Source organism: Bombina bombina, chromosome 1 (assembly GCF_027579735.1).
Source record: "Bombina bombina isolate aBomBom1 chromosome 1, aBomBom1.pri, whole genome shotgun sequence".
In the NCBI taxonomy this organism is placed as follows: Eukaryota; Metazoa; Chordata; class Amphibia; order Anura; family Bombinatoridae; genus Bombina; species Bombina bombina.
This window is the reverse complement of record NC_069499.1, coordinates 1,135,464,120-1,135,536,208: the sequence shown is the minus strand read 5'-3', so window position 1 is coordinate 1,135,536,208 and position 72,089 is coordinate 1,135,464,120. Positions and strand designations below refer to the sequence as shown.

General features: G+C 39.7%; 1 long non-coding RNA gene across 1 annotated transcript; it reads right to left on the bottom strand.

Annotated features, from left to right (window-relative positions):
* Positions 1–37,231: 37,231 nt before the first annotated feature.
* LOC128641604 (uncharacterized) lies at positions 37,232–64,052 on the bottom strand. The gene is made up of 4 exons (XR_008399575.1): positions 63,969–64,052; positions 62,071–62,213; positions 49,005–49,099; positions 37,232–37,479 (listed from the first exon to the last, which is right to left on the bottom strand). It is a non-coding gene; the product is annotated as an uncharacterized LOC128641604 (long non-coding RNA).
* Positions 64,053–72,089: the final 8,037 nt, after the last annotated feature.

Sequence of the window (72,089 nt, the reverse complement as noted above, 5' to 3'; positions counted from 1 at the left end):
TTTTTTAGCTGCTACAGCAGCCCATGGCTAAAAAATTTTTTTGCTAAGAGTTGACGTTTTTACTTCTTAGCCAATAACTGTGCAAACAAAGGAGCTGTGCAAACAAACAAATAAAGGAGCTTTCTACATGAAGTATCTTATACTTCATGGATTTACTTTCACTTTAAGAAGCAGGGGGCGGGATTGCGTAAGCAGTTCACTAGAACTGCTTGTGCAATGTTAAATGCCAACAGTCTATGCTGTCGGCATTCAGCGATGTCTGGCAGACATTGATAAATCGGCCGGATAGTGTTAATGTTGAACAGAAAAATATAACTTTTCTATCAGATTCAGGTAACTACCTTTCTCTCCTGGTTTTATTTTATTTTTTTAAACAAACAAAAAAAAAAGGTTTATCAATACTTAGCTGGTAAATATCTGATGTGATGTAATATGATGTTAAGTAATTAAACATAATAATTAGAACTCAGCACATCTATTCATAGACTAAGCACATTAGGATAACCAATTCACTTTGAATGCAGAATTTGAGATATTTGAAACTATAGAAACTGTGCTAACAGTATTAACTAGGCAAATAGCTGACACAAACCCCCCCCCCCACACACACACACACACAAATACATAAAAAAAGAACATACAAAAGAGTAAATGTGGATGTACTTCTTAATTACTGACACAGTAATAACAATATAAAACACCAAACAGTTCCTTCCTGTCACAGCAAATCATTTATCCAATGGATTCATAGCAAAACATGTTATTTTGACTATGGTCATGGTTTAATGGTTTAAATACTGGTATTTTGGTTTGCAAACAGAAAAACCTTATCCACCTAAGCAATAGCACCATTAAGTAGTCTAAGTATCATCCACCCATAGTTATAATTCCTCTTAAATATGCCCTGAGAACAACAGCAAGGTGTAGACAATTGGGTGAGAGACAAGGTAGTTGAGAACAGACAAGGACATCTATATTCAAATAATTGATGAGCTAAGCACTCTGCTTACATCCTCTACATGGAGAACAGCCCTGTAAATAGGAAATTATTATTATCAGTTATTTGTAGAGCGCCAACAGGTTCCGCAGGGCTAAATATTGTAATACTGTGCTGTAAAAGGTGTAAGTCATGTGACATAAGTAGAAGGTCAAAATGCAAATAGATGCCAGGAGACCAAGATTCTTAAATGACAGAATGAGTCAATGATTATATGACAGGATCACTAGAACAGAGAAAATACTAGAGACAAAAAGGTAGATTTTTGAAGTGGACAGTGCTACTGGGCAGAAAAGCAAGTAGCTGAACTCCTCTCCTACATTAGCACTGCAGTGTAGAGATAAATGTCCTGTGAGTTAAATCATGTATGGAGTGTGAAATGCATGTTGAGAAGACGGTATAAGAAGCAAGTTGAGTGGTAGCAGTAGTAATGGGTGTGCTCACTTGCTGTCAATCTATCTATGACAAATGTATTCTTACAGGCTGCACAACATCAAAGCCTAATAGTTGGTTACCAAACATTAATATCATCTGCAGCAATAACAGATGTATCAGAACCATCAGCCTCTTGAGACCTACGGGTCAATTTATCAAGCTCCGTATGGAGCTTGATGCACCTTGTTTCTGGCGAGCCTGAAACAGAAGTTATGAAGCAGCGATCTAAAGACCGCTGCTCCATAACTTCTCCGCCTGCTCTGAGGCCACAGACAGAAATCAACCCAATCGAATACGATCGGGTTGATTGACACCCCCTGCTAGCTTCCGAATAGCAGCCAATCTGCAGGGGGCGGCATTGCACCAGCAGTTCACAAGAACTGCTGGTGCAATGATAAATGCCGACAGCATATGCTGCCGGCATTTATCGATGTGCGTCAGACATGGTAAGCTACATCGTATTATGTCTGTTTGCACATTAATAAATTTACCCCATAGGGGTAGATTTAACAATTGCCGGGCGGACATGATTCGATGTACCGTATCATGTCCGCCCGACATTGCTAAATGCTGACAGCCTACGCTGTCGGCATTTAACATTACACATGCTGCTTGTTAAATCTACTCCATATACTAGGGCAGAGACAAAATCCTTCACAACTTAGCAAACACTAAAATTAATCAGACAGGAATAGGGACAGAGAACAAGGCATCCAGCAGCAACTGGTGGCTTAGAGCGTTGCTGCACTCATCTTCAAGTACACTGACATATATAAACACTAGGGGGCCAATTTATCAAAGGTCTTGCGAACCTGATCAGGTCTGCAAGACCTCGCTGAATGGGGAGAGCAATACGCTCTCCGTATTCAGCATTGCACCAGCAGCTCACAATCGGCTGCCAGCAGGGAGGTGTCAATCAACCCGATAGTATTCGATCGGGTTGAATTCCAGCGATTCCTGTCCGCTTGCTCAGCCTCGCAAGCATTAGTTAAATATTATTAACCCCTAATCTGCTGTCCCTAACATCGCCGCAACCTACCTACATTTATTAACCCCTAATCTGCCGCCCCAACGTCGCCGCCACTATACTATATTTATTAACCCTTAAACCTAAGTAATGTAATGTTGAGCGTGTAGCCTCCGTGTGAATCCTCTTGTACTGTGGGATTTCACTAAAAACGTGCTTTATTACTAATCTCAATGTGGTGTTAAAGGAGTGATCAAATAGGTGCACCCAAGAACCAAAAACCTGTGCATCAAGATTATAGGAACAAGGGATATATGCAACCAGATTCCCATATAACAAACCACAAAACCGAGATATAATTGTAAAAGCACTGTATTAAAAAAACATACAATTAAACTCACAACGCGTTTCTCAGTGTTACACTGTTTCCTCAGGTGAATAGATATACAATGTTACATATCAAGCTTTAAAGACCGCTGGCATCCTCAAATCGTTATTGCGCATGCGCATGTCAAAAGACACACCTTCTCCAACTCTGATCTACAATAGGTCCAAAGCATTAGGGGATGGATTATGCATCCTACAACCGACTGGGGAGGCCATTTTAAGGGCTATTGGTAGTTTAGTTTAGGCTAGGGGGGGGGGGTTTATTTGGCGGGGGGCTTTTTTATTTTGATAGGGCTATTAGATTAAGTGTAATTAGTTTAAATATATTTTAATTTGTTTTTTATTTTGTGTAATTTAGTGTTTGTTTTTTTGTAATTAAGGTAATTGTATTTAATTTATTTAATTGTATTTAATTTAGGTAATTTATTTAATTGTAGTGTAGTGTTAGGTGTTAGTGTAACTTAGGTTAGGTTTTATTTTACAGGTAAATTTGTACTTATTTTAACTAGGTAGTTATTAAATAGTTAATACCTATTTAGTAACTATTCTACCTAGTTAAAATAAATACAAACTTGACTGTAAAATAAATATAAACCCTAAGCTAGCTACAATGTAACTATTAGTTTTATTGTAGCTAGCTTAGGGTTTATTTTACAGGTAATATGATTGGAACAGCCAATAGAATGTGAGCTCAATCCTATTGGCTGATTGGATCAGCCAATAGGATTGAAGTTCAATCCTATTGGCTGATTGCATCAGCCAATAGGATTTTTTCAACCTTAATTCCGATTGGCTGATAGAATTCTATTAGCCAATCGGAATCTAAGGGACGCCATCTTGGATGATGTCATTTAAAGGAACCTTCATTCGTCGTTAGTCGTCGGAAAGAAGAGGATGCTCTGCATCGAATGTCTTGAAGATGGACCCGCTCCGCGCCGGATGGATGAAGATAGAAGATGCCGTCTGGATGAAGACTTCTGCCCGTCTGGGGGACCACTTCTCTAGGCTTGGATGAAGACTTCTCCCGGCTTTGTTGAGGACTTCTTGCCGCTTCATTTAGGACTTATCCCGGCTTCGTTGAGGATGGATGTCCGGTCTTCAAAACTGTAAGTGGATCTTCAGGGGTTAGTGTTAGGGGTTAGTGTTAGGTTTTTATAAAGGTTTATTTGGTGGCAATGCCCATACAAATGCCCTTTTCAGGGCAATGGGGAGCTTAGGTTTTTTTAGTTAGGGTTTTATTTGGGGGGTTGGTTGTATGGGTGGTGCGTTTTACTGTTGGTGGGTTGTTTGTATTTTTTTTTACAGGTAAAAGAGCTGATTTCTTTGGGGCAATGCCCCGCAAAAGGCCTTTTTAATGGCTATTGGTAGTTTAGCTTAGGCTAGGGTTTTTTTTTTGTTTTTTTGTTTTTTGATAGGGCTATTAGATTAGGTGTAATTAGTTTAAATATCTTGTAATTTGTTTTTTATTTTGTGTAATTTAGTGGGGGGGTTGTAATTTAGGTAATTGTATTTAATTTATTAAATTGTATTTAATTTAGGTAATTTTAGGTAAGGGACATAATACTCATATGCTAAATCACTTGAAACTGATGCAGTGTAACTGTAAAAAGCTGACAGGAAAATATCACCTGAGTATCTCTATAAAAAAAAGGAAGATATTTTACCTCACAATCTCCTCAGCTCAGCAGAGTAAGTTCTGTGTAAAAAGTTATACTCAGCTGCTCCCAGCTGCAGGTAAAAAAATTAAAAAATTGAAGAAATGAACAGCAGCCAATCAGCATCAGCAGTGCTGAGGTCATGAACTCTTACTGTGATCTCATGAGATTTGACTTAACTCTCATGAGATTTCATAGTAAGCTTCCTTTACCTGATTGGTGAAATAATATGAGAGCGCACAATGCTCATCCTTTCAGTTGTCCCGGGACAGACACACTAAAATGCTGCTTAGAAATCCTTTACAATGGGAGGTGGCTACTGAGGAACTTTTGAGGTAAAATATCTTTCTTTTTTACATAGAGATGTTCAGGTGATATTTTCTAATCAGCTTTTTACAGCTATGCTGCATCACTTCCAAGTGTTTAAACATTTGGGTATTATGGCCCTTTAATTGTATTTAATTTAGGTAATTTATTTAATTGTAGTGTAGTGTTAGGTGTTAATGTAACTTAGGTTAGGTTTTATTTTACAGGTAAATCTGTATTTATTTTAGCTAGGTAGTTAGTAAATAGTTAATAACTATTTGCTAACTAGTCTACCTAGTTAAAATAAATACAAACTTGCCTGTAAAATGAAAATAAACCCTAAGATAGCTACAATGTAACTATTAGTTATATTGTAGCTAGCTTAGGGTTTATTTTACAGGTAAGTATTTAGTTTTAAATAGGAATTATTTAGTTATTAATTGTAGGTTTTATTTAGATTTATTTTAATTATATTTAAGTTAGGGGGTGTTAGGGTTAGGGATAGACTCAGGTTTAGGGGTTAATAAATTTAATATAGTGGCGGTGACGTTGGGGACGGCAGATTAGGGGTTAATAATATTTAACTAGTGTTTGCGAGGCGGGAGTGTGGCGGTTTAGGGGTTAATATGTTTAGTATAGTGGCGGCAACGTTGGGGACGGTAGATTAGGGGTTAATAAGTATAATGTAGGTGTCGGCGATGTCCAGAGCGGCAGATTAGGGGTTAATAAATATAATGTAGGTGTCTGCAATGCCGGGGCAGCAGATTAAGGGTTAATAAGTGTAAGATTAGGGGTGTTTAGACTCGGGGTTCATGTTAGGGTGTTAGGTGTAAACATAACCTTTGTTTCCCCATAGGAATCAATGGAGCTTTACGCTGCTTTTTTGCAGGTGTTAGGCTTTTTTTCAGCCGGCTCTCCCCATTGATGTCTATGGAGAAATCGTGCATGAGCATGTACAACCAGCTCACCGCTGTCTTAAGCAGCGCTGGTATTGGAGTGCGGTATGGAGCTCAATTTTGCTCTACGCTCACTTCTTGCCTTTTTAACGTCGGGTTTATAAAAACCTGTAATACCAGCGCTGTAGGTAAGTGAGCGGTGACAATAACGTGCAAGTTAGCAATGCACCCCTCATAACGCAAAACTCATAATCTAGCCGTTAGGTTTTATTTTTAATTACACAGATAAGTTTGTATTTATTTTAACTAGGTAGACTAGTTATTTAATAGTTATTAACTATTTACTAGCTACCTAGTTAAAATAAATACAAAGTTACCTGTAAAATAAATCCTAACCTGCCTTACACTAAAACCTAACATTACAATAAAATGAAATAAATTTAATTAATGAAATACAATTTGCTAACTTACAAAAAAAATAAACACTAAATTGCAAAAAACAAACAAACAAAATGATCAAAAATAAAAACGAATTACTCCTAATCTAATAGCCCTATCAAAATAAAAAAGCCCACCCAACTTAAAAAACCCTAGCCTACACTAAACTGCCAATGGCCCTTAACAGGGCCTTTTGTGGGGCATTACCCCAAAGATACCAGCTCTTTTACATTGCAATACAAAATACAAACAACCTACCACCCACCCAACCAAATCCCCCAAATAAAAACCTATCTAAATAAACCTAAGCTAAACATTGCCCTGAAAAGGGCATTTTTTATTTTGGGGGTGCTTTTTTATTTTGATAGGGCTATTAGATAAAGAGTAATTCGTTTTTATTTTTGATAATTTAGTTTTTTATTTTTTGTAATTTAGAGTTTGTTTTTTTTGAAAGCTAGTAATTTGTATTTTATTAATTTAATTTATTTCATTTTATTGTAATATTAGGTTTTATTTTACAGGTAACTTTGTATTTATTTTAACTAGGTAGCTAGTAAATAGTTAATAACTATTGAATAACTAGTCTACCTAGTTAAAATAAATACAAACTTACCTGTGAAATAAAAATAAAACTTAAGATAGCTACAATATAACTATTAGTTATTTTGTAGCTAGCTTAGGTTTTTTTTACGGGTATGTATTTAGTTTTAAATAGGAATTATTTAGTTAATAATTGTAAGGTTTATTTAGATTTATTTTAATTATATTTAAGTTAGGGGGTGTTAGGCTTAGGGTTACGTTAAGGTTAGGGTTAGAGTTAGGGTTATGATTACATTAGGGTTAGGATTAGGGGTTAATATATTTATGTAGAGTTAGTGATGTGGGAAGTCTGAGGTTTAGGGGTTAAAAATCTATTTTAGTATATTTCGTTTTGGGGGGTTTGCGGGTTTAGTGGGTAATAGGTTTATTATAGCGGCGGGGTGGGCGGATGACAGATTAGGGGTTAATAATATTTAAATAGTGTTTGCGATGCAGGAGGGCAGCGATTTAGGGGTTAATAGGTTTATTATAGTGGCAACAATGTTGGGGAGCGGCAGAATAGGGGTTAATTAATTTTAATAGTGGCTGCGAGTTTTGGAGTGGCAGATTAGGGGTTAATAAATTTATTATAGTGTTTGTGATGCGGGAGGGCCTCAGTTTAGGGGTTAATAGGTAGTTTATGGGTGTTAGTGTACTTTTTAACACTTTAGTTATGACTTTTATGGTACAGCTTTCTAACATAAAACTCATAACTACTGACTTTAGATGGCGGTACAGATCTTGTCGTTATAGGGTGTACTGCTCACTTTTTAGCCTCCCAGGAAAACTCGTAATACCGGCGCTATGGAAATCCCATTGATAAAGGACTTTTTAAAAAGTGCGGTACTGACGTTGTGTGACGGCCATAAAGGTGTGCAGTACACCTATACCGACAAAACTTGTAATACCGGTGTTAGGGAAAAAGCAGCGTTATGAGCCATAACGCTGCTTTTTCACTCATAACGCAAAACTCGTAATCTAGCTGTTATATAGGTACAATGTTATAACACATTAATCTTAACTGCAATTTCTGCCTGCTGTCTGACTAACCAACCAGAAGAGTGGGCAGTCTTAGGCCTAGATTTAGAGTTCGGCGGTAAAAGGGCTGCTAACGCTCCGCGGGTTTTTTTCTGGCCGCACCATAAATTTAACTCTGGTATCGAGAGTTCAAACAAATGCTGCGTTAGGCTCCAAAAAAGGAGCGTAGAGCATATTTACCGCAAATGCAACTCTCGATACCAGAGTTGCTTACGGACGCGGCCGGCCTCAAAAACGTGCTCGTGCACGATTCTCCCATAGGAAACAATGGGGCTGTTTGAGCTGAAAAAAAACCTAACACCTGCAAAAAAGCAGCGTTCAGCTCCTAACGCAGCCCCATTGTTTCCTATGGGGAAACACTTCCTACGTCTGCACCTAACACTCTAACATGTACCCCGAGTCTAAACACCCCTACCCTTACACTTATTAACCCCTAATCTGCCGCCCCCGCTATCGCTGACCCCTGCATTACACTTTTAACCCCTAATCTGCCGCTCCGTAAACCGCCGCCACCTACGTTATCCCTATGTACCCCTAATCTGCTGCCCTAACATCGCCGACCCCTATGTTATATTTATTAACCCCTAATCTGCCCCCCACAACGTCGCCGACACCTACCTACACTTATTAACCCCTAATCTGCCGAGCGGACCTGAGCGCTACTATAATAAATGTATTAACCCCTAATCCGCCTCACTAACCCTATAATAAATAGTATTAACCCCTAATCTGCCCTCCCTAACATCGCCGACACCTACCTTCAATTATTAACCCCTAATCTGCCGACCGGAGCTCACCGCTATTCTAATAAATGTATTAACCCCTAAAGCTAAGTCTAACCCTAACACTAACACCCCCCTAACTTAAATATAATTTACATCTAACGAAATAAATTAACTCTTATTAAATAACTTATTCCTATTTAAAGCTAAATACTTACCTGTAAAATAATTCCTAATATAGCTACAATATAAATTACATTTATATTATAGCTATTTTAGGATTAATATTTATTTTACAGGCAACTTTGTAATTATTTTAACCAGGTACAATAGCTATTAAATAGTTAAGAACTATTTAATAGTTACCTAGTTAAAATAATTACAAATTTACCTGTAAAATAAATCCTAACCTAAGTTATAATTAAACCTAACACTACCCTATCAATAAAATAATTAAATAAACTACCTACAATTACCTACAATTAACCTAACACTACACTATCAATAAATTAATTAAACACAATTGCTACAAATAAATACAATTAAATAAACTATCTAAAGTACAAAAAATAAAAAAGAACTAAGTTACAGAAAATAAAAAAATATTTACAAACATAAGAAAAATATTACAACAATTTTAAACTAATTACACCTACTCTAAGCCCCCTAATAAAATAACAAAGACCCCCAAAATAAAAAATTCCCTACCCTATTCTAAAATACAAAAATTACAAGCTCTTTTACCTTACCAGCCCTGAACAGGGCCCTTTGCGGGGCATGCCCCAAGAATTTCAGCACTTTTGCCTGTAAAAGAAAACATACAATACCCCCCCCCCAACATTACAACCCACCACCCACATACCCCTAATCTAACCCAAACCCCCCTTAAATAAACCTAACACTAATCCCCTGAAGATCTTCCTACCTTGTCTTCACCATACCAGGTTCACCGATCCGTCCTGGCTCCAAGATCTTCATCCAACCCAAGCGGGGGTTGGCGATCCATAATCCGGTGCTCCAAAGTCTTCCTCCTATCCGGCAAGAAGAGGACATCCGGACCGGCAAACATCTTCTCCAAGCGGCATCTTCTATGTTCTTCCATCCGATGACGACCGGCTCCATCTTGAAGACCTCCAGCGCGGATCCATCCTCTTCTTCCGACGACTAGACGACGAATGACGGTTCCTTTAAGGGACGTCATCCAAGATGGCGTCCCTCGAATTCCGATTGGCTGATAGGATTCTATCAGCCAATCGGAATTAAGGTAGCAATTTTCTGATTGGCTGATGGAATCAGCCAATCAGAATCTAGTTCAATCCGATTGGCTGATCCAATCAGCCAATCAGATTGAGCTCGCATTCTATTGGCTGATCGGAACAGCCAATAGAATGCGAGCTCAATCTGATTGGCTGATTGGATCAGCCAATCGGATTGAACTTGATTCTGATTGGCTGATTCCATCAGCCAATCAGAAAATTCCTACCTTAATTCCGATTGGCTGATAGAATCCTATCAGCCAATCGGAATTCGAGGGACGCCATCTTGGATGACGTCCCTTAAAGGAACCGTCATTCGTCGTCTAGTCGTCGGAAGAAGAGGATGGATCCACGCTGGAGGTCTTCAAGATGGAGCCGGTCGTCATCGGATGGAAGAACATAGAAGATGCCGCTTGGAGAAGATGTTTGCCGGTCCGGATGTCCTCTTCTTGCCGGATAGGAGGAAGACTTTGGAGCACCGGATTATGGATCGCCAACCCCCGCTTGGGTTGGATGAAGATCTTGGAGCCAGGACGGATCGGTGAACCTGGTATGGTGAAGACAAGGTAGGAAGATCTTCAGGGGATTAGTGTTAGGTTTATTTAAGGGGGGTTTGGGTTAGATTAGGGGTATGTGGGTGGTGGGTTGTAATGTTGGGGGGGGGGGTATTGTATGTTTTCTTTTACAGGCAAAAGAGCTGAAATTCTTGGGGCATGCCCCGCAAAGGGCCCTGTTCAGGGCTGGTAAGGTAAAAGAGCTTGTAATTTTTGTATTTTAGAATAGGGTAGGGAATTTTTTATTTTGGGGGTCTTTGTTATTTTATTAGGGGGCTTAGAGTAGGTGTAATTAGTTTAAAATTGTTGTAATATTTTTCTTATGTTTGTAAATATTTTTTTATTTTCTGTAACTTAGTTCTTTTTTATTTTTTGTACTTTAGATAGTTTATTTAATTGTATTTATTTGTAGCAATTGTGTTTAATTAATTTATTGATAGTGTAGTGTTAGGTTAATTGTAGGTAATTGTAGGTAGTTTATTTAATTATTTTATTGATAGGGTAGTGTTAGGTTTAATTATAACTTAGGTTAGGATTTATTTTACAGGTAAATTTGTAATTATTTTAACTAGGTAACTATTAAATAGTTCTTAACTATTTAATAGCTATTGTACCTGGTTAAAATAATTACAAAGTTGCCTGTAAAATAAATATTAATCCTAAAATAGCTATAATATAATTATAATTTATATTGTAGCTATATTAGGATTTATTTTACAGGTAAGTATTTAGCTTTAAATAGGAATAAGTTATTTAATAAGAGTTAATTTATTTCGTTAGATGTAAATTATATTTAAGTTAGGGGGGTGTTAGTGTTAGGGTTAGACTTAGCTTTAGGGGTTAATACATTTATTAGAATAGCGGTGAGCTCCGGTCGGCAGATTAGGGGTTAATAATTGAAGGTAGGTGTCGGCGATGTTAGGGAGGGCAGATTAGGGGTTAATACTATTTATTATAGGGTTAGTGAGGCGGATTAGGGGTTAATACATTTATTATAGTAGCGCTCAGGTCCGCTCGGCAGATTAGGGGTTAATAAGTGTAGGTAGGTGTCGGCGACGTTGTGGGGGGCAGATTAGGGGTTAATAAATATAACATAGGGGTTGGCGATGTTAGGGGTAGCAGATTAGGGGTACATAGGGATAACGTAGGTGGCGGCGATTTGCGGTCGGAAGATTAGGGGTTAATTATTTTAAGTAGCTTGCGGCGACGTTGTGGGGGGCAAGTTAGGGGTTAATAAATATAATATAGGGGTCGGCGGGGTTAGGGGCAGCAGATTAGGGGTACATAAGTATAACGTAGGTGGCGGTCGGCAGATTAGGGGTTAAAAATTTTAATCGAGTGGCGGCGATGTGGGGGGACCTCGGTTTAGGGGTACATAGGTAGTTTATGGGTGTTAGTGTACTTTAGGGTACAGTAGTTAAGAGCTTTATAAACCGGCGTTAGCCAGAAAGCTCTTAACTCCTGCTATTTTCAGGCGGCTGGAATCTTGTCGTTAGAGCTCTAACGCTCACTGCAGAAACGACTCTAAATACCAGCGTTAGAAAGATCCCATTGAAAAGATAGGCTACGCAAATGGCGTAGGGGGATCTGCGGTATGGAAAAGTCGCGGCTGAAAAGTGAGCGTTAGACCCTTTAATCACTGACTCCAAATACCAGCGGGCGCCCAAAACCAGCGTTAGGAGCCTCTAACGCTGGTTTTGACGGCTACCGCCGAACTCTAAATCTAGGCCTTAATGTTTGCTGTAAGCCAATCAGTATTGATTTTTTTTTTTTATATGAGGGAACCCTTAAAGTGATGGTAAATTATACTTATTTAAAATACATTATTTTCCATCTGCATAACATGTTAATGATAATCAGTAACGTTTTTAAAAAAAAATCTTACCTCAATTCTAATAAATATAAATGTTATTGAGACCGTGTTTGTTAGCTTCCCCCTGCCCCTTCTCTTTCTGTAGTGTAATGTTGTAGGTAGTGGTCCCAACCCGCTCTCTATGTAGACAGCAATAGAAAGCCTTGTTTTTTGGGGGGAGTTTGCCAAGTCGTATGGCTACAAAGCAGATTGGATAAACGGTCAAAATGTCACCTAGAGAGGGCAGGTAGAGGGGGGGGGGGGGTAATAAAAGTTATAGATCACAATTAATAAAATAATTTTGCAAAACTATAATAAAATGTTAGAAATTAAACTACTATTAAAAAAAAAGAGTCAGGATCTATTTTGAATTTATATAAACTTTACCATCACTTTAAGAAAACCAAAATGCAGTCAGAATCAAGAGGAAGAAGACCAGCTGCAGCTGACCAGAAGGGGATGAAGAATAAAGATTCTCGCCACAAAATATTTATATTCTTAATTTTTTATTTTGAGCAAAAGCAGAAAAATGTTGCAACAGTTTTCTCCTCTGATACCAGAAGTGTTTTAAAGGACAAATTAGATAGGTTTTAGTGAAACTAAGGCTCTAATAATGATCTATTAGTCTCATAAGCAAATTATTACATTATTACTGTTTATTTTGTAGTTATTGATTGTTTTATTTTTTATTCAAATAAAATTAAAAAAAATTAACAAGATAATGCACAGAAAGTTATTGTTTAAAATATAGATAAAGCTTTTGGGGTTCAAGAAACTGATTGAAATATGTACAAATCCTGTATACACTCCAAAGGGTTAAACCACAACTTCCTTGTTTAATCCCTGGGGCCCTAAGTGGCCAATTCTATACAGTAAGTAATTCTGTCTCTTGGCTTCCTGAATGAGTGGCTGCAAATGCATTAGCAACAAAGGAGACACAATGTCCTTGAGTGTCCTTATGCCTGATAACTCTCAGCTAATCAGATGAAATCAATTGACTGCCAGAGGCTGGAAATTCACTACTCTCTAGATAGCTGACCTCTACCCAAGAGACCCTACAGATACACCGTTCTTTATTATACAAAGAAGCACTAGCATGCAAATTAATATTAGGAACCTGTAAATATTTTTTACATACAATTATCTTATAAAAATATAAATTGTGCAAGTTGATCTTTTTCCTAAGAAAGAAAGCATGGATTTAATGGTTCTTGAAATTGTATTTTTCTCTTTTTATTCTTCCAAGGGCTCTGGCTAACAAAACGTGAAAAAAATCCACATTGAAGAGAAAAATCTTACTATGTTATTGTACAGAGCCTTTTTGGGTTTACAACTTATATTTTAAAGCCTTTCAAGTAGTACTTGGATTAGGAGTTACAAGTAGTCACACTTTTAGTCATTTTATACAAAATAAAAGGCCTTTCCATTAGCTGCTAACAATATTACAATTGTTATCCTGCCCTCTGATGTGTTACCTAATCTAAAACCTTTACTATTGGAAGTGTTATTGTGCAATAGCTTTAAACAGAAAAGCACTACACGTTTCTATAAGAAATTGTCAACACTCTCAACATAGTAGTTTTCATTGGACAAAGACACGGTTATTGCTCTATACATTCTCTGTGTATGAGGATGGTTAGTAGTAGTATTGTACTTAATGGTGATCAAATTGAGGAGTGGGAGATGGAAATGTTAGAGAGCTAATCTGATGTGGTGATCTGATATGGTAAGTGGTGATGTGATGTGGTAAGTGGTGATCTGATGTGGTAAGAGGTTATCTAAAATGTTGTAAGAGGTGATCTGATGTGGTAAGAGGTGATCTGATGTGGGATGTGAAAATATTTTCGACAACCGGACCCTGGCTGCCGATATTGGGGTATAATGCGCCATTGGAAGCAGTCGATAAACTAAATTGCTACCAAATGCATATTTATCGGTTTGCGACCTTGCGCAAACCTTATTATTAATTTTATTATTATTATCGGTTATTTGTAGAGCGCAAACAGATTCCGCAGTGCTATTAACATAGGTGGAATACAAGAAAACATTTATAAGGATCAGAAGGGTAGAGGGCCCTGCCAAGAGTCGCACTGTTGTAGTCAGCTCTAAAGAATGTGAACTACAAACAGTATGGCTCTTAGGCTTACATGCTTAAGGGGTTGAAGGGGATAGCAATGGAGGAGAGGAAACGGTATAAAGAAAGGTTAGTGTAGGTTGTATGGATCTCTGAAAAGTAGAGTCTTTAGGGAGCGCTTGAAGCCTTCAAAACTAGGGGAGAGTCTTGTGGAGCGAGGCAGAGAGTTTCACAAGATGGGAGCCAGTCTGGAGAAGCGAGAGTGTGAGGAGGTAACAAGAGAGGAGGAGAGTAGGGAAGGGGACGGTAGAGAGAGTATCTGGAGACAAGGTCTGAGATATAGGGGGTAGCAGTGCAGTTGAGGGCTTTGTATGTCAGAGTGAGAATTTTGTGTTTAATCCTGGAGGCAAGAGGAAGCCAATGAAGGGATTGGCAGAGAGGTGCAGCAGATGAAGAGCGACGTGTAAAGAAGATGAGCCTGGCAGAGGCATTCATTATGGATAGTAAAGGAGCTAGATGGCAGCTAGGGAGACCAGAATGGATGGAGTTACAGTAATCGAGGCAGTAAAGGATGAGAGAGTGGATTCAAATCTTAGTTGTGTCTTGTGTAAGTACATTTCTAATTTTAGAGATGTTTTTAAGGTGGAAGCGGCAGGCTTTAGCCAAGGACTGAATGTGAGGAGTGAAAGAAAGATCTGAGTTAAGTGTGACCCAAAGACATTGGACATGCCGGGTAGGGGTAATGATGGAGTTGTTGACCGTTATAGAGAGATTGGGGATGGAGATTTTGGAAGAAGGGGAAAATAGGGAGCTCAGTTTTGGAGAGATTTAGCTTGAGGTAGTGAGAGGACATCCAGGAAGTGATGTGAGAAAGACAGTTAGTGACATGGGTTAGCAAGGAAGGAGATACAGTGGGGCAAAAAACATAATTTATGCTTACCTGATAAATTCCTTTCTTCTGTAGTGTGATCAGTCCACGGGTCATCATTACTTCTGGGATATTACTCCTCCCCAACAGGAAGTGCAAGAGGATTCACCCAGCAGAGCTGCATATAGCTCCTCCCTTCTACGTCACTCCCAGTCATTCGACCAAGGACCAACGAGAAAGGAAAAGCCAAGGGTGAAGTGGTGACTGGAGTATAAATTAAAAAATATTTACCTGCCTTAAAAACAGGGCGGGCCGTGGACTGATCACACTACAGAAGAAAGGAATTTATCAGGTAAGCATAAATTATGTTTTCTTCTGTTAAGTGTGATCAGTCCACGGGTCATCATTACTTCTGGGATACCAATACCAAAGCAAAAGTACACGGATGACGGGAGGGATAGGCAGGCTCTTTATACAGAAGGAACCACTGCCTGAAGAACCTTTCTCCCAAAAATAGCCTCCGATGAAGCAAAAGTGTCAAATTTGTAAAATTTGGAAAAAGTATGAAGCGAAGACCAAGTTGCAGCCTTGCAAATCTGTTCAACAGAGGCCTCATTCTTGAAGGCCCAAGTGGAAGCCACAGCTCTAGTAGAATGAGCTGTAATTCTTTCAGGAGGCTGCTGTCCAGCAGTCTCATAAGCTAAACGAATTATGCTACGAAGCCAAAAAGAAAGAGAGGTAGCGGAAGCTTTTTGACCTCTCCTCTGCCCAGAGTAAATGACAAACAGAGAAGACGTTTGTCGAAATTCCTTAGTTGCCTGTAAGTAAAATTTTAGAGCACGGACTACATCCAGGTTGTGCAGTAGACGTTCCTTCTTTGAAGAAGGATTTGGGCATAAAGAAGGAACAACAATCTCTTGATTGATATTCCTGTTAGTAACTACCTTAGGTAAGAACCCAGGTTTAGTACGCAGGACTACCTTATCCGAATGAAAAATCAAATAAGGAGAATCACAATGTAAGGCTGATAATTCAGAGACTCTTCGAGCCGAGGAAATAGCCATTAAAAATAGAACTTTCCAAGATAACAACTTTATATCAATGGAATGAAGGGGTTCAAACGGAACGCCCTGTAAAACATTAAGAACAAGGTTTAAACTCCATGGTGGAGCAACAGTTTTAAACACAGGCTTAATCCTGGCCAAAGCCTGACAAAAAGCCTGGACGTCAGGAACTTCTGACAGACGTTTGTGTAACAGAATGGACAGAGCTGAGATCTGTCCCTTTAATGAACTAGCAGATAAACCCTTTTCTAAACCTTCTTGTAGAAAAGACAATATCCTAGGAATCCTAACCTTACTCCAAGAGTAACCTTTGGATTCACACCAATATAGGTATTTACGCCATATCTTATGGTAAATCTTTCTGGTAACAGGTTTCCTAGCCTGTATTAAGGTATCAATAACTGACTCAGAAAACCCACGTCTTGATAAAATCAAGCGTTCAATTTCCAAGCAGTCAGCTTCAGAGAAGTTAGATTTTGATGTTTGAAGGGACCCTGAATCAGAAGGTCCTGTTTCAGAGGTAGAGACCAAGGTGGACAGGATGACATGTCCACCAGGTCTGCATACCAAGTCCTGCGTGGCCATGCAGGTGCTATTAGAATCACTGATGCTCTCTCTTGTTTGATTCTGGCAATCAATCGAGGAAGCAACGGGAAGGGTGGAAACACGTAAGCCATCCTGAAGTCCCAAGGTGCTGTCAGAGCATCTATCAGGACTGCTCCTGGATCCCTGGATCTGGACCCGTAACGAGGAAGCTTGGCGTTCTGTCGAGACGCCATGAGATCTATCTCTGGTTTGCCCCAACGTCGAAGTATTTGGGCAAAGACCTCCGGATGAAGTTCCCACTCCCCCGGATGAAAAGTCTGACGACTTAAGAAATCCGCCTCCCAGTTCTCCACTCCCGGGATGTGGATTGCTGATAGGTGGCAAGAGTGAGACTCTGCCCAGCGAATTATCTTTGATACTTCCATCATAGCTAGGGAGCTTCTTGTCCCTCCCTGATGGTTGATGTAAGCTACAGTCGTGATGTTGTCCGACTGAAACCTGATGAACCCCCGAGTTGTCAACTGGGGCCAAGCCAGGAGGGCATTGAGAACTGCTCTCAATTCCAGAATGTTTATTGGCAGGAGACTCTCCTCCTGACTCCATTGTCCCTGAGCCTTCAGAGAATTCCAGATGGCATCCCAGCCTAGAAGGCTGGCGTCTGTTGTTACAATTGTCCAGTCTGGTCTGCTGAATGGCATCCCCCTGGACAGATGTGGCCGAGAAAGCCACCATAGAAGAGAATTTCTGGTCTCTTGATCCAGATTCAGAGAAGGGGATAAGTCTGAGTAATCCCCATTCCACTGACTTAGCATGCACAGTTGCAGTGGTCTGAGGTGTAAGCGTGCAAAGGGTACTATGTCCATTGCCGCTACCATTAAGCCGATAACCTCCATGCATTGAGCCACTGACGGGTGTTGAATGGAATGAAGGGTGCGGCAAGCACTTTGAAGTCTTGTTAGCCTGTCCTCTGTCAGGTAAATCTTCATTTCTACAGAATCTATAAGAGACCCCAGGAAGGGAACTCTTGTGAGTGGAACGAGTGAACTTTTCTTTTCGTTCACCTTCCATCCATGTGACCTTAGAAATGCCAGCACTAACTCTGTATGAGACTTGGCAGTTTGAAAGCTTGAAGCTTGTATCAGAATGTCATCTAGGTATGGAGCTACCGAGATTCCCCGCGGTCTTAGTACCGCCAGAAGAGCACCCAGAACCTTTGTGAAGATTCTTGGAGCTGTAGCCAATCCGAATGGAAGAGCCACAAACTGGTAATGCCTGTCTAGGAAGGCAAACCTTAGGTACCGATAATGATCTTTGTGAATCGGTATGTGAAGGTAAGCATCTTTTAAATCTACAGTGGTCATGTACTGACCCTCTTGGATCATAGGTAAAATTGTCCGAATAGTCTCCATCTTGAACGATGGAACTCTTAGGAATTTGTTTAGGATCTTTAAGTCCAGGATTGGTCTGAAAGTTCCCTCTTTTTTGGGAACCACAAACAGATTTGAGTAAAACCCCTGTCCCTGTTCCGATCGTGGAACTGGATGGATTACTCCCATTAACAAGAGCTCTTGTACGCAGCGTAGAAACGCCTCTTTCTTTGTCTGGATTGTTGACAATCTTGACAGATGAAATCTCTCTCTTGGAGGAGAGTATTTGAAGTCCAAAAGGTATCCCTGAGATATTATCTCTAGCGCCCAGGGATCCTGAACATCTCTTGCCCAAGCCTGGGCGAAGAGAGAAAGTCTGCCCCCCACTAGATCCGATCCCGGATCGGGGGCCCTCAATTCATGCTGTTTTAGGGGCAGCAGCAGGTTTCCTAGTCTGCTTGCCCTTGTTCCAGGACTGGTTAGGTTTCCAGCCTTGTCTGTAGCGAGCAACAGCTCCTTCCTGTTTTGGTGCAGAGGAAGTTGATGCTGCTCCTGCTTTAAAATTACGAAAGGAACGAAAATTAGACTGTCTAGTCTTGGCTTTGGCTTTGTCCTGAGGCAGGGCATGGCCTTTACCTCCTGTAATGTCAGCGATAATCTCTTTCAACCCGGGCCCGAATAAGGTCTGCCCTTTGAAAGGTATATTAAGCAATTTAGACTTAGAAGTAACATCAGCTGACCAGGATTTTAGCCACAGCGCCCTGCGTGCCTGAATGGCGAATCCTGAATTCTTCGCCGTAAGTTTAGTAAGATGTACTACGGCCTCCGAAATGAATGAATTAGCTAGTTTAAGGACTCTAAGCCTGTCCGTAATGTCGTCCAGAGTAGCTGAACCAATGTTCTCTTCCAGAGACTCAATCCAGAATGCCGCTGCAGCCGTGATCGGCGCAATGCATGCAAGGGGTTGCAATATAAAACCTTGTTGAACAAACATTTTCTTAAGGTAACCCTCTAATTTTTTATCCATTGGATCTGAAAAAGCACAGCTATCCTCCACCGGGATAGTGGTACGCTTAGCTAAGGTAGAAACTGCTCCCTCCACCTTAGGGACCGTTTGCCATAAGTCCCTTGTGGTGGCGTCTATTGGAAACATTTTTCTAAATATCGGAGGGGGTGAGAACGGCACACCGGGTCTATCCCACTCCTTAGTAACAATTTCAGTAAGTCTCTTAGGTATAGGAAAAACCTCAGTACTCGTCGGTACCGCAAAATATTTATCCAACCTACACATTTTCTCTGGTATTGCAACTGTGTTGCAATCATTCAGAGCCGCTAACACCTCCCCTAGTAATACACGGAGGTTTTCCAGTTTAAATTTAAAATTTGAAATATCTGAATCCAGTCTGTTTGGATCAGAACCGTCACCCACAGAATGAAGTTCTCCGTCCTCATGTTCTGCCACCTGTGACGCAGTGTCTGACATGGCCCTAATATTATCAGCGCACTCTGTTCTCACCCCAGAGTGATCACGCTTACCTCTTAGTTCTGGTAATTTAGCCAAAACCTCAGTCATAACAGTAGCCATATCCTGTAATGTGATTTGTAATGGCCGCCCAGATGTACTCGGCGCTACAATATCACGCACCTCCCTCTGAGCGGGAGATGTAGGTACTGACACGTGAGGCGAGTTAGTCGGCATAACTCTCCCCTCGTTGTTTGGTGAAATTTGTTCAATTTGTACAGATTGACTTTTATTTAAAGTAGCATCAATACAGTTAGTACATAAATTTCTATTGGGCTCCACTTTGGCATTGCAACAAATGACACAGGTATCATCCTCTGAATCAGACATGTTTAACACACTAGCAAATAAACTTGTAACTTGGAAATACAATTCAATTAGAATAATATTAAAACGTACTGTGCCTTTAAGAAGCACAGAAGATCTATAACAGTTGAAAATTAATAAATTGAAACAGTTATAGCCTCAATCCTTGAAAATAACACAACTTTAGCAAAGGATTAATCCCATTAGCAAAGATAACAAATTCTGAAAGCAGGAAACAAATTACAGAATGAACGTTTTTTATCTCAGTCAAACTATAATTCTCACAGCTCTGCTGAGAGAAATTACCTCCCTCAAAATGAGTTTTGAAGACCCCTGAGCTCTGTAGAGATGAACCGGATCATGCAGGGAATACAATGAGTTGCTGACTGAAATATTTGATGCGTAGTAAAAGCGCCAAAAAACGGCCCCTCCCCCTCACACACAGCAGTGAGGGAGAACAGAAACTGTCAGAAAACAGATTAAGCAACTGCCAAGTGGAAAAATAGTGCCCAAACATTTATTCACTCAGTACCTCAGTAAATGAAAACGATTTTACATTCCAGCAAAAACGTTAAACATAATCTCTAGTTATTAAACAGCTTTATGTATTTCTTACAGTGTAATTCTAGTGAAGTACCATTCCCCAGAATACTGAAGTGTAAAGTATACATACATGACATTATATCGGTATGGCAGGATTTTCTCATCAATTCCATTGTCAGAAAATAAAAACTGCTACATACCTCTATGCAGATTCATCTGCCCGCTGTCCCCTGATCTGAAGTTTACCTCTCCTCAGATGGCCGAGAAACAGCAATATGATCTTAACTACTCCGGCTAAAATCATAACAAAAACTCTGGTAGATTCTTCTTCAAACTCTGCCAGAGAGATAATAACACACTCCGGTGCTATTTTAAAATAACAAACTTTTGATTGAAGATATAAAACTAAGTATAATCACCATAGTCCTCTCACACATCCTATCTAGTCGTTGGGTGCAAGAGAATGACTGGGAGTGACGTAGAGGGGAGGAGCTATATGCAGCTCTGCTGGGTGAATCCTCTTGCACTTCCTGTTGGGGAGGAGTAATATCCCAGAAGTAATGATGACCCGTGGACTGATCACACTTAACAGAAGAAAAGTATTTAGTCAGCCACCAATTATGCAAGTTCTCCCACTTAAGAAGATAAGAGAGGCCTGTAATTTTCATCATAGGAATACCTCAACTATGAGAGACAAAATGTGGAAACAAATCCAGACAATCACATTGTCTGATTTGGAAAGAATTTATTTGCATATTATGGTGGAAAACAAGCAAGATTTCTGGCTCTCACAGACCTGTATCTTCTTCTTTAAGAGGCTTCTCTGTCCTCCACTCATTACCTGTATTAATGGCACCTGTTTGAACGTGTTATCAGTATAAAAGACACCTGTCCACAACCTCAAACATTCACACTCCAAACTCCACTATGGTGAAGACCAAAGAGCTGTCGAAGGACACCAGAAACAAAATTGTAGACCTGCACCAGGCTGGGAAGACTGAATCTGCAATAGGCAAGCAGCTTGGTGTGAAGAAATCAACTGTGGGAGCAATAATTAGAAAATGGAAGACATACAAGACCACTGATAATCTCCCTCGATCTGGGGCTCCACGCAAGATCTCCCCCCGTGGGGTCAAAATGATCACAAGAACGGTGAGCAAACATCCCAGAACCACACGGGGGGACCTAGTGAATGACCTGCAGAGAGCTGGGACCAACGTAACAAAGGCTACCATCAGTAACACACTACGCCGCCAGGGACTCAGATCCTGCAGTGCCAGACGTGTCCCCCTGCTTAAGCCAGTACATGTCCGGGCCCATCTGAAGTATGCTAGAGAGCATTTGGATGATCCAGAAGCAGATTGGGAGAATGTCATATGGTCAGATGAAACCAAAGTAGAACTGTTTGGTAGAAACACAACTCGTCGTGTTTGGAGGAGAGAGAATGCTGAGTTGCAACCAAAGAACACCATACCTACTGTGAAGCATGGGGGTGGCAACATCATGCTTTGGGGCTGTTTCTCTGCAAAGGGAACAGAATGACTGATCCGTGTACATGAAAGAATGAATGGGGCCATGTATCGTGAGATTTTGAGTGCAAACCTCCTTCCATCAGCAAGGGCATTGAAGATGAAACGTGGCTGGGTCTTTCAGCATGACAATGATCCCAAACACACCACCCAGGCAACGAAGGAGTGGCTTCGTAAGAAGCATTTCAAGGTCCTGGAGTGGCCTAGCCAGTCTCCAGATCTCAACCCCATAGAAAACTTTTGGAGGGAGTTGAAAGTCTGTGTTGCCCAGTGACAGCCCCAAAACATAACTGCTCTAGAGGAGATGTGCATGCAGGAATGGGCCAACATACCAGCAACAGTGTGTGACAACCTTGTGAAGACTTACAGAAAACGTTTGACCTCTGTCATTGCCAACAAAGGATATATAACAAAGTATTGAGATGAACTTTTGATATTGACCAAATACTTATTTTCCACCATAATTTGCAAATAAATTCTTTCCAAATCAGACAATGTGATTGTCTGGATTTGTTTCCACATTTTGTCTCTCATAGTTGAGGAATACCTATGATGAAAATTACGGGCCTCTATCATCTTCTTAAGTGGGAGAACTTGCACAATTGGTGGCTGACTAAATACTTTTTTGCCCCACTGTAGGTCTGGTGCAAAGAAGTAGATTTGGGTGTCGTCGGCATACATATGATATTGGAACCCGTGGGACTTTATTAGGAAACCTAATGATGACGTGTAATTATGGCTCAATGGAAACGAGAACAAATTTAGGTGTGATTTTGCTAAAATGAAATAGCACAGTGTGTGTAAAGATTAGATGAGATGTAACCTCTCTAACCTAAAGCTAAAGGTCTAATATGCGGTCTCCAATATTTGTATGTAGTAGATTCTCAAATTCTATTGTTTCTTTCATGTTTTTCATGTGGTTATCAAATTTAAACCAATTCCAATCAATCTGAAGACCCCTTCCATAGCCCATTTATCACAATATTGTCATATGCATATTTAGAGTTATCATCCAGTATTCCGGTTCCTTTTTTTTCGGCACCTTTTGGCAAGAGTTTTTAACTTTTTTTTTTATAAAACAAGGGTTTGGTTCAGATATACATTAGAGCATAGCCGAAATATAACAATATATTTAAATACATACATGAAACTGATAAATGATATTAAAGATTTTGGCTAATCTTCAAGATAGAACCCGAAACCTCAAGGGTCTTTTTTTATCCTAAAAAACTTGAAACTATTAATATCGGAAGTCGCTGGATCTAATGAATAAGAAAGGTAAAGGACAATAGAAGGGATGTCTGGTGATAATAGATCTGAAGGCCTCTAGTATATGGAGAGTGGTCACAACCGTAGCTAGTAATGGGAGGAGCGGGGAGAGGGGGAGGGAAACAGTGGGGGTGGTAGAAGTGTGCATAGAGTGAACGGAAACTGTAGGGAAAAAAGTCTGTTTTAGTCTGGAAAGGCTTCTATCCAGGGGGACCAAACCTCATAGTAAAAGGTAACTTTGTCTAGAGCTCTATGGGAATACAGTTACATCTGTTTAATATAGCGAACTATGGAGAGGACCTGTGAAGTTAGAGGCGGGTTTTCGTTTTTCCATAATATGGCAATAGCCAGTTTTGTGACCATAAAGAGATAAATAGCAAGTGCTTCCTTCACCTGTGTTAGGTTTGAGAAATGTATGTGAAGTAAGGCCACCTCTGGCTGAAAATGTAAAATGATATGGAGTAGATTGAGGGTACAAAAAAGCCATCTCCAAAGGGGACGTATCTTGGGACAAGACCACCATATATGAAGTGAGCTCCCTATCTGTTCGCAGCGTCGCCAACATCTAGCAGAATGGGTGAAGTCTGATCACCTGTGCCAGGGGTTCGATTGCTAATACAAAAAGCAGGGGTGAGAGCAGGCAGCCCTGCCTAGTGCTGTTAGTAATTTGAAAAATGTCTGATTTGAAGCCTACTTCCTTTACCCTAGCCATGGGGGTTGTATAAATAGCCTGTACCGCACGTATGAAGGTGTCTGGGAGGCCGAAGGCTTCCATCGTGAGCCAGAGATATTCCCATCTCACTCTGTCAAAGGCCTTTTCGGCGTCAAGAGACAGAGCGAGAAATGGGACCTCCTTCTTTGCCATAAATGAGAGGATATTAAGTATTCATCTAGTAGCGTCAGGGCCTTCTCTCTGTGGTACAAATCCTACCTGGTCTGGATGGATCAATGAGGTAATAACTCTTGCGAGTATTTTAGTATATAATTTGATGTCTAGATTAAGTAGCAATATGAGCCGGTAACTACTACATTTATCAGGGGGCTTCCCTGGTTTAAGCATTGTGGTAATGGTTGCTTCTAAGTATTCACTGATAATAGTACCTTTCCGCATAATTTCGCCAAACAGTCTGCACAGTATCAGGGCTACCAGGGGTTGGAAGGATTTATAGAAACGGGCCGTATATCCATAAGGACCTGGGTATTTCCCTAGCTTTAAATTCTGGATCACTTTTAAGACTTCTTCTATTGTGATAGGACTAGTCAGGGTGGAGAAAGTCTCTGGTGAGAGAAGAGGTAGGTGGAGAGAGCCCTAGAATGATCTAATGTCCACCGGGTTAGGTGATGGGTTATCAAGATTCTCCTTTATGTTATAAAGAGAGTGATAGTAGTCCTTAAAAGTAGCACCTATATCTTTAGGAGAATATACTAATTTGTCTGCTGTGTTCCTGATTGATAGAATTTTGGCTTGCACTGTACGATGTCTGAGTTTGGTAGCTAGAAAAGTGGAGGCTTTGTTACTGTGATGATAAAAGATCCTCTTGAATTTCTCTAAAGTGTCATGGATTCTTTGGAGCTCTAAATCCTGGATTTGTTTAGTAATATCCACAATTTCTTGGGCTATCAAGTTAGAGTATGATGTATTTAACGTGTGTCTGAGCATTCGGAGTTGTATGACAAGAGTCGCAAAAGGAGCCCCTTGTTTGTTACATTTGTCTGTGTCAAGTGCAATGAAGTGTCCCCTGAGGAAGGCCTTAAGGGTAGCCCATAATGTCTCTATCGGAGTCTGAGGATCATCATTGATAGTTAGAAATTCTACTGCATCTCCAGCTTAATAAGAGGATCTGTGACAAGATAATCTTTGAGCCTCCATAAGGGAGGGAAGGGATTTGTGATGTTTGGTCCTATTGATAGTGTGACAGCGTCATGATCTGACCAAGATACTGGTAAGATTTTTATGTAGGACGTATCTAATAGTCTGGTACTAGTGAAGAAGTAGTCTATGCGGGTGAATGATTTGTGCGGGGGAGAGTAGAAGGTGTATTCCCTATCTTGTGGGTGGAGCACCCTCCAGGGGTCATATAGGTCATATTGGCTGATTAGTTGTTGGAATGCCTTGGAGAGGGGATGAGTTGCTCTCTCTAGGGTGGATATCTTAGGTCCCATCCTGTCCAGGTCTGCGTCCCATAACAGATTAAAGTCCCCTCTCAGAATAAGCTCCCCCTGCTTCACATTCGACACTGATTTTAGGAGCTTCTTAAGGAATATGACTTGTTTGATGTTAGGCGTATAAGTATTTTACTACAGTGACGCGGTGAGTATTTATTTTACATATATGAATGATGTAGCGAGCTTGGGGGTCCATCTCCGAGTAAATGGACTCATATTTAACACTATTGCTAAAGTATATAGCTAACCCCCTAGATTTTGACTGAAAGGAGGCTTCCAGAACTATCGGGTATCCCCTAGACGTGAGCTTGGTACCTCTATCTGACATCCAATGAGTCTCCTGAATGAACGCTATATCTATCTTAAATTTTCTCAAAAAGTTCATCAAGAGACTGCGTTTCGTGGGAGAGTTGAGCCCCTGGACATTTATGGTAACGAAACAAAGCCCTTCCATTTCCGTTCTGTAAGAAGGAGGAGTGATAGAGAAGAGAAGGGTAAGAGAAGAAGAAAAAAAAAAAGGGGGGGGATGGGAACAGGATGAGGGCTAGGGCGTTGGTCGAATGCCTGATGGACTGATTTCTCTTAGACCAGACTATGAGGAATATCTAAATAGGTATCTACGCTAATGTATGATTCAGTAAGGCGTCTAGTAATGGGGGATAATATATGGTGATTCAGCAGACTAAAGCCGCTTGGAAGTGTGAAGGGAAAGAGTACTATTATTATTATTATGAGGTGAGATAACTGGAGTGCGATAAATTAAATTAGGGGAGGCGGAGGGTAGATAATGTAACCTCTGTAACTTACAGACGGTTAATAATGGGTGGAATAGTAATAGCGAGTGGAGTGGGGTAAGGATTAATAAGGTCCTTGAGGTGGTGTTTACTATGTTTCAGGGAGATATAGAGGAAGAAATACGTAGGAGGAGCCCATCGGGAGAGGAGCCCCCCTGACATGTAACCTATTGGGGTAGTGGTAAGGAAGGAGATGTAGTGTGTCCTATAACTCCATATTGGAGTTATAGGACACACTACAGAGATCCTGTAAGAAACTATCCAACATGTCTACTCAGATAAGGTTATCTACCTTCATCGTTTGAGCATATAATTAACACTGTGACAATACATATTTAGGTTAAATACAGTGATAGAAGGGTGCGATTTCAGTCTGTCGCTAGGGGACACTAGAAATTGTAAATATTTATTGAAATATCGCTGTGGGTATGTTCTGATTAAGAGGGGTCAGAGGGGAAGGGAAAATTCTATGACGAATATAGTAGGTCAATATAATATATACCATGTATTTGGTCTTGGGCAGAATCTATTGAGGGTGGAGGTAAAGTTAGCTCAGTTCTGGTGGTTGAGCATAGGAATTGTCCTCTATCAACTTACCGAGTACAACAGTATCTTCAGAGCACAAAAAATAACATAACTAAAGTCTAACATGACCAACATATGTAAATAAACATTGTAACAATATTCCTTCAACTACATTCTTGTCTACGATCTCCCACATTCAGATAAGTAACATTTAGATTTTATGGCATACAGGAACCCATGATAATCTATGATGTGAAAGAAGAGAAACTATGATATACTATGAATACTAAGACCATATCTGACGAAGTCATCTGATTGTTGTTCTGTGGATGAAACTCTGATTACAAGGGGTGAGTGATGTAATAGATGCTCTTGATACTTCTTAAGAAGCCAGTATTGTAAAGAGCAAGAATTTGCTCTCTGTTATATCATTCTTATGGAGGGCTTGGAGTAGGGAAACTATAATAGATGCCCAAATGTGGTGTGTGCTATACTCTGTGTCTAGCTTAACAAGCGTGCTTAATAATAAGTATAATGTAGGTGTCTAGTTGAGTGGGCCCATATGTAAGGACTCCCATAGTGACAAGAATAACTAACTTGGTTTCCTGTAAGTAAGAGTTACTAACACATATTAAACAAGTAAATCAGTAATAAAGAACAAAACAGTGTTGCATAATATAGAATGTATCTTTACAGTTCAAACCTTTCCGACGAAAACAGTTATAGGAGGATTAATGAGCTGCAACTATGATAATGAGTAAGTTGAGTACCCAGTTGTAGACTCATATTGTCCATAAGGAATGTGGTCCATCATTCGCTGTGAGCTGTTAGGAAGTCCCTCCAGGGGGGGAAGACAGGTCGTATGAGACTGAAAGGGTAAGATTTGTACCCGTATGTAAGCTCATACCATCCCCCTGGATAGGTTGGTCAAACAATCTTGAGATGAGGAGAGCCGTGTTACGTTAAGGTGGACTCTTGGGATCCTGTGTTTCTTTTCTTTTAGCTTGTGAAGTAGGTCTTCTGGGGAGAGGCTGCCACTCAGGTGCATCAGAGTTTAGAGTCCCTGGTTGTTCCGGGGGTTGAAGGTTTTGATCAGTTGTTTGGGTGAAGTCAAGTGCTTGCAGTATCTTCATTCCCTGATCAGGTGTGGAGATAACATAGGAGCGATCTCCATGTTGAAAAAAAATCTTCACAGGGAATCCCCATCTGTACTTTATATTGTGGCGACGGAGGTGCTGCGTAAGCTGTTGAAATGTTCTACGTTTAGCCAGTGTGTGTGGGGAGAGATCTGGAAATATTTGTATAGAATCATATGACTCTTTCAGGTTCTTGTTTAGGAAGGATGCTCTCAGTACTTTTTCCTTAAATGTGAAATAGTGTAATCTAATGATAACGTCTCTTGGTGTGTCTGAAGATGAATTTCATGTGCATACAGCTCTGTGGGCTCTGTTTATGATAGACTCTTGCTCTGTGATAGAGTCAAGTAGGTCTTTGAAAAGTCCAGACAAATAGCTGTGTAAGTCAGTCGAACTGACATCTTCGGGGACCCCTCTGATACGTAAATTGTTACGCCGGGACATGTCTTCCAAATCTGCAAGCTTACCCTCTAGACCTGAAATCTGCTCTGCCAAATTTTGAGAGTAAGCAAGGAGGTTGGTATGGTCTAGGTTGAGGTCTTCGTGCTTACGTTCAAGTGTTTCAGTGCACTCTCCAAGTGGTTCTTGTTTAGGAAGGATGCTCTCAGTACTTTTTCCTTAAATGTGAAATAGTGTAATCTAATGATAACGTCTATTGGTGTGTCTGAAGATGAATTTCGTGGGCATACAGCTCTGTGGGCTCTGTCTATGATAGACTCTTGCTCTGTGATAGAGTCAAGCTGGTCTTTGAAAAGTCCAGACAAATAGCTGTGTCAGCCGAACTGACATCTTCGGGGACCCCTCTGATACGTAAATTGTTACGCCGGGACCTGTCTTCCAAATCTGCAAGCTTACCCTCTAGACCTGAAATCTGCTCTGCCAAATTTTGAGAGTAAGCAAGGAGGTTGGTATGGTCTAGGTTGATGTCTTCGTGCTTACGTTCAAGTGTTTCAGTGTGCTCTCCAAGTGAGGCTATATCTCTCTTCAGCTCACCCACCGATTGCCTGAGATCTTGTTTGAGCAATGTGTAGTGGGTATCCATCATGCCTGCTAGGGCTTTGATGGAATCGAGTATGGCAGATTGAGAGAGCTCAAGGTGGTCTTTAGTTGGTATAGTGAGCTTCACCATATGAGGAGGCAGCATCTCTGGAATCCTCTTCCGATCCTTCAGGGTCAGAGAGAAGTTTACTATGAAAATGATCATTAAGAGTCCTTTTAGTATGATCCTGGTGCTTCTGCTTTTTCCTCATATTATGAGCCATCAGGGTTGATAATAATAAAATCCCAGAGACAGAAAAACACAATGTAGAGAGACTGTAGTTGTATCTTAGGTAAGGGTTCTTGCTTAATTATAAAATGGTCAGGGGGGGGGGTGTACCGCCTGGCTCCCCTACTGTTGGATGTTTAGCACTGCATGGTAAATGTTGTTACCTCAGGCGTGCGAATCACCGTCGGGTGGTAAAAAGAACGTAATTAGTGTAGGGATCCCCAGATATGAGCAGCATGGTCTCCCCAAAATAAGGGCAATTCAAGGAATGTCTTCTAATGTTCAGCCACCCTCCTGGGGAATTGCTCCCTATAGGTGAAGTGGGTAAAGGGGGTATGACCCACAGGTACAAGGGTCCTGCAGGAAAGGGAGGAGGGGGCTGATCTGTAATACTAGTAGGCCATTCCTAAATGAAACTTAGCTCAATAACACTCTCTTTCTTGTAAGTAGAAGTGTATATTATAGTTTCAGGGTTTATGTAGTTAGCTCTCCTTGTGAGGTATGGGCCTATGAAAAAATAGTAGAAATGCTCTATTGAGAGCTAGGGCTTACTCCAGGATAGCTACAAAAAGAGGAAATGACTATAAAATGAAGTTAAATCACCTGAGTTTTTATGAGATATTGTGCAGTCTCTTAATAAAGTTCCCAGACTGGTTAGCTTATTACATATATAGGAGTATGTACGTGTAACATCCAGATAGACTCCTTTTTTTTTTTATCCTGTTTATAGCCACGTGGGTTGCGTTGTGTGTTTGAGTGCGTAATTATTGAGGAATGTGTGCTTCAGGATCAGGCTTCTAACAGTGATGTGGGAATATGTAAGTATGTAAATCACTTAAGGCTCCGGTAAGCACTTACATGTGTTCCAGTCCCTATACCTGATGGCTACTTCAATCTCCTCCTGTAGGCCTCTATAAGTGTTGCGGTAAGGTAGTAAGGGCTCTAGGATGTGGTCCAGTGACTCCGGTAATGAAGCACCGGGATATGAGGGCTGGCGTGTCTCTGACCTGAGGTAATGTAGCGAGAGGTGTGGATGGTCCGGTGCTGAGTTTTGGACATTTTAAATGATACACCTTGCCCCTGTTGATACCCCATTTATAAACTTTTCATTAGACTGTCCATTTAATGGTTAAAATCTACATTAGAACAAACTGGTCATCATCAATACTCAACTAATAAGGCTGCATATTTTAAATCTACCTTTTACTGTGTATCTTTTTCTTCCATGAAGCTGTATAAAAACCACTGCTAAAGCACACTTGAAAAGACTGGGATACTATTGTATTTTATAGTTTGTCATTTGTTTTATCTATTTATTTTTGTTGGTTTAAATAGACATCGGGGTTAATTTATTAAGCAGCGGATGCTGCATCAATGCCCTATTGTTTCAGGTCAGCCTGAAACGGAAGTTAAGAAGCAGCGGTCGTACCTTTTAGGTGGCGGACTGAAATCATCCCGATTCGATCTGAGTGGCCACCAGATTGGCTGCCAGTGAGCAGGGGGCAGCATTGCACACCAGAAATGCTTGTGTAATGTTAAATTGCCAACAGCTTATGCTGTCGGCATTTAGCGAGGTCGAGCAGACATGATTCGCTACAGAGAATCATGTCCGCTCAACCATTAATAAATCTACCCCTTTATTTCATTTACTAGTTTCATATTGAAGACATTGCTGTTGTCTTGCTATAGTAAAACATATAAGCCAAATCTAAATATTTTTTTAAAACAAACTAGCATCTTGTTTGCTGCAATAGTTTTTCAACAGCCAAACTCCACCTACCATTTGCCTTAATTTGAGGAGTCAGTCTGGGCTTAAAGGGAAATTAAACCCAAAAATGTTCTTTCATGATTCTGAAAGTGGACACAATTTTTAAAAAGTTTCCAATTTACTTCTATTATCAATTTTTTTTATTATTCTCATGTTATTCTTTGTTGAAGAGATACCTAGGTAGGTTGTGTGCACATGCCTGAAACACTACACAACAGGAAATAGTGCTGCATCTAGTGCCCCTGCTAATGTATAACATTGTTGCAAAACTGCTGCTATATAGTGCTGCAGACACGTGCACATTCTTGAGCTTACATTTCTTCGTTTCCACAAAGGATAACAAGAAAACAAAGAAAATTTTATAATAGAAGTAAATTAGAAAGTTATTTAAAATGTTATGTTCTATCTTAATCATGAAAGAAATTTTTTTTTCTCCCTTTAAGTCTACAGACAACAAGGATAGCCACAGTCATAATGTTACTGTATAACGTGCATTGTTTTGCAGTTGTTATCTGTCAATGCCAATTGGGAAAAGGTATGTATTAGGGTTAACCCTCAGAAGCCTGCAGTGTGGGTTTTCAGTTCTGAGAATTAGAAAATCCACAATATTCAGTTTTCAAATATACAAAGGGGGGCAAAATAAATAATAAAAGTATAACATTGTTTATAAAAAATATCATGGTATTTACTGTCCTTTTAAAAATGTTGTACAAAACAAAGTAATAAAGTGGGAGAGAGCATCTCTTCATTTTGTTTTGTATTTTTTGTTTTTGTGGCTCCATGTGCTATTTGGGAGAGATGTGGCAGAATAGACTTGATCAGCCATTGAGATGTATCAACTGATTAATGCACTGACTTATAAACCTGGTCAAATTTCAGTGATGCAAGTTCAGCATGGATGTCTGAGCATTTCATTCTTTCAAGTCAAGCCCTGAGTATATGATCACATTTCGCCTTTGGCCACAGCAGAAACAGCTGACAGGCTGTAGCATAAAATGTCTTGTAAAGCCACACTGTCAAGTTAGGCTGTAGAGTACCACATGTAGAGTACCACATCAGAAGTCTAACATTCTATATAATTACATAAGTATTTTGGTAATAATTGTTAGTGCAATCTGCTTATACCATTCTAACAAGTTGAAAATCCAACTTTAAGAGCCATCTCCACATGTATGGCAAAATATTTAAAATTGTCATAGCTGAAGCAATATAAAGAAAATTGTATACATATCAAGTGCATATTGGTGCTATCCAGGTAATTGTAGCACATTAGAATCCAAATATGCACATATATGAAAGCTAAACTAGAAAAAAAATAAAACACAAATCTGTTGCCTTATATTCTTATATAGCAAAAACAAAAAACAAAAACAAAAAATACTTTCAACAAACTATTCCAGTTGGTGAGTAGGAGGACTTTGCAAAGAAAGTGCTAATTCATAACATATTGTCATTCATCAGATACTTTATTGTTTACTGCTGTTAAAAAGATTGTGGTAGTGGAAATATATATATAATATGGAGTTTATAAAGCAGAGTTTAAGATCACTGGCACAGTGCATACCTCTACCTGTTCAAAAGGCTCTGACAATACAAATAAATATATAATATGGAAGTGATGGTTCAGAATTTAAGATTACTTGCACATTGCATCACCCTACCTGCGCAGAGGGTCATGCCATACTCCCAGATTTCTTCCCCAGTGTGTACCAGGGGCTCATACATACACTGCATGGAGGAGGTGGCTGGGCCTAATGCAAAAGCAAACTTTACAGGAAATTTACTTCACACCACTGTGCACAGCATGCTGGGAAATATAGAAAAGAACTGCAGTGGCACAATAATTTGAATGAAATTCTGTGAGAATCCCAGTATGCTGTGGTTCTTCCTCTTAAATGGAGCTAGACATTAAGGAGGATTCAAAGAAAAATATGCACATTCAAATGTTTGTTTTTTCCCTGCAGTTTGTACTCCAGGTGTGGGTGCCCATGGGCACTGCCTGCTTTGGGTAAGTTGGAGAGCATGGGCATTTGAAAAGTGTTATAGCCATAGGGAGAGGTAAGTGGGGTAAAAAAGGAAGGCTAGAGATTAAGGATGGCAACACCATTGACATTATAAATATGTTCATAGTAGCCATGGAAATAATTTGTGCGAGATAGCACTGTCTGGTATTTATAGATGTAACCCTCTAGTTGTCAGTTAATTCCTAAGCCTAACATGTTCTGCCACCGGCAATATTGTTATCAATGAAACATTATCATGAAGGTGCAGTTGTGCGTGTAACAATGTTCCGTTAGCAAAATTGTTGGTGCAGCATTTCCATCCTTATAATGGTACAAATGTGAAACTAGCAATTACAATATGATGACCTGATGATGTCCTGGCTGCTTTTCATTACATTGGATAATTGGTATGAGATACCAGATGCTTACAGTTGTCACTCTTTTCTTAGATTCCATTGTCAATGCTCTTGAATCTCTGGCCTTGTAGCTTACTCCTCATTATCATTGCTATCACCTGGTATGTTCATTTCCTTGACAAAGCCTGGAGAGCTGAGGCAGGGATTATGGGTTTCACTCTAACATGCAACATCTAACACAACTTATCAAGTCAGCTCCAACAATGCTAGTATGCTACCATTGTCAATGTTGTATATAAATCACATTTTATAACAACAATCAGATACAATCAAAAATGTGTCTATATCACAGAAAGAGGTAGAAATGTGAGCAATGCATACACCAACTGAAACCTTACAATATGTGCTGTATAACGTTCACAACTCTTTTGTAAGATACTGGACATTTTAGACCTTCAAGCTTGGACCCTCCTCTTCAAATTAACAGATTTCTCATTTAGTACATAACTTAATTGCAGACCCTCTTCGATAAGGGATTACTTTTTTGACTGCATCAGAGTATAATGATTACACTAACAAAACAAATGTGCAATAAAAGTGCAAACACAATAACTAATGTTTAGGACAGATGGCACATCATTGATTTCAAACATACTATTTTGCTCACTCATGGACCAGAAGTTATGTGCCATATAATAACAAGATGTATGTTGTATCAACATTAAAAACCACTTGTGTACTCCCCCTACATCTAACCTCACTAATAAAGTGACCACAACCTCCTAAGGGCAAAATAACACTAACAGAGACGGGAATCCCCCCTGGCCCAGAGACATGAAACAGCCTTGATAACTTTTGTGGAACTTTTGTTGACACACCTCTCACTTTCTCGTATTATAATGGCATAGCTTCCAAGTATAGTTAATGATCAACGAAGGTCGCATTGGCAATAGTACCTGGAGACACCAGGGGGTGCAGGCCTATGTACTCTCGAAGGACTGTGAAGAGCTAAGATAAAACTATTCATATGTGGTATGAGCGACACAGTAGAGCACCAAGTTTGTTAGTAGTTTAGGTTGTTTAATTTTTTTATGGATGATGATTTAACTAGGCAAGAATTCTGACTATGTTAAGTATCTGATTGTATGCCTGGAACAAATTGTGAAATGGAAAAATAACATATAAAAAAAACAAAAAACACTTGTGTACTTATGTTCTAAGCTTACATACTGCTTTAGTCCTCAGATAATAATAATAAGCAAGAAAGACCATTTCTATACCTCATATATTTGTATGTCTGAAATACTGACAGACATAATTATATGAGACTAAACAGTATGATAGTAAAACTGACTCTAAGGCCCAGATATTCAAAGCATCGACAATTAGACTGACGAGAAACTGCCTTTCTGACCTCATCAACATCGTAGTCTGTTGTTATATTGAAAAAAAAGGGGGGCGGACCTACGAAGTGCCGATGAGTGTCGATTTGTTTTCCATAAGAAATAATAGGGATCGCTGCTTCGGCAAAGTCTGCTGACATTGCCACTTGTCGGCACTTTCAGCGGGCAGGGGGGAAAACATTTGAACTGTTCTACACTGAGCAGTGTAGGAATACTTTGAATAATACATGTGTGACCTAATTGTAACAACACCTACACTCCTGCCTCACACTGTAAAGTCTTGCCACTGAAAAGGTGGCAAAACAAACATAGCTGACACCCTACTCAAAACCTGTTCTTCATAGTTTAGAATATATTGCATTGCTGGCGATGTATCCCAATCAAAGTCTTCTTTCTTCTTCCATTCAATGCTTTTTTTTCTTCTTAGCTTCTGGCAGATGTGCTCTTCATACAATCACCGTGGCACACTGAAGCTTGAATGCAAGTTTCCACCTTATATAGGGGTGCCCTTGCATTTATATTGGCTGTTTTATAAATTAATAGCCCAATCAACCAATAGAAAAAGCTTTAATTCTATTTTTAAGGCAATTAACTCAGAAATTAGCAGTGATACAACACTCTTCAACCCATGGGGGGGGGGGGGGGGTTTGTTGAGGGCCTATATGCTTGTATACCACCTTAGGCAAAAAAAAAAAAAGGGAGTGAAAACCTGCACCAAAATAAAACTGTTACACACACTCTAAACTAGACACTAAAGATCTCTCAAATCCTTAAAGGGACATTATACACTCATTTTTTCTTTGCATAAATGTTTTGTAGATGATCTATTTATATAGCCCATAAAGTTTTTTTTTAAAATAAATGTATAGTTTTGCTTATTTTTAAATAACATTGCTCTGATTTTCAGACTCCTAACCAAGCCCCAAAGTTTTATGAGAATACTGTCGGCTACCTTCTCCAGCTTGCTCCTGTTTGCGTAAAGGGTCTTTTCATATGCAAAAGAAGGGGGAGGGGGGGAGTGTCTTATTTGCCACTTGCAGTGGGCTTTCCAGCTACCTTTTCAACAGAGCCAAAATGACAGCTTCTAAGTAAGTTTTTAAACAGTTTTATACTGGATTTTTATATCAGTATCTGTGCATCTTATTCTTTATAGTAGTGTCTATTACATGCAGTTATATGAAAATGAGTGTATACTGTCCCTTTAACATATGAAGTAACTGTAAGTGGACTTCCAAGTCCACTATCCAAGTTACAAATATCAGTATCCAATCAAGATTAAAGGATAGGTTTAAAAGCACGGAGAGTGCTCTGGTAGACTTAGGTTTAGGGGTTAATACATTTAGTATAGTGGCGGCGACGTTGGGGGCGGCAGATTAGGGGTTAATAAATGTAGGTAGGTGTCAGCGATGTTAGGGACAGCAGATTAGGGGTTCATAAATATAATGTAGGTGGCAGCGGTGTCCGGAGCGGCAGATTAGGGGTTAAAATTTAAATTTTAGTGTTTGCGATGCTGGAGGGCCTCGGTTTAGGGGGTTAATAGGTAGTTTATGGGTGTTAGTGTACTTTTTAGCACTTTAGTTATAAGTTTTATGTTACGGCATTGTACCATAAAACTCTTAACTACTGACTTTTAAATGCGTTAGGACTCTTGACAGGGTAGGGTGTACAGTTCACTTTTTGGCCTCCCAGGAAAGACTCGTAATACCGGAGCTATGGAAGTCCCATAGAAAAAAAGACTTTACGAAGTTTACGTAAGTCGTTTTGCGGTAAGGCCAAAGAAGTGTGCGGTGACCCTAAACCTTCAAGACTCGTAATAGCAGCGGGCATAAAGAAGCAGCGTTAGGACCTCTTAACACTGCTTTTTTACCTTAGCGCACAACTCGTAATCTAGCCGATAGTCTTTTGAACTTGAAATTTTTCCTATTCAATTGTATTTGTGTTTTTGTGTTTTTATTATGTACTGCACAATTTAAGGTCGACCTTATATCTGTTTTATTTATATCATTTATACTGCATTAAATTCATGTTTTATATAGTTTGTTAACTATATATATTATGTGGTATTTATTCTTTTGCTAATATATCCAGCACCCCTGATATATATTAATAGCTATAATTCACCTGAGATTTATATTTTTTGGCATTTGCGGTTAATTTTCTGTGTTTGCCAAAATATTTGTGATATAATCAGCTTATTATAGCATTTATCTATCCAATACATTTACATTTTAGCTTTTTTAGCGCTCCCTAGTTCTTTATTTTGTACCTACCACCTTAGGCATCAATGTTCCAAATCGCAGGTACAATGGCCTTATCAGTCTCTTCACAAGGCTGCATTGGTTTCATGAATGGATGACCACAAACTCTGCTGATAGCAGATTATCAGCTTCTTATGCACTAATCCCAAAATTGCTGCCCAAAACACACCCCCGTCCTCAATTTTTTATTTTTTTCCAATTTTTTCCATTTTTTCCAAATCTTTTTCCCCAAAGACCCAGTGCAATGATACCACATACAGTATCTCACAAAAGTGAGTACACCCCTCACATTTTTTGTAAATATTTTATTATATCTTTTCATGTGACAGCTCTGAAGAAATTACACTTTTGCTACAATGTAAAATAGTAAATGTACAGCCTGTATAACAGTGTAAATTTGCTGTCCCGTCAAAATAACACACAGCCATTAATGTCTAAACTGTTGGCAACAAAAGTGAGTACATCCCTAAGTGGAAATGTCGGAATTGGGCCCAAAGTGTCAATATTTTGTGTGGCCACCATTATTTTCCAGCACTGCCTTACGCCTCTTGGGCATGGAGTTCAACAGAGCTTCACAGGTTGTCACTGGAGTCCTTTATTTATCGCGCGTTGGAATAGCATGACTCTGGTTAGCTGTTACGGTCAACAAAAAAGTGTCACAAAACACATAAAAATACATTTAAAAGTACAGTTCTAATAAAAATTATTTTTAAAAAAATTGCAATAAAAAGTTATAAGGGCTCAAAGATATGAGGTCTCAGAAATGAGGCATGCAAAGGTCTTTAACATAGAAATACATACATATTATTATCAGGTATTTGTAGAGCGGCAACAAATTTTGCAGCGCTATGACATAGGTGGTATACAAAAATGACATTTACAAGTGGGTGGAGGTCAAGTGGGTAGAGGGCCATGCCAAGAGTTTGCACTGTTGTAGTAGGCTCTTATTAATGTGAACTACAAAGAGCTGGGCTCATAGGCTTACATGCTATGGGTTTTAAGGAGATAGCACTGGAGATAGGAAGGTTAGTGTAAGTTGTATGCATCCCTGAATAGTAGAGTCTTCAGGGAGCACTTGAAGCTTTCAAAACTAGGGAAGAGTCTTGTGGAGTGAGGCAGAGAGTTCCATAAGATGGGAGACAGTCTGGAAAAGTCTTGTAAATGGGAATGTGAGGAGGTAACAAGAGAGGAGGAGAGTAGGGAACGGTAGGGAGAGTATCTAGAGACAAGGTCTGAGATGTAGGGGGAAGCAGTGCAGTTGAGGGCTTTGTGTGTCAGAGTGAGAATTTTGTGTTTAATCCTGGAGGCAAGAGGAAGCTAGTGAAGGGATTGGCAGAGAGGTGTAGCAGATGAAGAGCGACATGTAAGGAAGATGAGCCTGGCAGAGGCATTCATTATGGATTGTAAAGGAGCTAGGCGCCGGGCTAGACAAGGACTGAATGTGAGGAGTGAAAGAGAGATCGGAGTCAAGTGTAATCCCAAGACATCGGGCATGTGGGGTTGGGGAAATGATGGAGCTATCAACAGTTATAGAGAAAAGGGGGGGTTGAGATTTTGGAAGAAGTGGGGTTCAGATTTGGAGAGTTTTAGCTTGAGGTAGTGAGAGGACATCTAAGATGAGATATGAGAGAGACAGTTAGTGACACGGGTTAACAAGGAATTAGATAGTTCTTGTGCAGAGAGGTAGATTTGGGTGTCGTCGGCATACAAATGAAAATGAAACTCGTGGGACTTTATTAAGGAACCTAATGATGACGTGTAGATTGAGAAGAGAAGGGGACCGAGGACAGAGCCTTGCGGTACCCCAACAGAAAGTGGTAATGGGGCAGAGGTTTCTCCAGAGAAGGCTATACTAAAGGTACTGTTAGATAGATAGGTAGATAGATAGATAGATAGATAGATAGATAGAGAACCACGGGAGATCAGTGTTGCAGATACCGAAGGAATGGAGGGTTTGGAGCAAAAGAGGGTGGTCGACAGTATCAAAGGCGGCAGACAGATCAAGGAGGATAAGCAGAGAGAAGTAGCCTTTGGATTTTGCTGTAAGTAGGTCGTTGGTAACCTTAACAATTGCTGTCTCTGTAGAGTGTAGGGGCGAAATCCGGATTGCAGTGGGTCAAGGAGGGAGTTTAATGTAAGGAAATGTGATAAACGTGAATTTCCTTATCAAGAAGCTTTGAGGCAAGAGGGAGTAGGGAAATAGGGCGGTAGTTGGATGGGGAGGTTGGATCGAGAGAGGGTGTTTTGAGGATAGGTGTGACCAGTGCATGTTTAAGAGATGAGGGAAATATACCAGTGCTGAGGGAGAGGTTGAAGATGTGTGTGAGTATAGGGGTAAGGGTAGAAGAAAGGGAGGGGAGTAGCTGTGAGGGGATGGGGTCGAGGGGACAGGTAGTGAGGTGAGAGGATAGTATAAGGGCAGAAACTTTTTCTTCTGTAACAGGGGTAGAAGAGCTAAATTTTTGGCTATGTGGGTTTTGGATGATTGTGAGCTTTTGGGAGACTGGTAGTATGTTGAGAGCCGATTTAATTTCTGATGGAGTCGATTTTGTTGTTGAAGTAACTGGCAAAATCTTGAGCTGAGAGAGAAGTTGTAGTGTGAGGTGGGGTGGGCGGAGAAGAGTATTGAATGTGGAGAACAGACATTTTGGGTTTAAAGAAAGAGTAGAGATAAGAGTAGATAAGTAATGTTGCTTATATAGATTAAGGGCAGAATAGTCAGAGTTCAAGATGAACTTATAGTGAAGAAAGTCAGCTGAACTCCGAGATTTCCTCTAGTATTGCTCAGCAGTATGGGAACATCTGCATAGGTACCATGTCAGAGGAGTATGCTAGGGCTGGGGACGAATGTATGATTTCCGAGCTATGGTAGGTGGGGCCAGATTGTCAAGGACCAATGTAAGGGAGGAGTTATATAGGCAGATAGATTCATCAGGGCAGGAAAAGAAGGGGACAGAAGAGAGGAGAGGTTCGAGAGAGCTGGCGAGCTGTTGCTGATCTAATGACTTGATTCTTCTGTGAAGCTTGGTGTGAGGGGTAGAAGGAGGGAGAGTTGTAGGGAGGGAAGTAATGTTACAGTGAGGAGGTGATGGTCAGAAAGAGGAAAAGGGGAGTTTGTGAAGTTTGAGATAGTGCATTGATAGCTGAAAATCAGATCCAGGGAGTGACCATCTTTGTGAGTGGGAGAGTCAGTCCATTGTGACAGGTCGAAAGAGGAAGTGAGTTGCAGAGGTTGTTTTGCAGAGGAGGCAGTAAGATTATCAACAGGGAGGTTGAAGTCGCCAAGAATGAGGGCAGGGGTATCTGAGGAAAGGAAATAAGGTAGCCAGGCGGCAAAGTAATCTAGAAATAGAGTTGAGGAGTCAGGGGGCGGTATATGACTGCAACACGAATAGAGAGGGAAGAGAATAAGCGAATCATGTGTGTTTCAAATGAAGAAAATGTGAGGAAAGAGAAGGGATGTATTTGTTGAAAGGTGCAACGAGAGGAAAGTAAAATACTAACATACATATGCATGTCTAAATATCTATGTATATATATACAGAGAGGGAAAAAATATTTGACCCCCTGCTTATTTTGTACGTTTGCCCACTGACAAAGAAATGATCAGTCTATAATTTTAATGGTAGGTTTATTTGAGAGACAGAATAACAACAACAAAATCCAGAAAAACGCATTTCAAGTTATAAATTGATTTGCATTTTAATGAGTGAAATAGGTATTTGACCCCTTTGTTGCCTTGGGCGTGTGTTTTGGGTCATTAGCATGCAATACCCATCCACGACCCATTTTCAATGCCCTGGCTGAGGGAAGGAGGTTCTCACCCAAGATTTGACGGCAAATGGCCCTATCTATCGTCCCTTTGATGCAGTGAAGTTGTCCTGTCCTCCAGTTGATGCCAAAGAGCTCGATTTTGGTGTTATCTGACCACAACACTTTCACCCAGTTCTCCTCTGAATCATTCAGATGTTCAATGGCAAACTTTAGATGGGCCTGTACATGTGCTTTCTTGAGCAGAGGGACCTTGCGGGCGCTGCAGGATTTCAGTCCTTGGGCGTAGTGTGTTACCAATTGTTTTCTTGGTGACTATAGTCCCAGCTGCCTTGATATCATTGACAAGATCATCCCATGTAGTTCTGGGCTGATTCCTCATCGTTCTCATGATCATTGAAACTCCACAAGGTGAGATCTTGCATGGAGCCCCAGACCGAGGGAGATTGACAATTACTTTGTGTTTCTTTCATTTGTGAATAATTGCACTAACTGTTGTCATCTTCTCACCAAGCTGCTTGGTAATGGTCTTGTAGCCCATTCCAGCCTTGTGTAGGTCTACAATCTTGTCCCTGACATCCGTGGACAGCTCTTTGTCTTGGCCATGGTGGAGAGTCTGGAATCTGATTGATTGATTGCTTCTGTGGACAGGTGTCTTTTATACAGGTAACATGCTGAGATTAGGAGCACTCCCTTTAAGATAATGCTCCTAATCTCAGCTCGTTACCTGTATAAAAGACACCTGGGAGCCAGAAATCATCTTGCTGATTGATAGGGGATCAAATACTTATTTCACTCATTAGAATGCAAATAACTTTATAACTTTTTTTGAAATGCGTTTTTCTGGATTGTTGTTGTTGTTATTCTGTCTCTCACTGTTCAAATAAAACTACTATTAAAATTATAGTCTGATCATTTCTTTGTCAGTGGGCAAACGTACAAAATCAGCGGGGGATCAAATAATTTTTTCCCTCACTGTATATATAAATATGTGCGTGTAAATATGTATTTACAGACCTATCTGCACATACAGGGAGTGCAGAATTATTAGGAAAGTTGTATTTTTGAGGATTAATTTTATTATTGAACAACAACCATGTTCTCAATGAACCCAAAAAACTCATTAATATCAAAGCTGAATAGTTTTGGAAGTAGTTTTTAGTTTGTTTTTAGTTATAGCTATTTTAGGGGGATATCTGTGTGTGCAGGTGACTATTACTGTGCATAATTATTAGGCAACTTAACAAAAAACAAATATATACCCATTTCAATTATTTATTTTTACCAGTGAAACCAATATAACATCTCAACATTCACAAATATACATTTCTGACATTCAAAATCAAAACAAAAACAAATCAGTGACCAATATAGCCACCTTTCTTTGCAAGGACACTCAAAAGCCTGCCATCCATGGATTCTGTCAGTGTTTTGATCTGTTCACCATCAACATTGCGTGCAGCAGCAACCACAGCCTCCCAGACACTGTTCAGAGAGGTGTACTGTTTTCCCTCCTTGTAAATCTCACATTTGATGATGGACCACAGGTTCTCAATGGGGTTCAGATCAGGTGAACAAGGAGGCCATGTCATTAGATTTTCTTCTTTTATACCCTTTCTTGCCAGCCACGCTGTGGAGTACTTGGACGCGTGTGAATGGAGCATTGTCCTGCATGAAAATCATGTTTTTCTTGAAGGATGCAGACTTCTTCCTGTACCACTGCTTGAAGAAGGTGTCTTCCAGAAACTGGCAGTAGGACTGGGAGTTGAGCTTGACTCCATCCTTAACCCGAAAAGGCCCCACAAGCTCATCTTTGATGATACCAGCCCAAACCAGTACTCCACCTCCACCTAGCTGGCGTCTGAGTCGGACTGGAGCTCTCTGCCCTTTACCAATCCAGCCACGGGCCCATCCATCTGGCCCCATCAAGACTCACTCTCATTTCATCAGTCCATAAAACCTTAGAAAAATCAGTCTTGAGATATTTCTTGGCCCAGTCTTGACGTTTCAGCTTGTGTGTCTTGTTCAGTGGTGGTCGTCTTTCAGGCCTTTCTTACCTTGGCCATGTCTCTGAGTATTGCACACCTTGTGCTTTTGGGCACTCCAGTGATGTTGCAGCTCTGAAATATGGCCAAACTGGTGGCAAGTGGCATCTTGGCAGCTGCACGCTTGACTTTTCTCAGTTCATGGGCAGTTATTTTGCGCCTTGGTTTCTCCACACGCTTCTTGCGACCCTGTTGACTATTTTGAATGAAACGCTTGATTGTTCGATGATCACGCTTCAGAAGCTTTGCAATTTTAAGAGTGCTGCATCCCTCTGCAAGATATCTCACTATTTTTACTTTTCTGAGCCTGTCAAGTCCTTCTTTTGACCCAATTTTGCCAAAGGAAAGGAAGTTGCCTAATAATTATGCACACCTGATATAGGGTGTTGATGTCATTAGACCACACCCCTTCTCATTACAGAGATGCACATCACCTAATATGCTTAATTGGTAGTAGGCTTTCGAGCCTATACAGCTTGGAGTAAGACAACATGCATAAAGAGGATGATGTGGTCAAAATACTAATTTGCCTAATAATTCTGCACTCCCTGTATATACACATAAATACATATATTTACATATATAGACATATACATATAAGTGCATTGGAGTCCTTTGCTCCAATATATAAATATATAGGTATATATATATATATATTGTACCAAAATACCCTCATATATATGTAGAAATATGCATTTATGAATAAATAGAACATATTCTGCTAAGTGAAGAACATTGGAATGTGAAATATTACTATTATTCATGTCAGGTTATCCCACTTTAGCGATCAGGTTTTTCTCACTTTTCGTGCTACATTGAAAACTATCGGGAAATATGTAAACGCAGTTGCTATATTCTAACTTTGACTTTTTGTGCATGTCGGCTTAGTGCGCAAGCGAAATAAATTTACTTTCAACTTGTAATACACGTAAAACCTGACGCATGCAAAAGCTTACTTCTAGTGGAGTTAACGTGCCGCGGGAGCGGAAAATAGTGCTCCATTCATAATCTAGCCCTATAAGTTGGCTAGATTTAGAGTTTTGCGGCCAAAGGGGTGCGTTAGCTACGCGTGTTTTTTTTCCCCCGCACCTTTTAAATAACGCTGGTATTTAGAGTTCTCTGAAGGGCTGCGTTAGGCTCCAAAAAGGGAGCGTACAGGCATATTTATCGCCACTTCTGAGCAGCCAATAGAATGCGAGCTCAATCTGATTGGCTGATTGGATCAGCCAATCCGATTGAACTTGAATCTGATTGGAAGATTCAATCAGCCAATCAGATTTTTCATACCTTAATTCCGATTGGCTGATAGAATCCTATCAGCCAATCGGAATTTGAGGGACGCCATCTTGAATGACGTCACTTAAAGGAACCTTCATTCGTCGGTAGTCGTCGGTAGGAAGAGGATGTTCCGCGCCAGAGGTCTTGAAGATGGAGCCGCTCCTCGTCGGATGGATGAAGATAGAAGATGCCGCTTGGATGAAGATGTCTGCCGGTCCGGATGTCCTCTTCTGCCCGGATAGGATGAAGACTTCTGCCGCTCTGGATGTCTTCTTTTGGTCCATCGGTGCTTGGCTGAGTGAAGATGACTCAAGGTAGGGAGATCTTCAGGGGGGTAGTGTTAGGTTTATTTAAGGGGGGTTTGGGTTAGAGTAGGGGTATGTGGGTGGTGGGTTGTAATGTTGGGGGGTGGTATTGTGTTTTTTTTACAGGCAAAAGAGCTGATTTCTTTGGGGCATGCCCCGCAAAAAGCCCTTTTAAGGGCTGGTAAGGTAATAGAGTTGTTAACTATTTTAATTTAGATTAGGGTAGGGAATTTTTTTATTTTGGGGGGCTTTGTTATTTTATTAGGGGGCTTAGAGTAGGTGTAATTAGCTTAAAATTCTTGTAATCTTTTTTTATTTTTTGTAATTTAGTGTTTGTTTTCTTTTGTAATTTAGTTTAGTTTATTTAATTGTAGGTACTTGTAGTTAATTGATTTAATTTATTTATTGATAGTGTAGTGTTAGGTTTAATTGTAACTTAGGTTAGGATTTATTTTACAGGTAATTTTGTAATTATTTTAACTAGGTAGCTATTAAATAGTAAATAACTATTTAATAGCTATTGTACCTAGTTAAAATAAATACAAAGTTGCCTGTAAAATAAATATAAATCCTAAAATAGCTACAATATAATTATTTGTTATATTGTAGCTATTTTAGGGTTTATTTTACAGGTAAGTATTTAGTTTTAAATAGGAAGACTTTAGTTAATAATATTTAATTTATTTCGTTTGATTAAAATTATATTTAACTTAGGGGGGTGTTAGGGTTAGACTTAGCTTTAGGGGTTAATACATTTATTAGAGTAGCGGCGAGGTCCGGTCGGCAGATTAGGGGTTAATACTTAAAGTTAGGTGTCGGCGATGTTAGGGGGGGCAGATTAGGGGTTAATACTATTTATTATAGGGTTTGCGAGGCGGGAGTGCGGCGGTTTGGGGGTTAATGCATTTATTATAGTGGCGGCGAGGTCCAGTCGGCAGATTAGGGGTTAATAAGTGTAGGCAAGGTAGCTCGCGACGTTGGGAGGGGCAGATTAGGGGTTAATAAATATTATGTAGGTGTCGGCGATGTTAGGGGCAGCAGATTAGGGGTTCATAGGGATAATGTAGGTGGCGGCGGTGTGCGGTCGGCAGATTAGGGGTTAAAAAATTTTATTAGAGTGGCAGCGATGTGGGGGGACCTCGGTTTAGGGGTACATAGGTAGTTTATGGGTGTTAGTGTACTTTAGAGCACAGTAGTTAAGAGCTTTATGAACCGGCGTAAGCCCAGAAAGCTCTTAACTATTGACTTTTTTCTGCGGCTGGAGTCTTGTCGGTAGAGGGTCTACTGCTCACTTCAGCCAAGACTCTAAATACCGGCGTTAGGAAGATCCTATTGAAAAGATAGGATACGCAATTGACGTAAGGGGATCTGCGGTATGGAAAAGTTGCGGCTTGGAAGTGAGCGTTAGACCCTTTCCTGGCTGACTCTAAATACCAGCGGGTGGTAAAAAGCAGCGTTAGGAGCCCTTAACGCTGCTTTTGACGGCTAACGCAGAACTGTAAATCTAGGCGAGTGTAAATCTGAAAAAGGACAATTTCACATTTTCTCATGCAACAATCAACTCGTGATTGCTGTAAATCAGTTTTTTTTGCTATGGCAATAAGACAATAAGGAAATTATTAATTACTTTAACCAAGCTCAAAAAGGGTTTAGCAACAGGCTATAAAATTGTGAAGTTTTATCATGATACTAACAATATTGCAGCTTTTTGACTATGTAGAGCAGGTTCACATAAGCGAGCTTGCTGCCAGATACTGCTTCTTTTTCCTCTACGCCACCTCAGAGGTGGTAAGATTAATCCCCCGACGCTCGCTCAATCAGGGTGATTGACAGGCCCTGCACTAGCACATCACGTCTGCAAAGATGATACATTTTGCCCATTATCTACAGTTGTTTCCTTGCTGGTAAATAACAAGCTAAGATACATTTTTGGAGAACATTTCAGTTGCTGCATATTACACAGTATAATTTAGATATGTTGAATGCACCAAAAAAGAAATAGTAGAGGCAAAAATAGCCTTACAGGTAAGAGCAGACCATTAAAAACTTTTATAGAATTTTACACAATTTTAACAGAAAAAAATGATCATATATAATATGCAGTATTGTGGACTCTCAATATTGGTTTTGTTACACACCTTTTTCCTGACTAGTTGCACTCTTGCCTAAAGAAAGACACCTTTGCTGACACCTCACAAAAAAAAAAAAAAAAATCTAATCTTGGGATTTGGGCTGCCCTCAAAAAAAAATAATTATTTCCATTTTTTATCATAAGTAGTCATTTTTTAAGTAATCTTCTCTTGTGGTTAATACTCCGTCTACTAAACATATTTGATTTAAGGTCTCAGCTACTATATGCTGTTACCATCTGTATAGGATGTAATTGCAGGATAAGCAGGTATGAGCCAATAGGTCAGGAATAGCTTATAGGTTCAATACCTTATTGCTACCTATCTCAGTGTCATGCTTATAATAACTTGATAACACAAACCACAAAGTAATCAGTGGATAAACAACAGGCAATATAAAAACTATAAAGACCAGCAAAGGGAGACATAAGCAGTGGAAGGAGGTGGATTTAGGTTAGAGTCCAACAAAGCTAAAAATATTGGTAATGAAGTGACAATTTGTGGTAGATGAGGTGTGAAAGCAGCAGATACCAGCAAGCATGGGGACTTTAGGGCACTGTGACACATTGAATTTACCCCCCAAAAAACGTCTCACCCTTTAATTTGTTCCCAATGACACTCCCAGTGGTGTGTAGAAGAGATATTTAATAAAATTATATTTTTCTATTATTCATTCTATGGGGCATATTTAACAATGTGTGAGCGGACATGATACGAAGTAGCGCATCATGTCCGCTGCACATCGCTGCATACGCTGTCGGCATTTATCATTGCACCAACGATCGGGTTGATTGACACCCCCTGCTAGAGGCTGATTGGCCACGAATCTGCAGGGGACCGCATTGCAGCAGCAGTTCACAAGAACTGCTGGTGCAATGATAAATGCCGACAGCGTATGCTGATGTGCGGCGGACATGATACGATACTCGCACATTGATAAATATGCCCCAAGGAAGCAAGTGTGTTAACATAACATAATGAGATCTGATTTTACCTGCAAGCTCAATTCATTCCAATAGGCTGTGATTTCAAAGCACAACACCAGCAATTTCATATATACAAATAAACCTGAAAATCCAATTTCTCATACATTTTATACCCTGCAGCTGGTATAACAAGGCACTGGAAATACATTAAGGGAAAAACAATTTTACAGTTTACAGTCCCTTTGCTCTTGTCCTGCCTCTCACCTTCATCTCCTCTAGTTCATTGTAACCTTCCCCATGTTATTAAATCTGATAAATAAGCAACACTTTGCATTTGTAGTCAAAGCAGCTATTTATAGACCTACCTGTGGTTACATGTTTAGTATATATTTTTGAAAGAAAAAAATGCAGTTTTTTTAATGATTCAGGCCTCGTCTCCCTTTTTTTCTGTGTCAAAATACAATCTTAATTTAAAAAATGTATTGTTATTATGAGTATACAGTGATTCATATTAGGGAATAACCCTTTAAACGTAGGACATTTTGATCCTTGAAGGTAACAATTCATAAAATACATCACTGTCTTTAAAAATGTTATTTCATCCAAGGCCCATAGTGAGCTCATATAAGCAGAATGTTTAATCCTTCTTATTTTATTTTGGATAATTACATTATTACAGTTATTATAATTACATTAAGAGTTTGACACACACCTGAAAAATAAGGTCTAAATATTTTTTAATGTTTTGAAGGGTTTTACAGTCATTACCAAACAGTGGCATCACTAGGGTTGGTGTCACCCAGTGCGGTAGGTTATGGTGTCACCCCCCCTCCCAGAAAGCAGACACACACAAAAACACAGGCACACACACATACAAACACTTAGACACACTTAAAAACACACTCAGATGCACACACAAACACTCAGAAACACACTCAGACACACACACAAAACACACACACACAAAAACACTCTGACACACACACACAAACACTCAGGCACACACATACAAAAACACTCAGACACACACACACAAACACTCAGGCACACACACACAAAAACACTCAGACACACACAAAAACACACACACAAAAACACTCAGACACACACACAAAACACTGACACACACACACAAACACTTAGGCACACACACACAAAAACACTCAGACACACACACACAAAAACACTCAGGCACACACACAAACACTTAGACAAACACACACACAAAAACACTCAGACACACACACACAAAAACACTCAGGCACACACACAAACACTTAGACAAACACACACACAAAAACACTCAGACACACACACACACACACACACAAAAACACTGAGACCCACACACACAAAAACACTGAGACACACACACAAACACTCAGACACACACACAAAAACACTCAGACACACAAACATACAAAATATGTAAACTGCACTGCATTAATTATAAAGCTCATGCCTAGAGCTGCTTGCTGGCTCAGCAGAGCATCAAATGAAAGATAAACAGAGCACTCTAAAATAAATCACTAAAGAAAAAAATTCTGCTCTCTGACTCTGTTCCAAGTCTGTCAGTTCACAGCCCCGGGCAGAGTGCCTACCGCTTCTTATGGCCAATCACCTCTGCACTCTGCCCATCCCCAGACCCCCGCCCGCCCTCCCCTCCTACCTATTCAGTGTGCACTTAGTGTAACGTAACCGTACCGGTCTGGTGGGCATCATACGTGGCTCCTTCACTTTAGAGACAGTGTCAGACAGTCATGCCGTCAGGTGCCAGGCATCCCATGATTTCCCAGTTCCTGTTTAGAGAGACAGCACAGCAGTGAGTGACTCCACTGCTCCACACGTCACTGAACAGTGAGCACAGATAGGCAAGTAGGTTTAGGCTAGCAGTGCAACTTTGCAAGCCCCATGGCACGCCCACAACATTCATAGTGAAATTTGGCAGGGGAGGAGCAAAGTACAAAAAAGCAAAAACAGCCGGGAAAACTATTTGTGGAAATTGCAGTGCTGGCTCCAGGGGCAAAAAAAATTAACGCCTAGATTTAGAGTTCTGCGTTAGCCATCAAAACCAGCGTTAGGGGGTCCTAATGCTGGTTTTGGCCGTCTGCTGGTATTTAGAGTCAGTCAGGAAAGGGTCTAACGCTCACTTTCCAGCCGCGACTTTTCCATACCGCAGATCCCCTTATGTCAATTGCGTATCCTATCTTTCTGGGACTTTTCTAACGCTGGTATTTAGAGTCTTGGCTGAAGTGAGCGTTAGAAATCTAACGACCAAACTCCAGCCTCAGAAAAAAGCCAGGAGTTAAGAGCTTTCTGGGCTAACGCCGGTTCATAAAGCTCTTAACTACTGTGCTCTAAAGTACACTAACACCCATAAACTACCTATGTACCCCTAAACCGAGGCCCCCCCACATCGCCGCCACTCTATTAAATTTTTTTAACCCCTAATCTGCCGACCGCACACCGCCGCAACCTACATTATCCCTATGTACCCCTAATCTGCTGCCCCTAACATCGCCGACCCCTACATAATATTTATTACTCCCTAATCTGCCCCCCCAACGTCGCCGTTACCTACCTACAATTATTAACCCCTAATCTGCCGACCGGACCTCACCGCTACTATAATAAATGTATTAACCCCTAAACCTCCTCACTCCCGCCTCGCAAACCCTATAATAAATAGTATTAACCCCTAATCTGCCCTCCCTAACATCGCCGACACCTAACTTCAAGTATTAACCCCTATTCTGCCTACCGGACCTCGCCGCTACTCTAATAAATGTATTAACCCCTAAAGCTAAGTGTAACTCTAACCCTAACACCCCCCTAAGTTAAATATAATTTAAATCTAACGAATTAAAATAATTCTTATTAAATAAATGAATCCTATTTAAAGCTAAATACTTACCTGTAAAATAAACCCTAATATAGCTAACAATATAAATAATAATTATATTGTAGCTATTTTAGGATTAATATTTATTTTACAGGCAACTTTGTATTTATTTTAACTAGGTACAATAGCTATTAAATAGTTAATAACTATTTAATAGCTACCTAGTTAAAATAATTACAAAATTACCTGTAAAATAAATCCTAACCTAAGTTACAATTAAACCTAACACTACACTATCAATAAATTAATTAAATAAACTACCTACAATTATCTACAATTAAATCAACTAAACTAAATTACAAAAAAAACAAACACTAAATTACAAAAAAAAAAAACTAAACAAAAAAAAGATTACAAGAATTTTAAACTAATTACACCTACTCTAAGCCCCCTAAAAAAATAACAAAGCCGCCCAAAATAAAAAAATGCCCTACCCTATTCTAAAATAAAAATTGAACAGCTCTTTTACCTTACCAGCCCTTAAAAGGGCCTTTTGCGGGGCATGCCCCAAAGAAAACAGCTCTTTTGTATTTAAATAACCATACAATACCCCCCCCCCAACATTACAACCCACCACCCACATACCCCAAATCTAACCCAAACCCCCCTTAAAAAAACCTAACACTAAGCCCCTGAAGATCTTCCTACCTTGTCTTCACCACGCCGGGTATCACCGATCCGTCCAGAAGAGGGTCCAAAGTCTTCATCCTATCCGGCAAGAAGAGGAGATCTGGACCGGCAAACATCTTCATCCAAGCGGCATCTTATATCTTCTTCCATCCGGCGCGGAGCGGGACCATCTTGAAGCAGCCGACGCGGATCCATCCTCTTCTAACGACGTCCTAAGTCCGAATGAAGGTTCCTTTAAATGACGTCATCCAAGATGGCGTCCCTTGAATTCCGATTGGCTGATAGGATTCTATCAGCCAATTGGAATTAAGGAAGGAAAAATCTGATTGGCTGATTGAATCAGCCAATCAGATTCAAGTTCAATCGGATTGGCTGATCCAATCAGGGGTCAGCAATAGCGGGGGCAGCAGATTAGGGGTTAATAAGTGTAAGGTTAGGGGTGTTTAGACTCGGGGTACATGTTAGGGTGTTAGGTGCAGACTTAGGAAGTGTTTCCCCATAGGAAACAATGGGACTGCGTTAGGAGCTGAACGCTGCTTTTTTGCAGGTGTTAGGGTTTTTTTCAGCTCAAACTGCCCCATTGTTTCCTATGGGGGAATCGTGCACGAGCACGTTTTTTAAGCTGGCCGCGTCCGTAAGCACCGCTGGTATTGAGAGTTGCAGTGGCGGTAAATATGTCTGTACACTCCCTTTTTGGAGCCAAACGCAGCCCTTCTGAGAACTCTCAATACCAGCGTTATTTAAAAGGTGCGGGGGAAAAAAAGCATGCGTAGCTAATGCACCCCTTTGGCCGCAGAAATCTATTTAAAAGTATCTACAGCTTCCCCAGTCCCACTAATGTTCACAAATGCTGGCCCCTCTAATAAAAAAAATCTATGCACCTATACATTGTATTTAATTGAATTTCAATAAAATTTTAAAAAAAAATTCTGTTGGTGTCACCCCCTGGAGGGTGTCACCCGGGTGTGGCCCCCCCCCCACCCCCCTAGTGATGCCACTGCTTGATAGTGCTTCACCAAATATGAGTGCAATTAATATACTCTGTATTTCCTGTTTTATAAGAACATACTACACTATGGGTGTTCTCTTTTAATTTATTTAAGGAGAGAGAAAACCTATATCCAATTCCTGACACGGGAGGCAAATTAGCCAGACTGCTCTGAAATATCTGGCCTGCCAGTATAGCACTTGATAGTGCTCCAATAAATGTGAGCGAAATCTATTCACATATCTATCCCTCTGTTTTAATCTGAACATATTACGCAATGGGTGCCTTCTTTCTTTTTATTTATAGAACACTAGGAAATTGCTTCAGAGAAAATAACACGGAAAACATGGCACACAACCATTTGGGAGGCCCATAAATGCGTGGTGAGAGGGAAATTTTTGGCACTCAAAGCATGGGGAAAAAAGGAACAATAGGCAATATCTAAATTCCACATCAACACAGATAGGCTACTGGGGTAAAAAAAACATAAACTAGAACCACATTCTACCCCCGTACACGAGGCACTGACCCAGTCAAGGCAAAGCTAAAAGAATATTTAACCAAAGAATAACAAAGGAAATCAGAGCTCCTAAAACAGAAATATTTTGATATACAAGATTAAACTGGATCGTCCATGGCAAGAGCACTTAAAAGACGCCAAAAGAAAAAGAAAGGCAGCACTCGGGAGGCACTTTGAAAAAGTAAAAAACAATATTTATTAGAACCTGGTTAAAACCAGGCACAGAACAATAGTCTCCTTATGCGTTTCATGCTGCAAATGGGCACTTAATCATAGGAATAGGTGATATGGTTAGATACCCCCTACTTAAAGGTAGGAGTGACCAATCACATCACCTGTAGAATAGATTAAAACAATACATTATAAAATACATGGCTGATAGGACATGATATTGTTATACAATGTGATCGGAAGGGTAACTAACAATAAATTAATATAGAAATTCATTATTGAATTATAGAATGATAACACTGTAACCAAATACAAACAATGAATCTCATAAAGATGAGAATTAGAAATATTATGTCTCAATCAGGAACCTAGTTTGTCAGCATGTGTTATATATTACATAATTAAATATAAGTATATCAGTCAGTTAAACATAATGCAAAACATAGTTCCTGAACAAGAATACAAAAAAAACTAATAAATAAATTAATAAAAATATGAAGCAATTCATCACATTTAATATAAATAAGAAAGATTGGCCTTGATGGACATGGATATTTCTACCAATAAATTATTGATCTAGAAGGAATATATAAACATTGAAAAAAGCAATATACACCAATACCAGCAAATCCTATTCCACAAAAAGACTCATGTCCCATTCTTTATTTATGCCACCCGGGGTGATAGTTCTTAATTTATAAATCCAAAACATTTCTTGTTTTAATAATAACTTGTTTCTGTCACCCCCTCTGATTGGCCTTCTCACAATATCAATAACTTTTACTCCCATATTGAACTTATTGGTCATGTGTATTGAAAAGTGATGTCTAGCAATAGCTGAATCCTTATTAAAGTTTTTTATATCATTAATATGCTCTCTTATACAAGATCTGGGCTGCCTCGATGTTTGGCCAGTATACTGCATTTGACATAAGTTACACTCCAGGAGGTATACCACATACTCACTTCTACAGTTTGTATAAAATTTAATCTCAAACTGTTCCTGGGTGACTGTACTAGTAAATGTGTTCCCTATACTGATTGTGTCACATGTAAGACATGGGCCTGTTCCACATCTGAATGTGCCCTTTCTTTGTAACCAATTCTCTCTTTCATATTTCTTAGAACAGACCATGCTGGGGGAAAGTTTATTGGACAATGTAGGTGCTTTCTTGGGGACAAATCTGCATTTTTCAGCCACTTCACAGAGTATTTCATCCTCTCTTAAGATATACATGTTTCTTTTCAATATACTGCAAATTTTATTAAATTGCTCAGAATATTCTGTTATAAAAACAACCACTGAGTCATTAAATTCATTATCTTTCTTTGTAGTCCTACATATCAAACTCTGCTGTGTATAACCTCCTACTTCACTAAGACTGTCATTAAGAAGTTTTTCTCCATAACCTCTTTCTTTTAACCTTTCTTTAAGCGCTAATGCTTGTCTAGAAAAAAGTTCATCTGAATTTGTGTTTTTTCTAAGACATAAGAATTGTCCTCTGGGAATGGACTTCTTTAGATGTGGTGGATGACAAGACCTGGAATGTAAGATTGTGTTGCCGGCAGTTGGTTTGCGGAAGGTGTCAGTTATAATGTTGCCTGAATGGACATCCCCTGTTAGTGTAAGATCTAAAAAATTAATTACATCAGACTTATATTCTCCAACAAACTTCAAATTTATGTCGTTGTTATTCAAATATTCCATAAAGACATCAAAATTGACAGATTCATCCACTACAAAAATCAAATCGTCAATATATCTCATATATGTGACAATGGATTCCACAAACGGGTTTGCGCTGCTATAAATCATGTGATACTCCCACCAACCTACATATAAGTTAGCGAATGAGGGGGGCAAATTTTGCCCCCTTCGCAGTGCCACAGACCTGAAGGTAGAATTCATCATCAAACATACAGAAATGATGCTTTAACAAAAATTCTATCATTTCACAAAGTAATAATTTTGTTTCTTCTGTGAAATTTGTATCTATGTCCATAAAGTGTCTGATTGCTCTGATGACCTTTGTGTGGGGTATGCACAAATACAGGGATGCTACATCTGCTACTATCCAGCAATATCCTTTCTTCCAAGTCACTTTCTGTAAGATTTTGATTAAATGTGTTGAATCCCTCAAGAAGCTGTATAGCTGTATTACCATGGGTTGTAAAATAGAGTCAATCCACTCAGACAGAGGCTCGAACAAAGAGCCTATGCCAGAAATAATTGGACGACCAGGTGGTGAGGTGATGTTTTTGTGTGTTGTAGGCAAATGATGAAAACTTGGTATTAATGGATGATTAGGAACTAAAATACTGATCTCCTTCTTTGTGAGTAGCTCTATTGCTATAGTTTGTTCTAACAATCCTAACAGCTGTGTTTTAAATTCTCTTGTTGGATTCTTAGAAAGCTTTCTATAGGTCCTAATATCATTTAGTTGCCATTTTGCCTCTGACAGGTAATCATTTTTGTTTAGAATGACAACATTCCTTCCTTTGTCACTAGATCTAATCGTGATATCATTATTTTGTTTCAAAGATTCTAAAGCTTCCTTCTCATCCCTTGTAAGATTTTGTTTTGTATGTGTTAATTTAAGCTGTTTTTCTAAATCTAAAATCTCTTTCTCAACTTGTTTTTGGAAGTTATATAATGCTCTACCCCTGAAATGTACAGGGTAAAAATGCGAGGATTTTTTAGAAGGCATTGCAATATCCTGGTCTTGTGGACCTAAGATGTTACTATCAAGAACTGTCAGTTGTCTTAAGCTAACTAGATCTCTAAAATCAAATTCATGATCCATGGTATCTAGTTGATTGCGCTTAATGGGCTCATGTTCTACAACTGTAGAACTATTATCACATACCGTAACTCTGTCATTTTTAAAAACATATTTTTAGCGTTAGTTTTCTTACAAATCTATTCACGTCATGATTGTTTTAAAGGCAGAAAAATTGTTAGATGGTGCAAAGCCCAAACCCTTACTTAACAAACATATTTGTCCCTCAGTTAGTGGCTAGTCCGAAAGATTAATTATAGTCAATTTTTCTTGTGTTTCTCTTTTAATTTTCTTGAGGATTTTCTTCTGTCTTCTCCCCGCTCATCTTGTCCCTCTCCTAAAGGGGCCACTTTAACTTTGGGACGAACCACCTGTTCTTCTTGATCGATGTCGTCATCCAAAACCTGCAGAGGAAAAGAAGAGCGAGATGAAACAGAAGAGAGGAGGATGAGGAAGAAAAAGAGGAGAGAGAAGTAGTAGATAAAGGAAATGAAGTGCAGCTTCCCTCAGACAGAATGGATTCATGGTCTGAGGTATCAGTCGATGAGAATGCCACTTTGTGATCCATCTTATTCTTCAGGATCAATTTTGGAGCTCTTTGTTTTTTTCTTCTTTGTCACCAGACTGTTTCTTATTTTCCCATTTCTTGTTGTAATTTTTGTTTGAGTTATTGCTGAAACGTCTGTTAGGGCCTCTCTGGAATCTAGACCAGTTATATACCCTGTTGTTAACATAATCTTCCCAGTCTCTTGATAATTTTGTTCCCTTTCTGGTGGCTAATTCTCCTTCAAGTTTTTGCACTTTAAATTTTAGATTTTTCTTGAAATCTTTGTACTTATCCTTATCTTTCATTTTCAAGACTTTCAAATCAATTTTAATGTTGTCTATCTTCTCTTTTAGCTTATCCCTCTTTTTTGCCTTACTTCCATTGGCTATATCCATGAGGGTCAGGGAACAGTCAGTTAAAGTGTCGTTCCATTGCTGCTGTAATATATTGTCCTCCAGATCAAAAGAGGGGAATTTATTTATCCTAAGCCCTCTAGGCACCCTCTTGACATCAATGTAGTGTGTGAATGAAACAATGTCCCACATCAGTCTCAGGTCTGTTAGTAAAAGTCTTTCATACTGATTAAACAGTCCTTTTAGGTCTTGTGATTTTTCTCCATTAGAACCTCCTGTCATGAAAAATCTTTCAAAAAAATGTTTTTTGCTTGCTATATTGAAAATGGTCTCATTAATGCTAGTTCTTTCCTGCTCCATTGCAAACAATGTTTGTTCAAAAATGCCTTGTAGTGAAATTAAATCACCTTTGACTAGTGCCCCCCTCTCTCTTATATATGGGCTGTGTGTGCGATATAGATATATATACACCCGTTGCGGCTAAATGTTTACCGACACCAAATCGGATTTCAAAACACAGTAAAGGGACTTTACTTCACTTAAAAGACGCCAACTAGCCACACACATACATTACATTACAAAGGCCCAGGGAGAACCCCATAAAGATAGCAAGCAGATAGCGGAGACTTTCAGACACTTTTATGCTGCACTATACAACATAAAAAATACTGCCACGCGCCTAGACATGGAGCAATTCCTCTCAGATTTAGACCTCCCAACATTAGATGACAAGGAAGCAGAACACTTAGAAACCCAGATTTCCCTGGAGGAAATACAGAAGGCGATTAGGAGTATGCCCAACGGCAAAAGCCCAGGCCCAGATGGCCTGAGCATAAAATGCTATAAAAAATATGTGAAACTACTGGTAACCCCCCTCGCAAATGTATTCAACAACCTACTAGATGCAGGCTGTCTCCCCACCAATATGCTAGAGGCACACATTACAGTCCTCCCAAAACAAGGGAAACAACCAAACAAACCCAAAAATTTCCACCCAATATCTCTGCTAAACTCAGATATAAAAATTCTGCCCAAAATCCTAGCCACCAGTATAAACCGATACCTGCCCAAACTAATAAACACAGACCAAGTGGGGTTCTTTCCAAATAGGGAAGCCAAGGATAACACCCTGAAGGCTTTGAAAATGATATCCCACGTCAAAAATCACAATATCCCTGTGGTTATGATTTCCACAGACGCGGAAAAAGCTTTTGACAAGGTGAATTGGCAGTTTCTAAAAGCAGTGATGCAAAAAATGAAATTTGGCAATAAATTTATAACACAGGCATTCTCCCTATACACCTTCCCTACAGCCAAAGTTAAAGTCAACGGTATCCTGTTACATAGCTTAAATATCTACAATGGTACGAGACAAGGCTGCCCCTCTCCCCTATTCAATTTGCATTGTCCATAGAGACTCTGGCGCAAAGAATAAGACAACACACCCAAATTATAGGAGTACATATAAATGGCACAGAATACAAATTGTCATTATATGCTGATGATATCTTACTCATGCTCACCAAGATAGAAACCTTGATACCGAACACTTTAGACACATTTAAAGACTATGGGCTTATCTCTAACTTTCTTTTAAACATCACCAAATCAGAAATTATTAACCTCACGTACGAGGAACAACTGCTAAATCGCTTAATACCTAATTGCCCACTTAAAAAACAAAGTATTAAATTAATGTATCTAGGAATATTTCTCGCACCAGACCCAAAAGTAGTGTTTCAATCTAACTACAAGTTGCTAGAGGAGACCATCTCAAATGATGTCTCAAGTTGGAAAAATAAGACAATTTCCTTGTTCGGTAGGATAAACGTGATAAAAATTGAATATACTCCTGAGACTCTAATATCTATTACAGACTACCCCAATTCCTCTACCAACACAGTACTTACACAAAATTAAATCGCTTCTAGAACAAGTGCTCAATGTATTTGCCCAGGGACAGGGGGGGATTGGGAGTCCCACATATCCCCACATATAACATTGCTATACCATTACATAGGCTGTTGGACTGGTGTAGTAACAGCACACATAAACAATGGGTCCAATAAGACAGGCAAGTGTTGGTACTAACTAATGCGGGAATCACTGCGTGACTCCCAGCAGGGCACAGACTGTCAGTAATCCATAAATGCCCCATACTCACAGATTTCTTTTCAAACTGGGATAAGCTCCTACACACATCCACCAACATATCTGGGATAGTGTCTCCCAATTCTCCCATTAGCAACAATCCATTTCTACCATGGAACCTTAAAGAGACACAGGCGGATAACGCCAACCACATAAAAAAACAATCAATCACAATACTATACACAGATGGGAAAGCCAAACCACTTACTGGACACACATACAGGAATATCTCTGACTTGGTTCTCTCACAAACAGATTTGCCATTATGTAAACACACACCCTAACAAACAACATTACCTTAGAAAACCTACCCCATTCGAGGTATTATGCCTACTTGACACACCACCCATGCATGCGATATCCACTCTGTACAAACAGCTACTGACAGAAAATACTCAAACATTACCTACATATACTAAATCATGGGAAAAGGAACTGGGGTCCAATTTCACATGCAAAGAGTGGAATGCAGCATTCCTATACACCAAACAGTCATCAATCTCCACAAGGATATTAGAAACCAATTATAAACACCTCACAAGGTGGTACCAGACTCCAAAAGATATATAAAACATCCAGCCAGAAATGCTGGAGAGGATGTGGCGAAATAGGAACACCAACACATATCTGGTGAAATTGTACTAGGCTGGACACGTTCTGGAGCGGTGTCCTCACTCAAATCTCGAAGGTAATAGGGCAAACATTGCCTAACAATCCACAAATCCTCCTATTCCTAACACTACCAAAGCTCGGTAATTCTACACATAAATGTCTAGGAATTAGTACTTTTGCTAAATAGTGCAAAAGTACTAATTCCTAGACATTGTAAATCTGAAGTGGTCCCTACAGTGGAAGACTGGAAATCACAAGTCACAACATTACAGCAGCTAGAGAGACATCACCACTGGAACTGGGAACACACAAATTAATGCTAGCAACATGGCAACAACATAACACAGACCCACAATAGGGTGACATAGTGAATAGCTGAACAGATCAGAGAGTGAAGCATATGTTTTACGCTTTTCGAGCATAGAAATTTTGATCTTCCTAGAAGGCACCTAAATGACCAATAGTAAACCTGTAATGTTGAAAGGGGCAAGGAACTGTACCTTGAAAGGGAAAGGGGCAAGGAACTGTACCTATTAGTATATAATCAATAAGGGGGAGGAGGTTAGGACAACGGTATAACCCTATGGGCATACAGCAGCAGCGGCAGCTAAGGAAGAAGTTCATTTAATTCCACAGCTAATTCCTCCTAATAAACCTCTCCCTGAGAGGAAGGGGAGGTGAGGGGAGGTGGACTTGGACATTGGAAATCTCTACACGAGATGAGCTAATACGCACTTTTGCAGTCAAATAATTAGCATAATAACATGTATACTACTGATTAACTTGTAACACAATTTTGCTTTGAATGTTGTACTTTCATTTAACAAATGTATGTAATGTCTTTACATTCAATAAAATTGTTAAGTAAATATTATTTTCCAATATTCAAATGTTACTTTCATTTTCAAATGTTCACAATTAGACCGAATATAAAAAATTTAAATTTGGAATGTAACACTTGATTTAACAAATACTATTCAAAAGTTCAATAGTTCATGTTGGAGGGAATGTAGTATTGATACATAATAGAAACATTCTAATCAATATATTTGTATCTATTTCTAATATTGTATAATTTGAATATTACATTTAAAGAGAGCAATAGAAATACTATTACAAATATATTGATTCTCTAATATAAGCCACACAATGTATGCATTCAACCAACCAGACTGAGCTATAAGCAAGGGTGAAACAGGCCTTTTGTAATTTATCCAGACACATACAAAATACGATGGACTCAGGAGTGGAACTACTGGGTGTGCAGAGACTACAACTGCGACCGTGCCCCAGGGGGGGGCAGCTTCAGCAAAAAAAAAAAATGTTTTTTTCAATAAAAAATGTTGACCTGCCGCTGCCTGTACTAATATCATGTGAGTGTGACATGATGTTTCACTAGTGTCTCTGTCTCTGACTACAGGGGTTAGTGTTTCTGTTTTACCCATTGGCAGCACAGCACCCGGAACTTAGTTAACTTCCGTCATGATCCCTGACTCTGAGCCTAACTGACTGTGATTGGCTTTGGCGGTTAGCGTGCCGTACGCACATTGGCTCTGCCTCTGACTTCACGTGTAGTCTGCTCAATCAGTTTTTGACGGCACGTGTAGTCATTCAGTGTGAGAGACTGAGTGAGAGACGAGTGACAGAGTCAGCTGAGCGAGGAGGGGGGCTAGATGGCTACTTTGCTAGTGGTGGTGAGTTAGTATGAGGATGAGTGGCATTGTGGCAGGCTGCCATGCTGATTAAATTGAACCAGTAACTGGAGTAGTGGACTGGACAAGTGTCAGGTGGTCAGTAGCGCAATGGCCGCAACCGGTGAGGCTGAGCGTTTTAGGGGAGTATCAGGGCTGAACCATCTCACAGACTGTATCACTTCACAGTCACATACTACATAAAGTACTGGTTGGGGGGTAGTAGGGACCTGGGGTCACAATAATATCACCATATCACCATAAAAAGCATGGCTCAGTGCAAATGGGCAGCCAAGGAGCCAAATCACTGCTGCATAGGTGTAATGGACAATGAATAACTGCATAACAACTCAATATACTACAACATGGTTTTTTTTTTCCCTGCTAACATTAGATTTTCATATTTAGTAGCAGAACACTATAATGGTTTTAATTATATTTGAAAGGTCCAACTCCATACTACATGTGTGACATTGCCTGTGAGTATCAGTACTGTAAGTTTTAACTACAAGAAAATAAAAGCAGACTTTTATTCTAGTATCTCTCCATTACAGATGTTTTGTATTTATTTATGTATTTATTTTGATAGAAATTATGTTGAATGTATAAAAAGTTATTTTACCCAGAAAACAAACTGTGCATCATGCATGAAAATTGTGGCGAATCAAGTGGTTAAATAATTTGAAATAAAATAATTAAATATTGCTGTCTCTGTGATACTATTAATGCTGTAAAATACTAACTTAGTAACATAGAACATTCTTAGATTCTTGCACCTGGGCCCTGTGGTTTCTAGTTACGCCTCTGGATGGACTGTACTTTCAAACCAGAATAGGTGCACATCCCATGCCACTGCAAACCTCACAGCCCTGGGTACTCATCAGCACAAACAGCTGTACAACTCCCAGCAACTCAGGCAGTTAACCCCAGACCAGCCTGGGTGCAAAACCCATAGGAAAAATTACAAAACAAAAATATTAATACAATACATAGAAAGTCTTTCTCTCTCTTGCAAGCACACAGCTATAATGAAATCAAAACACAAGAGTAAGGTTTAATCTAGCTGTGTGCATGCAAAAGTATGATTGATGTTTTACCTGGAGCAAAATTCCAGTAGGGGGCAAGTGCCCCCCTTGCACCCCCCCCCCCATGGATGCATAAGGCACTTGCAAAGTCAAATTGAGAAATTATGTAAATTGAGTAAAAAATAATGCAGATAACTCTAACTAGCTGATTGGTTTCATGTTAAGGCTTAAAATTAACACCAGCAATGTAAAGCTTTTAGCAACAACAAAAACACACACTTTATTCCCTTTAGCAGGTTCCGCTATATAAACAGTAAATACCTTTTATAAAAGCAGTTAAACATGAAAAACTCAATATTAATTCAGAAGTTCATAGTTGTGACCTGATAAGAATGTTTACACTAATGACTTGTCTTGAACTGATGGTCTTCACATTTGATGTATGGAAGATAAGCACAGGTCCATTTGTCCCAGCAAACTGTCACTTAAGGTGACCAATGTTAAACGCATGGCTGATCAGGAGGAGGATTGATTACTTATATCCTAAAAAAAGCATAAAAGCATAAATTAGAGGTGTCTGACCTTTTAACCTGAGCAACCACATTGGACCTGTTTCACTGGCAGTGAAAATTACAAATTAGAAAAAATAAATCTGTTAATCAAAATTGAAATCTATTTTTCTATATCTGTTTCTATTATTATATAAATTAACTTAAACATGCAGCAATCCCATTGCACACAAACAGATACAATGGATCACTGTGTGTAAATGCTGAGGAGCAGTATGGGATAGTAAAGTTGGGGCCAGACAAAATAACTGTAATGCTGTATTGTGCCTCAGATTGATAACCATAAAACTACTAGATTTGATAACATAATTCATATGTAAAGTCCATGAAGAAGGGATTCCTCAGAAACAATAGAATATGTGTCTGACAGGGATGGGAGGTTCTAAATTAGATTACAGTATTTACAAAAAGGGCAATGGATTCTGGGCGACTAGTGAAACATGACTGAATTTGAATGCAAACAAAATACTCTGTGAAGATGTAAAAATAAAATATTGATAAAGCATAATTTCAGTACTGAGGCCTGGAGGAAGGAGAGAACTATATGCATCATATAAGCTTTTAATATTATTATTTATTTATACAGTCAGAGGCAGAGTGTCATATTGAGACATATATATTATATGAAATATATTTATACTTAAAAACTAAGAAGAGCAAAACTAGGTAGGCTCATAAGAGCTTAGGAGTGTACACGTGTCTTTAGTACTCTAAGGGCTAGATTTATCAAAGGCTAGGCGAACTCTGTATGTTCTTCGCCTGTAACTGCGCCCCAGCTTGCCTCCGGAGAGGCGCACATGTGCGCCTAAATTTATCAAAAAAATAGACGTAACTTTGCGCAGGCGAGCTGAGGCGTAATAATGATAAATTGCGCCTGTCGGAAAAAGCATTTACTCCCTATTTACTCCCTATTTATCACAGTACATCCCTATAAATATTTGCGCCGCCATGTTTTGATTATTAAAAAAACGTTTTTTAGGTAACTATTTAGCTAATATTTATATTACACAATGTTTCTGTGCCGTTTGTGCCATATGTTGACACAAAAATAAATATATCAATATATCGATATATACATATAAAACTTTTAGTACCATATGCGCCTGTAGAAGCACAAATTACTGGGAATAAAGGTATCTTCTTTGCGCTGAACTTTTGAAAAATTAGTTAAAAGAGTAAAGTACTGCATCACAAGATGTGAAAGCATGTATTATAATGGTGTTCGCCTCAGTATGTATGGCGAAAAATACAACATGCAATTACAGCGCAAAGCAATGAGGAATAAGCCACTGGGCGTATTTGTAGGTCGGGCTGTTAAATTACGCCTATTACTAATGTATATTGGTGCACTCGGGAGCGCGCCTGTGCGTCTAGGCAAATGCAAGTGGAGTGCGAAGAAGTTTCTTTCAGATTTGCGCAATTATAGGCGCAGAGTGCTTTGATAAATATGAGGATCCGTTTGTATGCGTTATTTTGGACGATATTAGAGGAGTATGGCTTTGATAAATCTAGCCCTAAGGGACTAAGGCAGAAGGGTTTGCAACATTATTTGTAGGTTTGTTATACAATGTTGCAAAACACTGCTGCCACAGAGTAATAAAGACATGTGCACACTCCTGAGCTCTTATGAGTCTAGTTAGTCATGAAAGTTTAATTTTGACTTTACTGTCCCTTTAAAACTCTACAACCCACCACTAACATATACTTATGGCCAGGGGCATAACTATACCTCATTGGGCCTCAGGGTAGTGTCCTTTCTGACTGTTTCTATGCTTCTATGTGGCTGCAAGTCATCCTTCCCCCTTGGTTAGCCTGCAACATTAAACATTATTATTATTATTATTTGTATTTGTAGAGCGCCAACAGATTCCGCAGCGCTATAAACATAGGCGGTATACAGGATAACATTTATAGGGATCAAATGGGTAGAGGGCCCTGCCGAGAGTTGCACTGTTGTAGTCGGCTCTTTTGAAGGTGATCTGCAAACAGCTGGGCTCATAGGCTTACATTCTAAGGGGTTCAAGGGGAAAGCAATGGAGTTAGGAAAGGTTAGTGTTGGTTGTATGCATCCCTGAAAAGTAGAGTCTTTAGGGAGCGCTTAAAGCTGTCAAAATTAGGGGAGAGTCTTGTGGAGCGAGGCAGGGAGTTCCAAAGGGCCAGTCTGGATAAGTCCTGTAAACGGGAATGTGAGGAAGTAACAAGAGAGGAGGAGAGTAGGAGATTGTGAGCAGAATGAAGGGGAGGGAGTGTATCTGGAGACAAGGTCTGAAATGTAGGGGGGAGCAGTGCAGTTGAGGGCTTTGTATGTCAGAGTGAGGATTTTGTGTTTAATCCTGGAGGCAAGAGGAAGCCAGTGAAGGGATTGTCAGAGAGGTGCAGTAGATGAAGAGCGACATGTAAGGAAGATGAGCCTGGCAGAGGCATTCATTATGGATTGTAAAGGGGCTAGGCGGCAGCTAGGTAGACCAGAGAGGACGGAGTTGCAGTAGTCAAGACAGGAAAGGATGAGAGAGTGGATTCAAATCTTAGTTGTGTCTTGTGTAAGGAAATGTCTAACTTTAGAGATGTTTTTAAGGTGGAAGCGGCAGGCTTTAGCCAAGGTCTGAATGTGAGGAGTGAAGGAAAGATCTGAGTCAAGTGTTACCCCAAGACATCAGGCATGTGGGGTAGGGGTAATGATGGAATTATCAACAGTTATAGAACATTGGAGGGTGGAGATTTTTGAAGAAGGGAGAAAAATAAGGAGTTCAGTTTTGGAGAGATTTAGCTTAAGGTAGTGACATACAAGATGAGATATTAGTGACACAGGTTAGTAAGGAAGGAGGTAGGTCTGGTGCAGAGAGGTAGATTTGGGTGTCATCGACATACAAATGATATTGAAACCCGTGGGACTTTATTAAGGAACCTAATGATGACGTGTAGATTGAAAAGAGAAGAGGACCAAGGACAGAGCCTTGAGGTAGCCCAACAGAAAGTGGTAACGGGACAGAGGATGCTCCGGAGAAGGCTACACTAAAGGTATGGTTAGATAGATAGGAAGAGAACCACAAAAGAGCTGTGTCGCAGATGCCGAAGAATTGGAGGTTTTGGAGCAAAAGAGGGTGGTCAACAGTGTCAAAGGTTGCAGACAGATCAAGGAGGATAAGCAAAGAGAAGTGGCCTTTGGATTTTGCTGTAAGTAGGTCATTGGTAACCTTGACAAATGCTGTCTCTGTGGAGTGATGGGGAAAAAATCCAGATTGCAGTGGGTCAAGAAGAGCATTTAGTGTAAGGAAATGGAATAGACATGCATATACTAGCTTTTTGAGAAGCTTTGAGGCAAGAGGGAGTAGGGAAATAGGACGGTAGTTGGATGGGGAGGTTGGATCGAGGGAAGGTTTTTTGAGAATAGGTGTGACCAGTGCATGTTTTAGGGATGAGGGAAATATACCAGTTCTGAGGGAGAGGTTGAAAATGTGTGTGAGTATGGGGGTGAGGGTAGAAGAGAGGGAGGGGAGTAGCTGTGAGGGGATGGGGTCGAGGGGACAGGTAGTGAGGTGGGAGGACAGTATAAGGGCAGAAACATCTTCCTCGGTAACAGGGGCAAAAGAGCAAAATGTATGGGTATTTGGGTTTTGGGTGATTGTGAGCTTTTGAGGGGGTGGGAGATTGGTAGTATGTTGAGAGCTGATTTTATTTCTGATGGAGTCAATTTTGTTATTGAAGTGGCTGACAAAATCTTGATCTGAGAGAGAAGTTGTATTAGGAGGTGGGGGTTGGCAGAGAAGAGTATTGAACGTGGAAAACAGACGTTTTGGGTTAGAGGAAAGAGTAGAGATGAGATTAGAGAAGTATTGTTGCTTATAAAGATTAAGGGCAGAATAGTAGGAGTTCAGGATGAACTTGTAGTGAAGAAAGTCAGCTGCACTCCGAGATTTCCTCCAGTGTCACTCAGCAGTACGGGAACATCTGCGTAGGTACCGTGTCAGAGGAGTATACCAGGGCTGAGGATGAGAGTGTGGTTTCCACTTTCCGAGCTATTGTAGGAGGTGCCAGAGTGTCAATGACTGATGTAAGGGTGGAGTTATAGTGGCACTTGCACAGCCTTTCACCTTTAAAGGGATATTCTAGTGTAAAATAAAATTGAAATACTTGACTCCTGTACAGGAATAGATTTCAAATCCTGTCACAAATATGTGCAGCAGGATCAATAATACTAGGAGCTTTATGGTAAACAGTGGAAGTTAACAAGCAATCAAAATCCTGCAAAATGTATAACCAATCCCCTGTAATGGTAATAAGATATAGGGCGCCATGTACTAAGCTTCGAAGTGACCGTCCGTCTGTATTTCCGCGTCAAAATTCGCTCACGATCTGCTTCTCGTATGTACCAATCTGCGATCTGGTCGAAAAACCACTATTTTCATCAGCGATCGTAATTTTACGCAACTGATCGTTCTGAAGCCTTTTTCCCTTACTACATGTTCAATCGCACGTAAATTCGCTGTAATCGGAAATTATGAATGTTACAACTAATCCGTCCGCTCCAACTTTCACTGTAACTTCGCGTGATTTGGTTCGCGACCATTTAGGTAGCGAATACAATAGAAAACTATAGGGTGTCTCAACCTGACTCCAGGTAGAAGTACTTAAGTGAAAGGACTAGACTACTATTGTAGCATTATTGGTTTTTGGATCACTGAATGAAGATGGAGACACTTTTACACATGTTTCTTTTCCGATTAATTCAATTACGAGGAAGAAGGGCTATACAGGCACCTTTAGTTAGGGTTGCGAGTCTTTAGTTAGGGTTGCGAGTCTTCTTAGAAGTAGCAGCCATCTTGTCAAAGTGAATACCGAAAAGTAAATAAACAATATTCTAAGATTTCTGGGAAAATGCACATTCTTATACATGTCAGCAGCCAGACGTTGCCGCTTGTCTGACGATTATGACACCTAGATCGTCACGTGGGTAAAGAACTAAACCAATCAGGTCGCAGACTGCTTCTTAACTTTGCTCTTTCGCGCTGAACGAAGCTTCAAAGTTATCAATAATCCGATTGTCTTCGACACACAATAGACGCGAAATTTTACGGCTTGGTTTTTAGTACATTCATGTAACGAAGTGCCATCCGCATGGTGCGAATGCCGGCGGGTTATTTCGATACGGTCTGTGCGAAAAAATTGACGCCTTAGTACATGGCGCCCATAGTGCTTTCCATTAAGTTGAATAAAAGCCATCACATTCTTGTACCAGTCCCTTGCAACCTGTCCCTATTTTTTTCAAACTAACCTAGTTTAGTCACTGTGACAGCCTTATAGAACATGAAACCCCAACTTTCTTTAATGATTCAGATAGAGCATACAATTTTAAACTTTCTAATTTACTTCCATTATCAAATTTTCTTTGTTCTCTTGGTATCTTTTGTTTAAAACCAGGGATGTAAGCATATGAGCGTGCACGTGTCTGCAGCATATCTTCAACAAAGCATACCGTGCGGATGAAGCAAATTTGATAATAGAAGTCAATTGAAAACTTTTTTTATGCTCTGTCTGAATTACAGAAGGATTTTTTGGGTTTTATATCCCTTTAAAGAGACATGGGGGCCGATTTATCAAGAGCCAAATTGCCCCTGACGCCCCCTTCAGGCCCCCCGGAAACAGCAGTTATGAAAGCAGCGGTCTTACGACCGCTGCTCTATAACTGGTCCGCTTCCTCTGAGACTACAGTCTGCAATCCGCCCGATCCTATACGATCGGGCTGATTGACACACCCTGCTAGCGGCCGAATGGCCGTGAATCTGCAGGGTGCGGCATTGTACAAGCAGTTCACAAGAACTGCTTGTGCAATGTTAAATGCCGACAGCGTATAGTGTCGGCATTCGGGACAGACCGATGATAAATCGGCCCCATAGTACTCAAAATGTGTCTACATGTACATGAAAGAGCAGCAGTTGAAAATGTTGAAGGGGCAGTAAAGTAAAAAATCATCTTAAAGGGACATTCTAATTAATATTTCATTATATTTCAAACTTTCCAATTTACTTTTATCATCAAATTTGCTTTGTTCTTTTGGTATTCTTTGTTGACATGTAGGTAGGCACATATGCTAATTTTTAAGCCCTTGAAGACCACCTCTTATCTCAGTGCATTTTGACAGTTTTACAAAGCTAGATAGTGCTAGTTCATGTGTACTATATAGATAACATTGTGTTCACTCTCGTTGAGTTACCTAGGAGTCAGCACTGATTGGCTAAAATGCAAGTCTGTCAAAAGAATTTAAATAAGGGGGCAGACTGCAGAGGCTTAGATGCAAGGTAATCACAGAGGTAAAAAGCATATTAATATAACAATGTTGGTTATGCAAAACTGGGGAATGGATAATAAAAAGATTATCTGTCTTTTTAAACAATAACATTTTTGGAGTAGACTTTCCCTTTAAATGGGTTGGATAGAGCATGACATTTTAAAAAAACGTTACAAATTACTTATATATTCAATTTTAGTTCTTTTGGTATCCATTGTTAAAGGGTATTCCTAAGTGAGCTCAGGAGCATGCACGTGTCTTTAGCCATCTGGCAGCCGTTTTTGCAACAATGTTTACAGCAATGTTATACAAAGTTGCAAACACTGCTACCACAGAGAGATAAAGGGGCTGATTTACTATGATGCGGGCGTACATGATCCGCTGTAGCGGATCATGTCCACCCAACATCACTAAATGATGACAGCATATGCTGTCGGCATTTAAAGTGATGGTAAACTCCATTATTTGCAAATTACATATTTATATTAGTTTATATAATAAGTAGTAAATCGCATTATCAAATCATTAATTTTTTTATGTATTTTAATGTAAATTTTAATACGTTATCAAAACCTCCGCCTCGCTCAGCCCCTCTTAGATGTTTCACTGAATATTGTCTGCGTTGATCTGGTCTCCACCCTCTCTACACGTCAGAGGGTTTGCTCGCTCGATGTTAGGATTGCTCGGATTGCGTGTTAATGTGCATGCGCGAATCCAATTGGCGACAGGCTTGATGATTGGACGAAAGACGGCAAAAGGGATATGACGTCACGGATGGGCTGCCGATTTAACCGAACGGAGATATTATTTATTATGTCATTGTAAGTAAATGGCTATATAATGTATGAAGTGAAAATTTATGTGCACATTTAAAAAGAATGAACAAGATTGATCATATATTCGGTCAATAGTGAGTTTACCATCCCTTTAACATTGCACAAGCATTTCTTGTGAAATGCTTGTGCAATGCCGCTCCCTGCAGATTCACTGCCAATTGGCCAGTAGCAGGGAGTGTCAATCAATCCAATCGTATCCGTTCAGGCTGATTGCTGTCCGCCGCCTCAGAGGTGGTGCACGAGTTAAGGAGCAGCGGTGGGTTGGAAGCAGCATCCCCTGCTTCATAAATCGACCCCAAAGAGACATGTTACTCTTTAACAAAGGAAACAAAGAGAACAAAGCAACTTTGAAAATAGAAATACATTGAAAAGCTCTATCTAAATCATGAACGTTTAATTTTGACTTTACTGTCCCTTTAACATATTTCGGCATAAAATAAGTTTATGTAAAAGCGTTGAAATTTAAAGTGAAACTAACAAGAAGTGTTTGACTGTGTACAACTGAGTTCTGGGAAATTCTGCTCATTGACTTACAGGGACAACGTTGGTTTATATATCAAATGAATATCCATTAAAAATGTAATGCATATTAAAACAGATGGAAATAAATCTAACATGAAAAAAATGGTGCAGTTAAGAAGCTTGATCAGATCTAAGCCATGTTTTGAGCAGGATTCAAATAAACATAATTAATAATATACATAAAATTGGGTTATGAAGTCAAGTCTTGGGAGCACATACCCAACTGAAAGGATAGACCATGTATATTTATCAGTTAGGTTCCTATAGTTTGAGATCATCGTCATGGTCTATAAATGAAGACAATCTCAGATCTATAAACAGGTATTTTCAATAATAAGTTCAATAATAAGTTATATAGGAAACTAGTTTTAAATATCTATTGGTTAGATTACGAGTTTTGTGGTATGAGGGGTGCGTTAAAAATTTACAAGTTATTGTCACCGCTCACTTCCCTACAGTGCTGGTATTACCGGTTTACAAAAACCTGGCGTTAACAGGCAAGAAGTGAGCGTAAAGCAAAATTGAGCTCCATACCGCACTCCAATACCAGCGCTGCTGAAAGCTGTGGTGAGCTTGTTTTACGTGCTTGTGCACGATTTCCCCATAGACATCAATGGGGAGAGCCGGCTGAAAAAAAGCCTAACACCTGCAATAAAGGAGCGTAAAGCTCCGTAATGCAGCCCCATTGATTCCTATGGGGAAACAAAATTTATGTTTACAAGTAACACCCTAACATGAACCCAGAGTCTAAACACCCCTAATCTTACACTTATTAACCCCTAATCTGCTGCCCCAACATTGCCGACACCTACATTATACTTATTAACCCCTAATCTGCAACTCCGGACATCGCCGCCACTATAATAAACATATTAACCCCTAAACCGCCGCACTCCCGCATCACAAACACTTGTTAAATATTATTAACCCCTAATCTGCCGCCCCTAACATCGCCGCCACCTACCTACATTTATTAACCCCTAATCTGCCGCCCCCAATGTCGCTGCCACTATACTAAATTTAATTACCCCTAAACCTAAGTCTAACCCTAACAACCTCTAACTTAAATATAATTAAAATAAATCTTAATAAAAATTACTATCATTACCTAAATAATTTCTATTTACTTACCTGTAAAATAAACCCTAAGCTAGCTACAATATAACTAATAGTTACATTGTAGCTAGCTTAGGGTTTATTTTTATTTTACAGGTAAGTTTGTATTTATTTTAACTAGGTAGAATAGTTAGTAAATAGTTATTAACTATTTACTAACTACCTAGCTAAAATAAATACAAATGTACCTGTAAAATAAAACCTAACCTGAGTTACACTAACACCTAACCTTACACTACAATTAAATAAATTACATTTATTAAATACAATTACCTAAATTACAAATAAAAAACGAACACTAAATTACACAAAATAAAAAAAGAAATGATCAGATATTTAAACTTATTACACCTAATCTAATAGCCCTATCAAAATAAAAATGCCCCCCCAAAATAAAAAAAAACCCTATCCTAAACTAAACTACCAATAGCCCTTAAAAGGGCCTTTTGCGGGGCATTGCCCCAAAGAATTCAGCTCTTTTACCTGTAAAAAAATACAAACAACCCCCCAACACAATCAACCCCCCAAATAAAATCCTAACTAAAAAAACCTAAGCTCCCCATTGCCCTGAAAAGGGCATTTGGATAGGTATTGCCCTTAAAAGGGCATTTAGCTCTTTTTCCGCCCAAAAGCCCTAATCTAAAAATAAAACCCACCCAATGAATAAACCCTTAAAAAAACCTAACACTAACCCCCAACATCCATCCTCAACGAAGCCGGCAGAAGTCCTCAACGAAGCGGCAGAAGTCTTCATCCAACCGGGCAAAACGCTGCTTTTTCACTCATACCACAAAACTCGTAATATAGCCATATTGTAGCAAAATACACTCATTTATTTTACACTAGAATGTCCCTTAATCAGAAATAAATTACAAAAAATGCCTTGTAGTAGTAATAATTGTGTGATAAATCTAGGCTTAGAATATCGCTGGATCGCTGTAATTGTAACATTAGCTTGCAACTCGGTATTACAAGTCTTATCATCACAGTCAACTTCGCTTTAGCACAACCGATACTTTCAATGGATATCACAACTGAGCTAAATAGTGCTCACATTACAAGCTGAAAGTTATAGGTTGTGATCAAGGGC